This window comes from Trichomycterus rosablanca, chromosome 13 (genome assembly GCF_030014385.1).
Source record: "Trichomycterus rosablanca isolate fTriRos1 chromosome 13, fTriRos1.hap1, whole genome shotgun sequence".
NCBI lineage: Eukaryota > Metazoa > Chordata > Actinopteri > Siluriformes > Trichomycteridae > Trichomycterus > Trichomycterus rosablanca.
In genome coordinates, this window is record NC_086000.1 from 15,504,463 (window position 1) to 15,569,249 (window position 64,787).

At 38.0% G+C, this 64,787-nt stretch overlaps 1 protein-coding gene across 1 annotated transcript; it reads right to left on the minus strand.

The window, feature by feature from the left end:
• Nucleotides 1-31,195: 31,195 nt before the first annotated feature.
• crip2 (cysteine-rich protein 2) lies at nucleotides 31,196-58,681 on the minus strand. Its single transcript, XM_063007078.1, has 8 exons — nucleotides 58,555-58,681; nucleotides 43,967-44,061; nucleotides 38,834-38,891; nucleotides 36,556-36,690; nucleotides 36,245-36,313; nucleotides 36,048-36,142; nucleotides 33,839-33,896; nucleotides 31,196-33,604 (listed from the first exon to the last, which is right to left on the minus strand). Exons 1-8 carry the CDS (start codon nucleotides 58,595-58,597, stop codon nucleotides 33,537-33,539), a joined length of 621 nt encoding a protein of 206 aa, XP_062863148.1. The 5' UTR covers nucleotides 58,598-58,681; the 3' UTR covers nucleotides 31,196-33,536.
• Between the last annotated feature and the right edge of the window lie 6,106 nt (nucleotides 58,682-64,787).

Sequence of the window (64,787 nt, forward strand, 5' to 3'; positions counted from 1 at the left end):
CAGCAAGCAGCTCACAGGGTAGCAGCTCTCTTTTATCCTGGATTAGGCCATCTACCAGTAAAGCAAATGAGGGAGATGTATCAGTATCCCAAGCGCGCACAATATGGCCTTGTTTTGCCTGTTTTTCATTTATTCATGCAATTTGATAATTTGAGTTATTTCATTAGATCTGTATTGATTGTGTTAGCAAAAATAAATATATAAGTGAAATATCCTACTGTGTTTTTTTATTTTTTTTTTATTTTATTAATAATTTTAGCGATGGGTGCCCTTTTTTTTGGCTTGAGCACCTGCCCCCAAAAATGTCTGTGCACGTGCCTGTCAACACATAATTGTTAATAAGTATATTCTTTGTGTTTTCTTTAATACTAGCCAATTGTCAACATTTTACAATATCCTACAGCTACACCTACCATACTGATAAACTTCTGAGGTGTACAATTAGTGGCCATAGTCCAGCTTTTGCTCTGTATACTCTGTCTTTTACCCGATTTATTAATCCAAATGGACTTCCATAGGACCCCACTGACCAGATATTGTTTGGAGTGTGGACCAATCTGAGCACTGCAATGACACTAACTTGGTACTGACATAATGGTGTATGTTGTACTGTTGTACTGTTTGAGTGTAGTGCAGCAGGGTTTTAAACACCTCAATGGCTGAGGGAAGAATTGTGCGCCAACCTAAAATGCAAAGCCAGCAGCGTTCTGTAATCAGAGAAGTGTCCACTAATAAAAACTAGAGGAAGGTAAACACACATTGCGCATGAAATAAGAAAATAGCTCTAGTCTCTAACTGCACACCTACGAGTGTTAGCAGGGAATTTGTTCCTAATAAAAAGGCCAGTGAGTTCAATCAGTATGCAAAAATTCTAACAACTCTGCTGCACCTGAAACACTCATACCAGTATAACACTACCACGTCATTACCATTGCAGTGCTGAAAATAGCCCACAACCAAAACATCATCTGGTAAGTATGCCTGTCCCTTTTGATTAATAGATGTTGTGTTACAGCATACAAATATTTGTATGGCATATAATGTTATACTATATCAGAGAGAAATAATATTGAACTGAAAGTTTTGGGTGTGATTTAGAGGAGCTGTAGAACAGATTACAGAGATGTTTGTACAAGCTTAACTTGAAAGTGAAAAAGTTCTCCACTTCTGTGTGCACCACATGTTTTCAAAACAGGTACTTTTCAAGTACTACAGAATTTTGTTGTTAAATACTGTATGTATCCAGTGCATAATTGGATTGTATATGGACATATAACAACATATGGATTGTATCTAGTGAAAATATTAATATTAAAAGTAGGTTATAAGCAGGTACAGATAAGCAAAATATAATTTAGCACTGGAACAATTACTAACATCATAAATCCACCTCAGATAAGTGGAGACTGTAATAACTGCAAATGTTTTTATATTACAGTTCTGGCATGGGTTGTCCAACAAGCTCATAGTCAGATGTCTACATACTTATAGTGTAATTGTGTGCTGTGTGGTGTTTGTGTGCATTGCTGAGAAAATTCCTTGGCCTCTTCATTGTTGACTCGTCTCAGAAAAGATAAGAGGCCTTGTTTTAACCCATGTGTTAATCTAACACTCCATGGCAACCAGTTGCTTTTTTGCTCTGTTAAATATGTGTCTATGAATACAGTTACACATACTGGAGACACTAGAAGTGACAGCAAATATTGATTTAACCGTCATGGCATGTTCAGTATCTGGAAACTCTTATAATTGTACTACATAAAGTCTTGTGACCTATATAACTTTATTTGTTACACTAAATGATTTTGGATCATTGGGGGAAATTAACTTTTTTATATGGTTGTTTGCTTGAACTAGAGTAAGGAAAAGATTACTAAGGAAGGACTTTTGAAAGTCTCTCTGGATAAACAAGTCTGGTAAATGTTGTAAATGTAAATGTAGGCAAAACATGAGTTTACTTAAAAGGAACATAAAAACAACACATTTTGTAAAACATTTGTAAATCCATTTACTTATATTAAAAAGAAATAGGAAGGGTGTCACACATTTTTCTATCCCTGCATAAATGGTGGGCAAAAGACCTACCCTACTGTCAGTGTTCCAAATGGTGAGCAGTTCTAGCAAGACGAAACATTTAATTTACTGACACTTTAATATTCTATGACTGTCAAACTCACTAAGAGTACAAAACATTCTACTTCTAATGTTGCCTGCACATATTATTTTTATGCACCTCTTAGCAATAAGTGTTGCTAAAATAGGTATGTCCACATATTTATGCCATATTTGTTACTTTATTATTTGGATAGATGATTCAGATTCTCTACCACATGTGTTTCACAGATTATAGGAAACAAACAGCATAAACAGACACGAATTGTGTGGCAGCCATCTTACTACCATCTGTTACAGATGACAAATAATCAAACCTTTACTTCATGACAGCAGTATTATCAATAATCTCATGTTTTACCTGCATTTTGGCATTGTGTTTAAAGTAGTAGCCAGAATACTGGTAAAAATAGGATTTGGCACACTGTTTAGTATATAGGCTGGTATTTGGAACACAACAGCTTTCCTCTGCTCCATGTACAGCCTGCTACCCCCACTTCCCAGCCCTAAATCAGCACCAACGGACTAATTACAAATCGCTAATTAATTACAAAGATATGTACAACTCAGTTTTCTGTTCAATCTCATGACTAAAGCACCCAGTGTCTGTTTTATTACTGCCTTTAATATTGACTTCTAATTACGTATTTATGTGCACATCCATGGTTTACATTCTGGGAGGCTTCACTTGCCTTTAATTTGCTCTTGCTGTTGACAGTTTAAGGACCACTGACTGTACAATAACTTATGATTCTTATATTCTCAACTGTCTTACTACTGCTGTCTAGACATCCCCTTTAACAGCAGTGAAAATATCTAATCTGAGCACCCGCAGGGCTACCGTCATTGCTGATGAGGTGTGCCAACCTACTGTGGAGATAGTGCAAGGGTGCCAAGTAAGGGATTTTTAACTCAAAGACAAAACAGTGTGAAAAAGAGACATGGCAAAGTCTGTGTAGTGTAGTGTTAATTGATAAACTGGCCATTAACATACACACAAAACAGGCTGTGCCCCACCCAAAATAGATTTTAAAAAATGTGTTATTTTTATTCATAATGCAGAAGGAAGTTCTGTTAATGACTACAGTGTGTTTTATACATAGTGTAAAATGTAACATTTTACATCAACCAAATCAACAGCATAAAAAACATGCTCTAGAATAAAATTCTAGAAGTTTCAGATTCTAGAAGTTTCTAGGCCTTTCTTTGGTTGGTAAATTCTACATTCTGTATATCCCAACCGACACCAAAACCAATCCTACATAGATATATATTTATAAAGTTATAACAAGATTACAATTTCTTTTACATGGCACTACTACCACAGCATGGTGGCTCAGTGGGTAGCACTGTCGCCTCACAGCAAGAATGTCCTGGGATCGATCCCCAGGTGGGATGGTCCAATTGTTCTCCATGTTCTCCCCGTGTCTGTGTGGGTTTCTTCCGGGAGCTCCGGTTTCCTCCCACAGTCCAAAGACAAGCAAGTGAGGTGAATTGGAGATACAAAATTGTCCATGACTGTGTTTGACATTAAACTTGTGAACTGATGAATCTTGTGTAACAAGTAACTACCCTTCTGTCATTAATGTGACCAAAGAGTGTAAAACATGACGTTAAAATAATAATAAATAAATAAATAAAAATGACCACATTCAAATGCATTTAGCTAAACAAAGAAGGGAGTTCTACTTTTTTTTTTTTTTATATATTGATCTGAAATACAGCGAGACAGCTGGTAGTGTTAAGGCCTAACATTTTCATGGTTTGGGGTTTATTCCTCATCTCTTTAAATTTAATGTGTTTTCCCTGTATTTGCATGGGTCCCATTTCTGTCTTGCTTCCAATGTTCATTGCTCAGCTGCAACCATGACCTAGATAAAGCTTTTACTAAAGAGGAATGCATATTGATTGAATACAGTTAAATCTTTAAATTGAAACAAAACATTATTTCAGACCTGATCTGGTTGGCAACACAGAACCATGCATCATTAGGTAAAGGTTCAGCGCATACGTTCAGGTTATTGTGCAGTATTTCACTTGGCTACATACTTCTCAGAAACATCTGTTAAATCTTCTGTAATTTATATTTTCTTAAAGCTTGGCACTTAATGTTTTTGTTGGATGTTGGATCATTGTGTGAAGAAAGAACAATACAAACAAAACAGTTTCTTCTGATCAGTCTGTCATAAAGCTGCTGGATGAATGATGTCAGGGACATCTTTGTTACTTCTGCATAAGCTACTGGTATGATGGGTGGGAAGTATGACTGAATGAAGCTGGTCTGTTATTTGACTGTACTGGAAAAACAGATGTTACTGAATAATAAGTGGATGAGTCAGTACAGTATCTCTCACACACACACACACACACAACTGGACAATGAGATAACTCCTATGCTTTTAGCTAACCATACAAGTCATACCCTTGTGATATCAAACACACCTAAAGAACTTAAATGTAGTTTATCTGTCACAAATGAATGTTGTGACAGAAGCATACATGCATAGCACTGTATTTCATTATTTTTCCTATTATTTGGGAAGTAAAAACACTAACTGCTGCAGTTTTTCATGCAGTATATTTATTTTTCTTGCTTGATATGAGACTCCAGCTGCTCAACAGTCCATTGTAGCCATTGTCTGATTCTCCTCCTCATGCTGCACCATACATTTACAATATGAGACAGATGTGGACTGCAGTCAGTCCAGTCAAGCATATGCACTCTGTGGCTACAAAGCCACACTGTTGTAGTGCATGCTGAATGAGCCATGGCATTTTCTTGCTGAAATAAACACAGACTTTCCAGGAGGATAAGTTACCTTTATTGCAGCACTTTTCTCTAAAATCAAAAATATACACCTCTGCTTCAATAGGACCTTCTCACATACAGTGTATCACAAAAGTGAGTACACCCCTCACATTTCTGCAGATATTTAAGTATATCTTTTCATGGGACAACACTGACAAAATGACACTTTGACACAATGAAAAGTAGTCTGTGTGCAGCTTATATAACAATGTAAATTTATTCTTCCCTCAAAATAACTCAATATACAGCCATTAATGTCTAAACCACCGGCAACAAAAGTGAGTACACCCCTAAGAGACTACACCCCTAAATGTCCAAATTGAGCACTGCTTGTCATTTTCCCTCCAAAATGTCATGTGACTCGTTAGTGTTACTAGGTCTCAGGTGTGCATAGGGAGCAGGTGTGTTCAATTTAGTAGTACAGCTCTCACACTCTCTCATACTGGTCACTGAAAGTTCCAACATGGCACCTCATGGCAAAGAACTCTCTGAGGATCTTAAAAGACAAATTGTTGCACTACATGAAGATGGCCAAGGCTACAAGAAGATTGCCAACACCCTGAAACTGAGCTGCAGCACAGTGGCCAAGAGCAGGGTCCACTCAGAACAGACCTCGCGTTGGTCGTCCAAAGAAGCTGAGTGCACGTGCTCAGCGTCACATCCAACTGCTGTCTTTGAAAGATAGGCGCAGGAGTGCAGTCTGCATTGCTGCAAAGATTGAAAAGGTGGGGGGTCAGCCTGTCAGTGCTCAGACCATTCGCCGCACACTACATCAAATTGGTCTGCATGGCTGTCACCCCAGAAGGAAGCCTCTTCTGAAGTCTCTACACAAGAAAGCCCGCAAACAGTTTGCTGAAGACATGTCAACAAAGGACATGGATTACTGGAACCATGTCCTATGGTCTGATGAGACCAAGATTAATTTGTTTGGTTCAGATGGTCTCAAGCATGTGTGGCGGCAATCAGGTGAGGAGTACAAAGATAAGTGTGTCATGAGTGCAGCAGGTGTTGGGGAGTTACATTTCATTGAGGGACACATGAACTCCAATATGTACTGTGAAATACTGAAGCAGAGCATGATCCCCTCCCTCTGGAAACTGGGTCACAGGGCAGTGTTCCAGCATGATAATGACCCCAAACACACCTCTAAGACGACCACTGCTTTATTGAAGAGGCTGAGGGTAAAGGTGATGGACTGGCCAAGCATGTCTCCAGACCTAAACCCAATAGAACATCTTTGGGGCATCCTCAAGCGGAAGGTGGAGGAGCGCAAAGTCTTGAATATCCGCCAGCTCCGTGATGTCGTCATGGAGGAGTGGAAAAGCATTCCAGTGGCAACCTGTGAAGCTCGTAAACTCCATGCCCAGGAGAGTTAAGGCAGTTCTGGGAAATAATGGTGGCCACACAAAATATTGAGGGGTGTACTCACTTTTGTTGCCGGTGGTTTAGACATTAATGGCTGTATATTGAGTTATTTTGAAAGAAGAATACATTTACACTGTTATATAAGCTGCACACAGACTACTTTTCATTGTGTCAAAGTGTCATTTTGTCAGTGTTGTCCCATGAAAAGATATACTTAAATATCTGCAGAAATGTGAGGGGTGTACTCACTTTTGTGATACACTGTATGCAAGTCACCCATGCCATGGGATGTTGGTTTTTGCACCTTTCACTGCTAACAGTCTAAATGGTCCCTTTTCTATCATTGGCCCAAAGACAAGAAGGTCTTTCTAAGATGAGCTTAGGTTTAGAGAACTCTGCATATAATTGATGGACAGCTTTCTCTTCGCATGATAGACTTTCAGGTTGCATTTTATGAAGCAGCAGCAGGCTGTGTATAGTACTCCCAAACCCATGTGGCTATATTTATTACAATAGCATGACAGTTTCTCATGCAATGCTATCTAAAGCAGTGGTCCCCAACCACCGGGCCGCGGACCGGTACCGGTCCGTGGGTCATTTATTCAAAGTATAAATAATTAGAGAACGCTACATCAGAAATGAAAACACTGCTTCCATTTCCAACACACGGGTGTTTATCATCTCATATCACCCCCCAGGTGGAAGCAGCATCTATTTTAACCCCCCACCCCCCCTGCCCCCCCAACCAATCCGTGAAAGTCCAGCATCTTTAACGGTGGTTTCCGGCCTTGCCCTATGCATTGGACTGAGATTTCTCAAAGCATTTAAATCTTTTTACCATATTATGTATGCTACATGGTAAAACACCAAAATTATTTGCAATCATACATTAAGAAATGTTCTTTTTAAAATGGTTAAGAATTTTCTCACTAAGTTTGGTACAAAATGGTGAGTAATGACCATTCGCTGCTTGCACAGTGAGTCATTGGTAGATCCTCCTTTCATACACAAACATGATTCCCTCACCTGCTACCAATTCACCCTCTTATTACTGAATCTTTCAAAACACTAACTCTAATATTCTATAAGCTTTCAAGTCATAAGTCAATATACTACCAATATTTTAAGCAGTGGTTAATATTTTATTAATATGTGCTTGTGCTACCTGACATTTTAAGGTAAAAAAACTTCACAGTCCCTTTTAAAAAGCTTGCACACATGGGATTTAAGAACAACAACAAACATTTTCATGTTAATGCAGTTTTTCTAATTACTTTATTTTGAGATTCTTATGTGCACTTGACCCTAATACAGAAGCTCCCAGTTTGTCCTGGAGGACCTGAGATCTTATTACATTTTGAATGTCATAACCATTACAAAGAGGACAGGAAATTAAGCTCTGGCAACCTAAATGTGGTCTGGCTAGAGTTTGTATCATAATTATACTGTAGAATAGAGCGCAGAATAAATGAAGTCATATTTATTTTAACTTTTAAGTATGTGGAAGTGGAATAAAAATGCTTTTACTTAAGCTTCATTTGTATACTACTGTTTGGATTTTACTGTTTGGAAGCAATTTAAAAACCCCAATTATTTTAGAGCATTATCTATTTATACAGTTGCTGTCAGAAATATTTAATCCCCTTCACCTTAAAAGCTGTTATGGTGATGTGTATAAAACTGAATGAATTTATACGACAAGAAGTCTCAGTAAACAGAAAGAATATTTATTGATGCACACAATTTTGATAACATAAGTTCATATAATTTTGAGTATGAATGAAAAATATCTAGTTCTCTTGACAAATATCTATGTACAGTGTGCACTATTCAACCCCTAGCCTTAGTGTTTGGTGGCACATCCTTTTGCCTTAATAGCCTCTAACAAATGATTTCAGTAAGTGCTTATTACCTTCTTACACCTCTCGTGTGGAATCTACACCCATTCTTTTAGTGCAGAAGCATCCAGCTTTTTTACAGTGGTACCTTGAAACTCGACATCAACTGGTTGTTGGGAGTGGCGTTAAGTTCAAAAGGCATTAGGTTTCAAGGTATTTTTCATATAAGGCTGTATGGAAAACCTGTTAATGCGTTCCATGGTCTCGTGGAACTTCATATATTTTAAGCTAATGTAAAATAATGGGGTTGTTTTGACACTTATACACTAAAAATAACACAAGAATAATATAAAAACACTGAAATACAATTGCAAGACAGTTAAAAATCCATATAAAAACACAATAAAATCTGCACTTTACCTTTACTTCTTCATTGTTTCCTTCTTAATTGTGGAGATGCTTGATCTTGGAATACCACATTCCTTAGCGAGTAAGCATTTTAGACTCTTTCGGAAAATCAGATTTTCAATTTCTTAGCACCTTGAGCTATAACACAAGTTTAAAAGTGAAACAGGAGGAAAATCCAGCTAAACACAGATACACGTGGACGCTTTTCGAGTGGATTTGACGGTTATTCCACACAAATGCAGATTCGTCTCATAGTTGGACCTTGATGACGTTTTACCACACCGCTCAAGCCAAGCGCTGAACAAAGCGTCAGTCACACGTACATCGAGTTTAAGGGAAACGTTGAGTTTAAGGGGAACAAATTTCTCGACGAAGGGCGTCGAGTTTCAAAGATTTCAAGTTTAGGGGATGTTGAGTTACAAGGTACCACTGTAATGGCTTTCGAACTGCAACTGATTTCTTTAAATCCCACCACATTTTTCTGTGGGATTTAAATCTGGAGATTAAGAAGGTCACTCCAGGATATTCATGCTCAGGATGTAAAATTTCACTATGCAATACTAAAATCTATTACAATGTTAGAACATTCCTACGTATTTTTTTTAATGTATTTTTGCTTTCTGCCCTAATAATTACCAGGTAAATGTGTTTAATTACTGGGATAAATAACTGTCCAGCAGTGACAGTGAGGTGTTTAAAAACTCCATCAGCGCTGATGTGTCTTATCCACTCCTACCAGCACAACACACACTAACAAACCACCACCATGTCAGTGTCACTGCAGTGCTGAGAATGATCCACCACCTAAATAATACCTGCTGTGTAGTGGTCCTGTGGGGGTCCTGACCATTGAAGAACAGGGTGAAAGCAGGTTAAAAAGGAATGTAGAGTAATAGATAGACAACAGTCAATAATTGTAGAACTTTAAAATGCTTCTATATGGTAAGTGGAGCTGATAAAATGGACAGTGAGTGTAGAAACAAGGAGGTGGTTTTAATGTTATGGCTGATCAGTGTATATTTAATAGCTCGTAACTTTCACTATTATTAAGACAGCTGTGCCCAATTGTGTAATACACAAGTCATTACATGTATTACATATTGCATAACAACCTGTTCTTATGACTTGGTTCCCGTATCACACCCCAGTGCAAGCACAAACCGTTTTTTAACTTCTTTCAAATATTACAACACAGTTCTCTTTGCATGTGTCTGTGTACATGTTATGCATGCATTTGTCATTTTGTTCAAGCATTGTGTTCAGTGATACAGTGTGGTGCTCTTAAATAGAGTGTATATCTTCTCATGTAATTAAAGCGTATCTGTCTTCTTATTTTGAGAAAATCTGGGAAGGAATGTTTGCATGTACGTGCCTAATACAAACACTTGTATCTGTGTACTAAATAAAAGAACAATGACTAAAAGCATGATCATTTACCACAAGCGAATCATCAGCACTAAGGGCATGTATTTGTCTAGACTATTTCTTATTACTATATCTTTTTTTTAAATTAATTTAGCAAACAGCAGCCTGCCTTCCTGGCAACCCATAATTGTTTGCTTGGGGTTGTTTCCTGTGTCATGGTAACAAGAACTTAACAGAGAAAAAAAACAGGAAGTGTAAAGCTGTCATGCACTTAAATGTTCAGATGAAGTGATCCCCTTAGGGACTCGGCTGCACAGGAAAGCCAAATGTTACATTGTAAACTCTGTCAAAGCAGAATGTGTTATTTCTGTTTTATTGGTGAATAAGTTCACATGCTCTCTAGTTAAAATGCAGTGGTTCTGACGCTAGTTTACGTTGTACTGAGCATTCTTTAGGTACAAATAAACACTGTTTAAAAAGATACAATTTCAAAAACCCTAATACCAAAAAAACTGGGGCAGTATGTAAATGCAAATAAAATCAGGAATCTGCTACTTGTAAATTATCTTTGACTTCTTTAAATAAAAACCTCAGTATTACCCTTATATCTACAACCCCAAATCAGAAAAAGTTAAGGCAGTGTAGAAAATGCAAATAAATAAAAAATGCAGTGTTCCTTACATTTACTTGGACTTTCATTTAATGGCAGACAGTTTAAACCCAATATATTTTTGAGTTGTTTTGTCTGCTCAACTTCATTTCATTTGTTAATATACCTCCATTCCTGCATTTCAGGCCTGCAGCACATTCCAAAAAAAGGTAGGACGAGGGCAATTTAGGGCTACTAATGAGGTAAAAAAAAAACTAAATAATGATGTGATTCCAAACAGGTGATGTCAACAGGTGATTGTAATCATGGTTTGGTACAAAAGCAGCATCCAGGAAAGGCCGAGTCATTGATGAGCAAAGATGATCAGAAGATCTCCAGTTTGTCAACAAATGCGTGAGAAAATGATTAAAATGTTTAAAAACAATGTACCTCAAAGAAAGATTGGAAGGGATTTGCATGTTTCTCCCTCTACAGTGCATAATATCATTAAATGATTCAAGGAATCGGGAGGAATTTCAGTGCGTAAGTTCCAAGAGTGCAAGCTTAAGTTGAACACCCGTGATCTTCGATCCCTCAGACGGCACTGCATCAAGAACCGCTACTCAACAATAGCTGATATAACCACATGGATGAGGGATTACTTTGGCAAACCTTTGTCAAGCACTACAATACAGAGTTACATGCACAAATGCCATTTAAAACTTTACTGTGCAAAAAAGAAGCCTTATGTTAACCATGTCCAGAAGCGGCGATGACTTCTCTGGGCTCGGAGGCATCTAGGATGGACCATCACACAGTGGAAATGTGTATTGTGGTCAGATGAATCCGAAAAATGGACGCTGTGTGCTCCGGACCAAAGACAAAAAGGACCATCCAGACTGTTATCAGCAACGTCCAAAAGCCAGGGTCTGTCATAGTATGGGGCTGTGTCAGTGCCCTTGACAAAGGTAATTTAGACTTCTGTGATGGCAGCATTAATGCAGAAAAGTACATTGAGATCTTAGAGCAACATATGCTGCCTTCAAGACGTCATCTTTTCCAGGGACGTTTATGCATTTTTCAACAAGACAATGTAAAACCACATGCTGCACACATTACAAAGGCATGGCTGCGGAAGAAGTTGGTACGGGTACTGGACTGACCTGCCTGCAGTCCTGACCTGTCCCCAATAGAGAATGTGTGGAGAATTTTGAAACGAAAAATGCGGCAACGACGACCCCGTACTGTTGCACATCTTAAGACGTGTTTGCAGGAAGAATGGGACAAAATAAAACCTGAAACACTAAATCACTTGGAATCCTCGGTGCCAAAACTTCTTTTAAGTGTGGTGAAAAGAAATGGCAACATTACAAAGTGGTAAATGCTTTACTGTCCCAACTTTTTTTGAAATGTGTTGCAGGCCTGAAATGCAGGAATGGATGTTTATTAATAAATGAAATGAAGATGAGCAGACAAAACATGACATATCTCAGGTTCATCCTGTCTGCAATCAAATAAAAGTCAAAGTAAATGTAAGAAACTCTGTTTTTTTATTATTTGCATTTTCCATGCTGTCCCAACTTTTTATGATTTGGGGTTGTAATTTGATGTCCGCAATACTTTCCAAAAGTGTTATATCACCTCTCTTTTTTACAAGTAATAAGTATTTGGTAGGACAGTCTAGCAGCTGCACTAGATAACAAAACCATACTTTTGTAACACATATGAACTGTGCCATCATCCTGCTGAAATATACAGAAAAATCCCTAATGTCCTAATTTGTTTTATTTCTATAGTATATCTACAGTAACTACATTATCTTAATGGGAGATTGTAAAGTCTAACCTTTACTGGACACCGTTAGAGAACACCAATCCCAATAGGTGTACTAATCTGTGACTGTTCATAATATGAACTATGCTTTAGCATTCAGTGTTTTAGCAAACACTGTAACTAAGTTCATCCTCCCACACAACAAATCCCATGTGCTGATGGAACATGTCATATAAACCAAAGAAGGTATCGTGGTGATGACATGACAATCACTTGTAATTCATTTTAAATTCTTAATAAACACTTAGGTTTTTAAAAGCTAATTTTATAACTGGTACAGTTACATAACAGAACTAACTGAAAATATATAATGAGTAATAAAACATGTAATGACATGTTCCATAGGAACTATCAAAGGTGGGTATTTGTTTTGAAGATTATTACTCAAAACCATGGTTTCATTAATGACGACATGTCTGTGAACAAAGAGCAGTTCTTATCAGGGCTGCACCCATAACAGGAGCAGCCTTATTAGAATTACCCTTAAACTTTTTCTACTTTTTATGTAAATGTCAACAACTACCTGAATCATTTTCTTCATCTCGCACTGCATTCCATTATACACAGATCAGCCATAACATTAAAACCACCTCCTTGTTTCTACACACACTGTCCATTTTATCAGCTGTACTTATCTTATAGAGGCACTTTGTAGCTCTACAATTACTGACTGTAGTTCATCTGTTTCTCTGAATGCTTTGTTAGCCCCCTTTTATGCTGTTCGTCAGGACCACTACAGAGTAGGTATTATTTGGGTGGTGGATCATTCTCAGCACTACAGTGACACTGACATGGTGGTGGTGTGTTAGTGTGTGTTGTGCTGGTATGAGTGGATAAGAGACAGCAATGCTGATTGAGTTTTTAAACACCTCACTGTCACTGCTGGACTGAGAATAGTCCACCAACCAAAAATATCCAGCCAACAGCGCCCCGTGGGCAGCGTCCTGTGACCACTGATGAAGGTCTAGAAGATGACCAACTCAAACATTAGCAATAGATGAGCGAGCGTCTCTGACTTTACATCTACAAGATGGACCAACTAGGTAGGAGTGTCTACTAGAGTGGACAGTGAGTGGACACGGTATTTAAAAACTCCAGCAGCGCTGCTGTGTCTGATCCACTCATACCAGCACAACACACACTAACACACCACCACTATGTCAGTGTCACTGCAGTGCTGAGAATGATCCACCACCTAAATAATACCTGCTCTGTGGTGGTCCTGTGGGGGTCTTGACCATTGAAGAACAGGGTGAAAGCAGGCTAAAAAGATATGTAGAGAAATAGATGGACTACAGTCAGTAATTGTAGAACTTTAAAGTGCTTCTATATGGTAAGTGGAGCTGATGAAATGGACAGTGAATGTAGAAACAAGGAGGTGGTTTTAATGTTATGGCTGATCAGTGTATTATCAGTCAGCCGATAAGCTTTAAAGTAATACAAGAATGTTGTTACTACAATGTACAAATGTTCTCGGTGTTACCCACAGATTTGTAAACTGTACCCACTGCACCCACAAGGTCCGCATGGTGGTTATAGCAGACCAATGTTAATAAATACGTAAGCAAAAATTAATGTAAATACATGTATCAATAAACATAAAGGTATTATACATACATATTCGGATGCACTGAAATCTTAGAAGAACCAACTGTTTATGAAGGTTGCGGATTTTAAATCTGAAAGTATGATTTACAAATTCATGAGCACTGTTTTGCTTAGTTAAAGTACAGTTTACAAATCTGTGGATTACTAAACTGTGGGTACAGATTTTGCTCTTCACATATTTTATTTTTCATTAGTGACCCCTAAGGGGCTTGGTACATGGGATGTAATGATGCAGTGACAGTGGTTTGTGTGTGTGTGAAAGAAAGGATGTTTCAATTACAAACCAGCAGTCATGGTAACTCTGAGGTGGATAAAGATGACATCAGTCTTAATGTGATGGAAGTAAGGCTAGAGCTTTCTGCTCTTTGTTCACTGTGTGGAATCACTGATTTCCTGCCTGTTGAAGTTTTCGGTACATTGCTTTGCCAACTTTCCAGCTTTTTCCTAACAATCCTGCTACTTTTCATGTGCTGTGAGTCGGAGGGAAGTGGGTTGTTGGTTAAGTTCCTGATTGTAGATCAGTGATGTGTTGATATAAATAGTCAAGAAGGATAAAAACTTTCATATTACAATCAGGCATCAAGTAACTGGCCCTGGTTTTCATCATGAAAGTCATATGGTTGTTTAGCTCTTTAAATCCTCAACATATTTTTAGCCGACCTGCTTCAAAATTGCGATGAAGTTTATTATGTTTATTATCGCTTCTGACGCACATAAGTACCGCAATCATCTGCTCAGCTCCGAGACTCGCCTTGAATTTGTTTCTGTCTTCTAAGCCCCCATATGCACAAATTAGACACACACCACACCATATTATATGTATATGTTGTTTTCCAGATGGTATAAATCATAACATGTAATCAGCAGTGTAAATGTAATGATATTTAATAGGACTTTTGAGTTAAGGCTTGGTATTTACCGTGTGCCTGAAATAAATATTGCAATTTATATCCAAATGTAGCTGCACAAGATTTATGTAAATTACAGCCAATAGGTAATTGGTCTTAGCAGGATTATCTGGGCAAGCTGGCATTTTCAGTGGAATAAGGCAAAACAATCTAGTATCTTGCTGTAATAAATGCATAAATTACTAAAATGAATTCAGTAAAATAAAGTGTGCAAAAAATTATCAGATGGTAAACTAAAAAAATAGATTTCTGTATTGTCACTGCTGTTTTTTAACTGTTATAACTATTACTTACAAAAGCAAAACCTATGTATTAATTTATTATAGAAATTGATCAACTTAAAATTAATATTTAATGTCACTCCTATTTGGATTTATTACTTAACAGTAAAATATAACTTTATTTAAAAGTACACGCACACAGGTATGTAGGTATAGGCATAAACAAATATGTTTGAAGTCCAGTCAAATGTATTTATATAGCGCTTTTTACAACAGAGATTGTCTCAAAGCAACTTTACAAAATCCAGGACCAACAGATACAAAAACCCCTGTTGAACAAGCCGAGGGCGACAGTGGCAAGGAAAAACTCTGTTAAAGTTACAGGAAGAAACCTTGAGAGGAACCAGACTCAGCAGGGACCCATCCTTTTTGGGTGGTCTGGAGGATACTTTAAATGAATAAGATTTACACAAATCATACAAACACAGAATTATCAGAACCACCTCGGGGTAAAACAACAGAAACTGTAGTTAAAAATGAAAATGCGAGTTGAGAAACATATCAATTGTACAGAGAGTTTTAGACTCCGGCAGCCCTAATTATTACAGCATACCTAAAAGGGAGAGTGAGCAGATAACAAGGTCATGAAGGCTTTCACAGGACATCAGCGCCCACCTCCCCACCGTCATCAAACCTGAGTGATCGGACAAGAGAGGCAGAACGACAGCAACCCAACATCCCTGATCACCACAAGTTTCTATGACCAATAACCCCCAAGCTCTGCAACTTTGTCTATACTAATCAAAAACCTGAGAAAATAAATATGTTTTCAGTCTAGACTTAGAAACACTAAATTGTATTTAGTAGTAAGTCACTATATTAAAAATGTACAAACGTAATGTCAATTTATGTAATTAAATCAAGTTTAAAATATTAATTCTGCAAAATAAATCAATATAAGACTACTGAGCCATAGCAAACACCATGAGTCTGAGCAAAAATCACAGACTAAAAATCCCTGTTTCTACACTCACTGTCCATTTTATCAGCTCCACTTACCATATAGGAGCACTTTGTAGTTCTACAATTACTGACTGTAGTCCGTCTATTTTTCTACATACTTTCTTTAGCCTGCTTTCATCCTGTTTGTCAATGGTCAGGACCCCCACAGGACCACCACAGAGTAGTTATTATTTGGGTGGTGGATCATTCTCAGCACTGCAGTGACACTGACATAGTGGTGGTGTGTTAGTGTGTGTTGTGCTGGTATGAGTGGATCAGACACAGCAGCGCTGTCAGTTTTTAAATACTGTGTCCACTCACTGTCCACTCTTTTAGACACTCCTACCTGGTTGGTACACCTTGTAGATGTAAAGTCAGAGACGATTGCTGTTTGAGTTGGTCATCTTCTAGATCTTCATCAGTAGTCATAGGACGCTGCCCATGGGGTGCTGTTGGCTAGATATATTTTTGGTTGGTGGACTATTCTCAGTCCAGCAGTGACAGTGAGGTGTTTTAAAACTCCATCAGCATTGCTGTGTCTGACCCACTCATACCAGCGCAACACACACTAACACACCACCACCATGTCAGTGTCACTGCAGTGCTGAAAATGATCCACCACCCAAATAATACCTGCTCTGTGGTGGTCCTGTGGGGGTCCTGACCATTTGAAGAACAGCATGAAAGGGGGCTAACAAAGCATGCAGAGAAACAGATGGACTACAGTCAGTAACTGTAGAACTATAAAGTGCCTCTATATGGTCAGTGGTTTTAATGTTATGGCTGATCAGTGTATGCTTACATGCTTTGAATATGTATTGAATACTAGCTATTTCAAATGTTCAACACCAGTGACAGACAAAAGCTACTGCAGTTTATAATGTTAACTTGGCCAGTTTACTGTATTTACTACAGTATGTACCAAAAAATAGGTCAAAATAAATTATTTATAATATTAAAACAATAATATAATTGTTATAAATTGTGAAAACGACACCTGTTCTAATGCACTTGGATACTTTAAAGATTATTATACATTCGAAAACTCCACTAATTTTTTTAAAATAATGTTACAAAAATGCTGGTGTTCAGCAGAGTCAACATTAAGACTTTGACAGATGTGTACTGCAGTGTTTGCTCTATAAGATTTAGGATTAACCTAACACTTACAGAGTGAGACTTTGCTGCACTCCAAAGAAATGATTAATTTTAAATACAGTAGCTATTTTCAGTTCTGTAAAGCCTGATTGGTTTGCACAGCAGAGAGTGCAGTGTATAAACGATTTATGGGGAAAATGTGCTGGTAGAGAAATATTGTAAGACAGCAGGAAAAGAGGTGATGGCTGGAGAAGCAATCATTCTCTTTCCTTTGGAAGTGATCCATCATTGTGTAACATCAGTGCAATAGTAGAAAGGGTGTTGCCAACTCAGCATAAATGTTTAGCTTCACAATTCACTAATACTCTTTAAAGTGTTTCTTCAATGAGGCTTAGTAAAGAAAGCATTATTTAAACCATTTATGGCAAAATAACCCCATTTTACAACTTTAGGTATGTTTGGAAATGCTACAACTCTTCTGTTGAGGAGTGCTACAGCCTTAAAGTATGTTAAATCCTAAAGTTATGTTTCCATTAAATCTTCCAGAGGAGTGCAGGCTTTCAAAGCTGATGATATATCCTATGTTATCAGTTAAGTCCAAACTGCTGTAAAGCACATGCATTTAATCATTGGCATCACATCATTAACCAGTCATCCAATACAGGACTTGCAGTTCCACCTGAAGTCTGCTGTTAATAAAACCGGCTCGTAACGTTAACATTACTGTGGTAATGACTTGTAAATGTGTATGACATAACATAGTACAGTAATGAGAAACACCTTGCTCACTCTGGCTATTAATCTTTGGGGAAATTTTCACTCTGTGTCTTTTAGGCTCTTTGGCATCTCTCATTGAGCACTCAGTTTTACATTTCACAGAGCATATTGTTACACTTCTAATTCTATGGTGCCACATATGTTGATGCATGGAACCTTTAATAATACTGGAAGTTCTGTCTGCTTTACATTAAGAAATCAACATTTTAATTTTGCTTTTTGATGTGGCCTTGGCTAGAGATGAAGACTGTGCAGTGGTCATGAATGTTCAAGCTCAAATGGATAGGGTTGTATAGCATTTGCTGAAGCTCTGTGTGGCAGCATGACTATGGCTATTGACTGTATACAAATATAATGTGATGAGAATCCCTGAAAGCCACACTACTGGCGTGGTTGCTTTACCGTGGGAATGTATACCATACAGTAGAGGGTTTCAGATTTAGCACAGTTTGGGGATTTCCCACGTCTACAAAATAAAGAGCTTCTACAACTGTCTGAAACATGCTGACTGGCATTACCGTGCAGATAGTGCGTCCACACAGTTGCCTGACCCCTAACCCATCACCACATTTTGATATGAATTTGAATGCCTCATCACCCAATACTAGATCTGACTTTACTAATGCTGCTGTGGTTTAACAAGTCTTTAGGCTGGCATAGTGAAGCAGTAGGTAGTTCTTTTACCTCATAGACCCATGGTTTGATGGTTTGAATCTAGTGGATTTCTATGGACCTTGTTGGCATAGGACCTCTCCCTCTCTATGATTTGTCAGTCAGTGGATTGGCTACTATTAAATTTCCCCTATTTGCAAATCGGAAAACTGTCATTTTGTGCGATATATGGGTGGCATTTGTGTCAACAAAAGCTAAAGTATTAATGGGTAGACTTCATGCAAATAATTGGTTTTACTTCAATTTACTGACTTGCAACACAATGCCAAACCAATCAAAAAGCACTTCACTGGGTTCGCTGTCTTTTTCAGCTTAGAAGCCACTGTTACAGGAAAGTTTTAATTGCGAGGCATGGTAACATGTCACTCAATGTTGGTGCTGCACAGCTCTAGTGAGCCAGGTTCATTTTCTGAATCTTTTGTGTGTTCTCTTCACATCTGAATAGGTTTCCTCCAGGTAGTGTTTTGCTCGCATTTCTTCTAAAAACTCTAAATTGTACCTAAGTGTGAGTAAATGCAAAGAAGTTAGTGTGAGGTGCTCTATGATCGACTGGCATTGAGTCCAGGCTGTCTTCTTGCCTTCCTGATTTGTTTCCAGGACAGGTTCCTGATTCTCCTCAAAACTGACCAGGATAAAATTGTTTAGTCTAATAATAAATGAAAAACTATTTTTAGGGATTATGTTTGATTATGTTGATGTATTCATGAGGGCTGGGTCAAAACATCCCGCCATGGTTTTGTTCAGCATGCTTGTGAATATCAGATTTTAGTTGTAAACCAGGGTTGTAAAAAACGGTGCTCTTAAGGCTCGTAATCATGTTATTTAATAATCAAAGCCAGTGTCTTTGCAATGGTCTCCTATAAACAGAATTCCCAAATTTGAGGACCATGAGAGCTGATATTCTCAAACTTCCAACTCAAAGCAATGAACTGTGGTCTCGAATGATTTGCGGTCAGTTGTTTTGGCAGAATATACTATAGCTGTCTAATCTGCAATTTTACAGTTGCAACCTCACCATTCAGTAATCAGGCGGTAATCACATGCTAGCCTGATGAGTATCAAATGTCAGTTTATTTCTGTTCTCTTGTCTTTAACAGGCATCAGTTTTAGCAAAAGACCAGATTTCTACAGCGGATTTGGTTTCTCTGGTTGAAGAAACTACTGTTTAGGTAAATTTTTCCTCAGGCACAGGAAATTACAGTATAAAAGAGCCAGTTTTGATCAAAATAATGGTAACTCTTTATTTTAATACCTGGAACATGTGAGGCATTTCAGTGTAATTAAGTTAAGACTGTCCTGTACTTATAATCATGTTACCCAATATAATTTCCTAGTACTTTGAAGTTGACTCCTCACTTTTATCTGGTTGATACTTGGAACGTAGGGGAGTGTAAAAGAAAGAGTTACCCAAAGAATAAGCAGACTACTTAAAATACATTGGAATGCCGTACGTCTGTGAACGCTGCTGTCTCCATAGAAACAGTAATTCTTCAAAACAAACTGATTTTCTCTACAGACAAGAAGGGGAAGGCACAGGGAAATGTTTTCCCCAGTGAGTGAGCTGGACCAGAGGGTGGGTTTATGTGGGAAGGCTTTTAGACCGCTGAAGAATGCAGCTTTGTAGAATAATAATGGATCTGCAGCTGCAGGAACTTAAGGATATTGTGCAAATATTAGTCTGGCCAGAGCAACTTGGTGCCATACTTAACATCTGTCTTGCCTTATTACAACAGATTGACATTTATAACACTTTTAGTTTGTAATTGTAAAATATAATTTTATAATTTACAAAGAAATAAGAAAATAATTTTTGCATTTTTGTTATTAGTGTTTTTACCTTAAATGCATTTAAAACACCCTATATGGACAGAAGTATTGATGCACATCTCTTAATCATTGAATTCAGGTGTTTCATTCAGTCCCATTGCCAAAAAATATAATCGAGCCCCCATAAAATCAAGCACCTAGCCATGCAGTTTGCCATTACAAACATTTGTGAAAGAATGAATCATTCTAAAGAGGTCACTGATTTCAACTGTGGTCCTGTAATAGGATGCAACCATCAATTCATAAAACCGAGATATTTTACTATTAACTGTGTTAACTGTATTATTAAAAAGTGGAAGTATTAAAGAACCACAGCAGCTTGGCCACAAAGTGGTAGACCATATAAAATTACAGAGCAGGGTTGCCGACTGTTGAGTTGTGTAGTGCATAAAAGTCGCCAATGCTCTGCTGACTCAATAACTGCAGCATTTCAAACCTCCAATGGCATTAACATTAGCACAAAAGGTGTGCGCTGGGAGCTTCATGGCATGGTTTCTATTGCCGAGTAGCTGTATGCAAGTCTTACATCACCAAGAACAATGCCAAGCATCGGATAGAGTGGTGTAAAGAACACTGCCTCTGGGCGTTGGAGCAGTGGGAATTTGTCTGTGGAGTGACAAATCACTGCATTGTGCTAGCTTTAAAGTTTGGTGGAGGATGGGTATTGCTGTGCCTCAAGGCATGGTTGGGTGAGTTTGATGTGGAAGAACTTGACTGGCCTGTGCAAAGCCCTGACCTCAATCCCATTGAACACCTCTGGGATGAACTACACCCTCTCATCCAACATCAGTGTCTGACCTCACAAATGTTATGGAGAAATGGGTACATCAGTGTCAACAGAAACACTCCAAAATCTTGTAGAAAGCCTTCCAGAAAAGTTAAAACTCCATATTAAGGCCAATAGATTCATTTTTTTAGTTAAGAAAAGAGACTTTAACTTTAACACAACTTGGAATAAAAGATTAAAAACATAATTGTAAAAACGTACACTTGTTTTTATTTGCATTTATTCGTTATACTATTTAAACCTCTATTTCTAGCAATACAGTCAAGAACATCTGATACCAGTGATATTTTTAATAAATGGGATTAATAGAAAAAAACGTATACATAAAAGAAAATTGGATGTTCCTAAAATAATACAAATCTAGATGGCTAGATGGCACTATAATCACACTACTTGACCCAATAAGTCTTGATATTTAATATGTCCTAAACTTTAAATGTGTAAAAGTGTTTCTGGTGCTCAGGTGGCGCAGCGGGATATTTTTATTAAAATTCAATATTTATAAAGCTTACAGTACAAAAAATATCATATGATTGTGCATTTTGTGGCATTGTGAAAAAATATGATTGGTGTGTTTAGTTATTACCAAAAACTACCAACATCTGTTCTTTTAAAACTAATAGATGTAGTGTTGTTGTTCTTTTCCAACTTTGTTGCTTCAGAGCCTTTATTTAATATTCTCTTTATTGATATCCAGGTGAGAGATGAAAAGATGCTGATATATCTGTATGTAGCCTCCTTGATTCCTGTTCTGTTGGTAATTTAGATTTCCAAGCATATTTCAAAGTTTTAACAAATATAAATGCCTAAAAAAACATTATTACATATTTTCAATCTTGATTACTTTGTCACACTTTTGCTTCTAAATAAAAACACCTGTGATCCCTGAGGGATGGAAGTGATGAAAAGGAGATCTGGGTTAGATTAATACTGGGAGGGCAGCCCAGATGAAATGCTATGATGAAGAGGTTGTGAATAAGCACATGCACACCAGGAAAGGACCAGAAGTTACATTAGGAACAGCAGTCATTTTACATAAAGTGTATAGCAGGCTTTTCCATGGCCCTACAAAGTCATGAAAAATGTGAAACTGAGACTAACCAGAGGTCTGGGAAGCAGTAATCTATTCTCATTAAGTCATGCAGGAGTAAGTGAACAATTCATTACTTCCTCACTAATTTACAGAAAATGTTTTCACGATGTCTTTTGGTACCACTATAATAGGAACTCTCCAACATACAACGAAGAAAATCATCAGTTTACTGTTCCAACCATTGAGAACTATAAAAACAGAACATTTCCACTCCCGAGGCTGTGACTAGCTACATCTGAACTAATCTTTACGGGACAGATAATAAGAAGCAAAAAAAAGCTGTTTGGCTTGGCCAGGATGTCTGAGACCTGATTATAGACTTGTCTGATCTGTGATATGGGTCTCTGAACTGAAGAAAACCAGTGCACAAATGTGTTTATTTTACCCAGCCTGGTTGTTTAAGTGCTATCACTGACACAATAGGAAATGGATGACACCCATTGATGAAAGTGGTTGTCAAGAGACTTAATAATCCAGACAAAATCTATTCTATTTAGATTTGTTATTTGTTAATCCAATGAGAGACAGGAGAACTTCCGGTTTGGCGCCACATGGAGTGAATGTGAGCTTGTGTTTTCCCCTGAGCAAAGTCATCTTATTTTCAATATTTTAAGGCACATTTACCATCTTTACTTTATTTGAGTTTTTGTTAACTCTTAGTTATTTATTTTGGATCGTTTTTTTGTTTTTACGATGCCTCCAAAAGTCAGTAAAACACTGGGACCCTCACAGAGCCTCCTCAGGCAGTGAGTGCTCCTTCGGCACCCAAGACGTTGCGGCGCTAAAGTCTGAACTGGTTCTGGCAGTGAAGGAGGAGCTGCGGATTGCACTGGAGGAGTTTAGATCCAGTATTCCAGGCGTTAAAGGCAGACATTTTTCGAGATAACGCTGCTTTGAGATCGGTGTTCACTAATCTCAAGAAGAAGTTTTAGATGTGGAACAGTCTCTCTCCTCATTTTCAGACAATGTCGTGGGTCTACAAGCTAAGGCCAATTATTTAACTGCGGAGCTCAGTAAGCAACATGCTTAGTGCGATGACTTGGAATCCAGGTCTCCTCGCCAGAACATCAGGATTGTTGGGGTCCCGGAGTCACAGCCGACATCCACTCACAGGTGTCTCAACTTCTTAAAGACATGTTCAATCTGGACGAATGTCCCGTGATCGACAGAACTCACCGCTCCCTTGCTCCGACCCCTAAATCTGGCGATCCACCACGAGCTATTATAGCTAGAATGCATTATTTCAAGGATTGTGCTCATATTCTGAGAGACAGAAAATGAGAGGATTTTAATCGCATTGTCTTAGAATAGTAAATAAAAGACATTTATACAGTAACTACAGCAAAATCACTTACTGTGATCACTAAATCATATTCAGTGTGTGGAATCAACTTCAAAGCTTTGTAATGGACTCAGTTTCTGGTGCCTGCATCTGGAAAATACATCTCCCTTCTATTTCCATTATTCTCTTACCCATGTAAACTAAAGTACATTTGGAAATCAATGACAATTAATAAAATGTTAAATGTAATTCTAGAAGACTGGGGCTGTATATATATGTAGTAAGTAAAAATTATTTACTTTTGTAATTAATTCAAATAAAGAAAATGCTCAAGTAAAGTAAAAATTTATAAAATAATCCAATAAGTATCTAAACAAGGTACTTAAACTTTAATACTCATCATCACTGCAGAGATGTTCACAAGTCATAAAATACGAGTCAGAGTCGAGTCACGAGTCTTTAGGCTAGAGTCCGAGTCAAGTCACGAGTCAATATAATCTACACAAAACATATATTGGAAATGTAGCGTAGAAATAAACAAATAATCTGTAAATTCAGATAAAAACAACAACAGATTAGCGACTGTATTTTGCTGTTTTACTTCGTGCCTGTACTTTCCTAGGTTACAGTTAAAAGATTAAACTGATGTTTTGTTTTCATTGCAAATCACGGCACAGCAGCCAAAATCCCAAACACAGCAAAAAAATCCATAATACTGCTTACCTTAGCTTATGTTGTTTCAGATGCTATTAAATGTATAACCGTGTGTCCCATTAGGAATAGAATCCATTATTTTGTAAATGTGCTTATAATTAAAAACCTCCAAACTTTTCCCGGTTGTGAAGTAAAACACGAACTCGTTAGAAAGCCAATCAAGCGTTTCATTGACACATCATTGTGTGACGCTGCAAACAAATACATGCAGATAACAGCATTTCTTACTAACAATTACAATCAGAAGGTCTGATTGGTTCAGAAAGCGGTTCTTACAATCATTAGCGCCAATTCTGTAGGCGCGTTCCATTCACATTATCTGTTACTGTGAAGTGCACTACGTAGGGTATTCCACCATTTTAAGTAGGGAGCGACGCTTCATCACTTCGCTGGAAGCTGGAACATTTACCCATTGCGTGCATTGGGTTAAGATGGCCGGAGCGTTATTAAAGAGCAGAAAATTACACTGTCAGAATGATGTCGGATCATATATATATATATAATTGTCACAAGTCATTTTGAAATGAGTCGTTTCAAACGAGTCCGAGTCGAGTATAAAGTCGCTGTGTGGGTGACATACGTCGCAGACTTGATTCCCCATCTCTGCATCACTGGTCACCAGCCTACAGTAAAGCAGCATTAATTACATGTATACATTCATGAAATGATTTTTAATTTGTAATTTATAGAACATTTTATGCCATCAGACCATAAAACTGCCAACACCTAACATAAACAAATCCAAATAACTTTAGCAAAGGACCGCGCTATTGGATTAAATAGCTTTGAAAAAGAACTGGAAAAAATTGTACAGTAGCTTTAGATTGACAATGTTTAAGTTTGTATTTTGAATGGAGCTATGTAGCACTACCAGTTCATTTTCTTTGCAGTAGAGATTTACTGTTTGTTAACTAACTGTTATGTGACCTAATAATGCCTCTTGAAAATAATCAGTAACAGTTTTTTTTAACACAAGCAGTGATACAAGGAGGATGCAGGCATTCAGGTCACACAGCAGTAACTGCTGCTGAGATCCAGGAATCCAGGGTTTGAATCTCAGCGGTTCTATGGGATGCTCAGGTGTCTGCACAGACATGATTGGCCAATATCCAGTTTTGGAGAAATTTTGGCCCACTTGTCTTTGCAGAAGTTTTAATTTGTCTACATTTAAGGGTTTTGAGCATGGACTGCTTTTTATGGTCCTGCCACAGCATCTCAGTAGAATTCAGGTCATTTTTATTATCCCAAAAACTTGTTGTATTAATTGGTCAGCAGTGGTTTGCACCTTGCAACACTCCCATGGGTGCTGTTTTGGTCAATGTCTTTCTTGTTGAGAAATCGTGTACATTGACCTTAACTGTGAGGCTTTTAGTAAATCAAGAGAGGACTGTAGTTCTTTAAATGTTAGTCTGGGTTCTTTTGTGACCTCCTGGATTTGTTCTTGTTGAAAGTTTAGAAGGCTCACCCTGTCAGTTGTGTTTGTGTGGATGCCTGGCCAGGTCAGTGACTCTGCTGAGATTTAAACTCACGAGTTCGAACACCCCTTAGTGCTGTGTTAGTGCATTAGACTGCTGCGCCACCCGAGCACCCTTGGTTAGTGAAATTAAGTTGCTGTATCTACATTTAAATCTTATTAAAACAATTGAGATTCATTTGTAAAGGCGCTATTATGAATAAATGCACATGTCAATCATTCAGTCACAGGAGAATTGTTGCTAAAATTAATGAATTCCATTACTGCGTTTTGTTGACACCATTTTGCAGACTCCACACAGCAGAGTCTTTTCTTACAGAATTAACATCTGGATTCTGAATGACTGTTTTCCATTTTACCAGATGACTACTGTTTAGGGAATAAGACTGCAGAAACGTTAGTACAACGTGTTACAGAAAACCTTACACACTACAGATTAGCAGTTTCATTGGAGACTAAAAGTGATTATTATTTTTAAATTACATTGTACAGTAGTTAAAGAGAAGGGATTGAGGTCTGTAGATAGTTCCCAGGGACAATCAGTCTCTACAGTATGAGTATGTGCATGTGTGTTTCTTTAGCAGTCTTGAAGCCTGCTTGAATCAGATCCTGTTTGATTTGGCTTCCAGCCTCAGATAGATTTGTGTGTGTATCCGTTTTTAGCCAGAACTACTGGATTTCATCATTATAGAGTCTGTTATAAAAAAAGTCCCTAGTGCTCATGTAACTGGAAAGACATTACTACCCAGCCAAAAACGTTACTTCCTTGGGTGGGTTGTACTGAAAGAGTGTACTTTCAAAAATACACTAAAGTTTTCCATTGATATGTTACCATGACTACCATGACTACCATGCCTAACATCCAAAAGTGGACTTCATAATGTCCTTATAATGGAGATGGTAGCATATTTGATGCTTTAACAAACTCCACTCTTCTAGAAAGTATTTTACCAGATTTCAGAATATGATTATATGGATTTGTCTTTATTCTTCCACAAAAGCACTACAGTTTAGACTCTGATTTGGGGTTCATACAACCCCAAATCAGACAAAAATGGGACACCATGGAAAATGCAAATACAGTGGACCATTGACTTACGAATTTAATTGGTTCCAAAAGGCTGTTCTTAAGTCAAAATGTTCGTGAGTTAAACCTATTTTTCCCATAAGAGATAATGTAAATAGAATTAATCTATGCCAGACCTTCCTAACCACCCCCTTCCCTAACATTTCTAATGTCTTAAATTGTCTTTTTTTGTTATAAATACAACTATATTTTCCCTTAAATCTTAAATTGTAGAATAGACATTACTGTAATAAACAATAATAAACAACAATACACAGTAGTACTGTACTGTACATAAAAAAACACACATCACATTTCAGTACAGTACGTGTGCTGTACCATACACCATAATAAATTTCCTTCATTTTTATATAAAATATATCTACCAGAAACAACAATAACAATAAAATAATAAAGAATACTTTACTGAGCAGAATTCCTTTTTCTCTCTCACTCACTGTCCCCTCTGTCTGATACACAGTGACAGCTACTGGCAGGAGTAATTATACAACACAACAAATAGTGTTTTTTTTTTTTGTTTTTTTTTGTTTTGTTTTTTTTTCACCATTATGTTTCCTCTGCACATTCTTTGGGGACATTTTAATATAGAATTTTACAAAATATAAAGAAAACACCAGAAAAACACCGTCCGCTGTCCGAATGTTCGCTCACTGTATATATATATATAGAGAGAGAGAGACAGTCAGTCTAACTTGTTCGTGACGTCACGTGTTTCGCGAATTTCTGTACGTAATCAGAAATTTGTTTGTACGTTAAGTTGAAAAAGATCGTTCGTAACCCGAAATGTTCGTATGGTAAACCGTTCTTAACTCAAGGGTCCACTGTAATACAAAAACACAGAGTTTCTTACATTTACTTTCTTTTATTTGACTGCAGACAGGATGAACCTGAGATATTTCATGTTTTGTCTGCTCAACTTTATTTCATTTATTAATAAACATCCGTTCTTGCATTTCTGGCCTGCAACACATTTTGGCACCGAGGATACCAAGTGATTTAGTGTTTTAGCTTTTATTTTGTCCCATTCTTCCTGCAAACACGTCCTAAGATGTGCAACAGTACGGGGTCGTCGTTGTCGCATTTTACCTTTAAAAAATCTCTATTGGGGACAGGTCATGACTGCAGGCAGGTCAGTCCAGTACCCATACCCTCTTCTTTCGCAGCCATGCCTTTGTAATGTGTGCAGCATGTGGTTTTGCATTGTCTTGTTGAAAAATGCATGGACGTCCCTGGAAAAGATGACGTCTTGAAGGCAGCACATGTTGCTCTAAGATCTCAATGTACTTTTCTGCATTAATGCTGCCATCACAGAAGTCTAAATTACCTTTACCAAAGGCTGACACAGCCCCATACCATGACAGACCCTGGCTTTTGGACTTGTTGCTGATAACAGTCTGGATGGTCCTTTTTGTCTCTGGTCTAGAGCATACGACAAAGACCTGGAATGCTGATTCATCTGACCACAATACACATTTCCACTGTGTGATGGTCCATCCTAGATGCCTCCAAGCCCCGAGAAGTTTATGCTGTCTCTGGACATGGTTAACATATGGCTTCTTTTTTGCACAGTAAAGTTTTAAGTGGCATTTGTGCATGTAACTCTGTATTGTATGCTATGTGTTCTTTATGTTGGCTTATGTGGGCTAAATATTCCAAGCTGAGCCGTTGTTTCTCCAAAACATTTTCACATTAAATTTACAGCACTTACAGTATTTGACGTCAAAGCCAGCAGGGGAGAAAACTGACAAATTGACTTCTATGGCAGTGCCACAATGAGTGTTACCAAGCTCTGCAACCCATTCTTTTATGGATTGTATGCAGCTTCTACACAGCCATACCAACTACATACATTTGCCCATTTTTAAGTACTGTTCTGTCTGTAATGAATTAGGAATCACAGCTATTAGGCTAAGGGTGTTCATATTTAAAAATAAGGCTACCTGGCACCACATATGTGTTCTTAACTTGCAAATCAGTTATAGGCTAGTGTGTGTGCAAAAATATCCTCAGGCTGGGACTAGCCTGCAGGACTCTGCCAACTGCCTTTCCCTTTGTCCGTTGGAAAGCAGGAGGCAACACCCTGACTGGGCTTCTAGGAGTGGCGTTCATGGGCACAACTCTGTCTACTCAAAGTCTTCTAATCGTCTAAGCTGGTCTCCTAATTCTTCATGCAGTTTGGTTATTTGGTGGATATTAAATACTAGTTGACTAGTTGACCCAGCGTGTATTCCTTCTTTGCACCTGACCCACTGCATCTTTGATCTAAAACAATTATTTCATTAAAGAATCACAGTATTTCACATCAGCATGTACAAAAATAGCTTATTTGTTTTGTTCTAATAATATTTAAAATGTTCAATTTAAGGATAACAATAACGTATTATGAAAAAGAATTGCATATGGGAAAAACTAGTTCCTTGCTTTAAGGCCTCTTATTTCCTCAACTATGTTTTTGGACATCTTGTTCCAAAACAATCAGTATGAATATAGAGTTGGCTAATGCTTGGCAATTTTAATAACCTTCAGTCTTAAAAGAAGGCTTTCCACACACTCTGCGAGTCTCTGTGGGATTGTGTGCCCAGTCAGTCAAATTAGCATTTCTGAGGTCAGGCCTGGCGTGCAATCAATGTTCCAATTCACCCCAAGGGTGTTCATTGAGATTGAGGTTAAGTTGCTCCACGCTGATCTCATCAAGAACTATTAACATTGGCCTTAGTTTGAGCACAGAGGCACTGTCCTGCTGGAATGGGATAGTTCCTTACACAAGCTGTTGCCATGAAGCTGAAAGTGTGAGGTGTATTTTGTATCATTAAACAATGGGTGTTAGAAATGGGTGTGGCTAAAACACCTGTACTTAATAATTAGATGGAGTGCCCACACACATTTGGCCATATGGTATAAATCCTGAAAATGGGTTGAGGGCAATGATTAATTTTTTAGGTCACTGGCTGAAGGAAGCTAAGAATCAAGAAGGGATTAGTCTGGATGGCCTCTAGCTCAGTGTCCTCTTTAGGACCATTCAGACTCTAACAGAAAGTAATGTTAAAGGTCCAAAGGAGGACCATAATTACTTACCTGGCAATAACTCTTTCTAATAGTATGCATATTAAATGGCTTTAAAAGGCAGCTGAAAACTATTTGTTTCAGAATTATATTTTTTCTAATTTGTAATCTGAATAGAGCTATTAAGCACTCGCCGTTCCTTTCACTAGAAACTTAATGCTTGCTGTTTTTTTTTTGTTTTTTCATGAGGTCAGGTCGAAACTTGGCTTCCACATAGTGCATTGCGTGCCAGTGAGAAATCTGGGGTGTGGTCCGCTCCCATCTTCATAAAAATGCAGATGCCACGAACATTGTTCCAACATTTAATTACCATAATTCATCCAAAACTTGGATCACTTAGATGTCCTTTCTTCTTGTAAAGTTCAATGTCAGATGTATATTATTACAAAAGCTTTATTCTTCAGACTGCAAAGAATGTTCCGTCCTAATGCCAGCTCATAAAAACTTCATTTAATTTTACTGCCTCATTACTATAGAATGGTGAAATGGCTTATTAAATATCGCATCTTTAGTCTGATTTAAGTTAACAGGCGGGTGTTGTAGAGGAAAGGTTCAACAAACAGGTTGTGAAGAGCAAAGTATGTATGTACTTATGTAAAAGCATTTGCTGTAAACCAGTAAGCATTAGTAAGCATACATTTACCGAAAGGTATAAAAGTACTTGCTCAAATGTAGTAACAGTAAAAATAAGTGTTTTTTACGTTAAATTAAACATCTTAATATAGCTTTTAATCAAAGAAGTGATTCCTTGCCTATTATTTACGTACAAATATGAACTGATGAATTGAACACTTGATGACGTGCCATTAAGAAACTCTCAAAATGTAGTGAAAAAATGAGGTAATAACCTTTTACCTAAGTATTAAAGCAATCTATGCTTCTGAGCTTTCACATTTACTGGTTGTACAGACTAACCTAAGTTTGTGTATGTAATAAACTTTATTTAGAATTTGCATACATTTATGAATCCTGCACCTTTTAGTTTATGCACCAAATGATTTTGAGTTCTTCATCTGCTAGATCCTTATACAGCCTTTTCCCATCATAATTGGCTTTAACACTATAAAATGATACTGGAAAATGTCACCCAGCCCCACCCAAAAAATACGTAATGTAACTTTCTAATAATTTTAGGAAAAATGTGTACTGAAAACCATTAGATCTAAACATTAGGTGGTGAAACCTAATATTTCTGGGGGGGAGGGAGTTCTCTTTGTATGGTGACTGGTTCCTGAATTACACAAATCAAAACATACAAATGAACAGAAGAAGGAAATATTTAATACATTTATTGCTATTTAAAAAAGGAAACAACACAACTTACTGAAATATCATTGAAATATCTTATTAACTACAAGAAATAAATCAACAATGTGGCAATAAATCATTAGGCACATTCCATAACAATGCATTGTCATTTAAGCTATCAGCTATTCCCTATTAATGCCTACAGCATGCTGCTAATTCTCTTTTATTTAAACCTCCCATAATACATTAATCAGCTTATTAATACATTTTGTCTTCAAGACTACCCTCAGAATCTGTTAAATGAATACTACTTAAGCTACTTAATTACAATGCCAGGCAAGCTTTCTCTGCCATCTATCAGATCTTACTTGTTCCTTTAATTAAAATAATATTTTCCCTTCATTTTAATGCTGGTAATGTAATACAGTGTATTTAAAGTCTACACACCCCTGTTGAAATGCCAGGTTTTTGTGATGTAAAAAATCAGACAAGATAAAACATTTTATTTTCACTGTTAATGTGACCCATAATCTGTGCAATAATTAAGAGGCAAACTGAAATCATTTAGAGAGGAAATATAAAAATAAAAACTAAAATAAAGTGTACACACCCTATTATAATTAAAATGAACCAATCACATTCAGACTCATGTTAAATAGTAGTCAGTGACACCTGCCATCAGTTAGAGTGACTCTGATTAAACCCATATAAAGTTCAGCTCTTCTAGTAGGATTCTGACATTTACTTGGTTGCATTGTATAGCAAAAGCCATGGTGCGTAAAGAGCCTACAAATTATGAAGTCATTACATCAACAAGTGGCTAAAATATGAAACAACACTGAACAAGAACTGGACGTCCATCCAATATTGATAAAAAGACAAGCAGAAAACTGGTCTGGGAGACTGCCAAGAGGCCGACAGCATCATTAAAGGAGATGCAGGAATTTCTGGCAAGTACTGTTTGAGTACTACATGTGATAACAATCTCTCACACTGTTCATATTTCTGGGCTGTGGGGTAGGGTGGCAAGAAAACACCCAAGCCCGGCTACATGTTGCAAAAACCTACATCAAGTCTGCCAAAATCATGTGGGAAAATGTGTTACGGTCTGATGGTGTTATGATGCATCACTGAAAGAACACCATAACCACAGTAAGGCATTAAAGGTCACATTAAAGGTGGAAAATGTGCTGAAATGATTTATTTTTGTCTGATTTTCACAAACTAACAGGGGTGTGTGTTTATATCCACTGTATATGTTGACTTAGGAATGCTGTAAGGCAGCCAAACTTGGGCCTTGGAATACTTTGTAGATTTATGGACTTGCTTTAACACTGCACCTGGGTAAAGCAGCTAAGGGGTATAACCAATCTTGCAGTCAGCAGGTTGTTAGAATCCAGATCCTGCAGTTATAAAACTCTTTGAACTTTGATCTACGTTTCACTCAGCATTAAAGTCTGTTTGCAGCTGTTTGCTGAATTATTCGGCAATTCCCTCCCCAAAGGAAAACAAAACATATATAGACATATAAAAGGAATTTAAAGCTTTACATAAATTACTGGTACAAATTATTGGAACATGGTGGTCAGACTAACAACTTAAGTGGTCTCTCAAACTCATTAAACACTATCAGTATCAACCTTCCCTTATAAGCAAGTTCAGTCTACTTAGAATGTTTAAAAGGTAAAGACAATTTGACATTAAACTCAATATTTTAGCTTGTTAGCTTAACTGCCTAGTCGTATACAGTCATGGGAAGTCATAGCTTTCCTGTACTGGAATGGTAATCAGAAGGTCACTGGTTCAGGTTAACACCGTTGGGCCCTTGAGCAAAACCCTTAACCCTCAACTGCTTAGATTGTATACAGTCCCAACTGGAGATCACTTTGGGTAATAGCATCTACTACATGTAGGGCGGCCTCACATCAAAGTGCCCTTTGTAAGGATGATCATCAAAATAGACAACATTTTACTTTTGAAGTGAAAAGGTCCGCCCTACAAAGGTCAATTTAGAAATGTTGTTTCTGCTATTGGTCAATGACGCAAATTCATTGGTTTAAGTTCAAAACATTTGAATGTTGCATGCTGCTGGAACATTTATTTGCATTTGAAGTCTGGAATGCAAAACTACTGGCTGCCTTGCATTAAAATGAATGAATTTGCATACAAAAACCTGGTGGGACCACAGCTTAAAGGCTTAAAGGGTGATGTATATGGCATTAGGTTGTTAAAGGAACGTCATCGTAGCATTGCCCTCTGTACACACAGCTGGAAGCTTGAATATGTGGGGAATGATGTGTGTGAGAGCATATGATGAGGGTAGTGAGTAGTATGGTGATGCATTGCTCGTGCGAGCTCATGGCTGGGTCTCATTGTTGACCTCCTTGTCATAAACGTAGCTGCCAACACCACCTGTATTTACTCCTAAAAGCACAAGAAAGGATCAGTTTACACATTCTAAAACAAAAGACACAATCACATACAGAAAAATGTATCAATTATGTAAAACTATAAACATGCAATACAAGCATTCATATAATAACTAATAAGTAAATATTTATTTCTGTTTAAAGCTAAGCTCAATACCATCATCTAAAAAGTCAATAAGAAAATTGAATAGGAGAAGAGCTCCATCTAGAGAGTAAAGAATTCCTGTACCTTTTGGTCCAAAGAGCACAGCATAGCACGGTTTATGGCAGTAAGGCTGGCCATCATGCTGAAAAAAACAACATACCATATTTCAGAATGTAAGTAATCTTTCTCACACAAACACATTATAAATATGCATGTGCCAGTTATTTAGACTGGAATTTTCCTTTGATTTGTTTGATTTTTTTTGACATTTTGTACTATTTTCACTTCAGTTTCCGTGAACTACATTATCCACAATGCTATTTAACTATACTATATTCAGGTGCTCATCAGACGCTTGTACACTTTCTCTAACTATATGACCATGAACTTGATGGACATCCCAAGTCTCTTCACTTCAACCATAACCGCCTCTACCCTCCACCCCTCTGTAAAGACTTTTCACAAGATTTTGCACTGTGTCTGTGAAAATTAGGGCTCATTTGGTAACATTCACATTTATGGCATATTGCAGACACATTTATCCATTTCAACTACTATACAAGAAATTAAGGGTAAAGGGCCTTGCATAAGGCATATTGCCAACAGTGGCAACCAGCAACCTTTAGACTAATAGTTCAGTACCTTAACTTGCTTCCAAATCATTATAAAAGGCCATTGAAGTTTTTCCACACCAAACATACTGTGTACAGTGGCATGGTCATGAAGGAAATGGGCCATTCCCTAACTGTTACATTTTTGCAAAATTTAATATACCATTATTAACATATTATATAACATTTTATATACCTAGCATTAAATGTGGCAAACACAACTAATCTAATTATAGTATCAGCTGTGTGCCCTATGTAGGGCTGATCGTTTCAAAATTGGCCGCAACCTCATTGTATGGAAAATACGCTCATATGACACAGTAAAGCACAAAAGTTTGCAAAATGAAACTGCTTTTTGTTATGATGAAAATCAGACCTGTGGGTTAAGGGTAATTGTACAATACTTAAATATTAAATAAACAATACAAATTGTATTTATTGCAACAGTTTCACACGTACTGATTCAATCATATATTGTGTCATTTTGTGGGGTCAAGCAAAGCTTATAGTACTCAACCTTCACTATATACATGGTGAAATTAAAAATATATATATTCTATGTACTTATGACAGTAGAATAAGCCCAGCCCTAATATGAAACCAGATCAACTTATTTCCTCAGCAAACAGTGTTACAACCAAACTCTTTTTTTTTTTTATATGGATAAATTCTTACTTAAATTCTTAAAATGTAAAACTAAACAACAGCCGCTCAGGTGGTGCAGCAGTAAAAACACACACTGCAACCAGAGCTGGGAACTCGAATACATCGTATCGAATCTCAGCTCTGCCTTGCCGGCTGAGGCCGAGTGGCTACATGAACAATGATTGGTCTGTTGTTCAGATGGGCGGGACTAAGCCGGATATGGGTCTCTCTCTGTCAGACTGGTGCAATTACGACCTCTGCTGGCTGATTAGAGGCGCCTACACGGAGATGAGGAAAGAGTGGGTGTGTCTCTCCGTACACCACACTAGGTGGCACAACACTCGTCAATGTGTGGGTGATAAGATGTATACGGCTTGCTGCCAAGCATGTGTGTTGCTACTAAACTGCTAGTGAAAAACACAACCCAGGCTGGACTTTTTTTCTACATTTCTTCAGCTGGTCATGTTAAAAACATGCTTTCAAAAGACCTTTACTTACGCCTCAATCTATATTACTCACAAAAACTTCTTTGATAAATAGCTAACATTATATGATTGTATAGTTTTGCTCTGCTGCTGTGCCTTCTAACCACAGAAGCCAAAATTCAACCAAATGCAAGCTTTAAAAACAGTTTGCTTAGTTGTGGAGCCCACAATGCTCGCCATTAGGGAACGATTTGCATTATAGGAATGCTGGGACGTTTAGAGGCACATCTCCATCATGATTGTTTAGATCAGTCTTTTTCAGGCACTGTTTTCTCAGCCGTTTGACATACTTTGCTATAAGCACATATTTTATTGTCATTGGAAATATTGAAACAATTAAAAAAATTTGACAGTGCAGCAGTAATTGTAAATCTCTCATTACTTAGCTCTAGAGTTCATACAGGTTTGCTAGAACCTCCCTCCATGTTTAACCCCAGTCAGTGCCCATAGAAAACCATGCACGTGACCCTTCAGCTAAGCCCGTTTCTGACTGACATCACTGTTGAAAGAAAAACAGCTGCGATTACATTAAGCTGTCATGATTTTCCTCACCTCTGCATGACTGCCTGCTGAGAGGGTCTTGCTGCACCTCTCACAGCGAAGACAGGGTCGATGCCAATCTTTCCCCAGAGATGTCACCTTCTCAGCTGCCATGACACAATACACTTTTATTAGGCTTCCTGTTATTAAGACTTTTCATCACATTGCCATATTTTAGAAAGACAGAAAAACAAGAGACACAAACATACCAAAATAGACCCTTTTGTTACACCTAGGGCACATGTTGGCCTCTCCAGAAAAGGTGGTAAAGTTTCCAGCTGAAATGAGAAAACGTTTTAACCAATCAGCACAGATGTATACTTGAACCTCTTTATTGAGAGAGCTGTGGGAAAAGCTGGACTCGCTGGTCTTACAATTGTCCTATCAATGGGCTTCCACTGAGACACCCACCATGACTAGCTAATCAGCTGACTCATGATTTATAATGGCACTGCTTTATAACATATACACCTGAACACAGTATGTCAGTAAAGGCAGTTTTAGTGGGTTTCTTTTGTACCTTTGGAAGGGGGTTTGCTGAATGCTGGGACCCTCTTCTCTTCAACATTGAGTGCAGAGTCCACAGTGGTCGGGCCTTCGTTTGCATTGACTGGTGCTTCATACACATAAGAGCCTGCTCCTCCAATGTTCACACCTACAAAACATAGAAATACTAGAATTACTATAAAAAAATATTTTTAATTGAAGGCTTTATTGTGGAAAGAAAAACAAAGACACAAAAAGTGCCTCTTTCCTTGCCTCATATAATTGCTTTTGCGGTGACAACTGAATGTGCTGCATAATACAGACACTGTAACATCACTGTTCCAGTTTTCCTTATTCTGTCTGATGTTTGATCAATAAAGTAATGCAATAACATGATTTTTTTTTTTTATCTGGCATTAAACCGCCTTTTTTGCTAATAGGTATAGGCAATATGACCATTTACCTTTAATAATGCTAGTGTGTTTACTCTCACTCACTCATTATCTTAACCACTTATCCAATTAGGGTCACGGGGGAGTGCTGGAGCCTATCCCAGCTTTCCAATGGGCACAAGGCACACAGTAACACCCTGGATGGGGCGCCAGTTCATTGCAGGGCAGACACACACATACATACACACACATATACAGACACACATTCACCTATAGGGCAATTCGGTGTCTCCAATTAACCTGACTGCATGTTTTTGGACTGTGGGGGGAAACCGGCGCTCCCGAAGGAAACCCACGCAGACACGGGGAGAACATGCAAACTCCGCACAGAAAGGACCCGAACCGCCCCGCCTGGGGTGATCCCAGGACCTTCTTGCTGTGAAGCGTCAGTGCTACCCACTTAGCCCCCTAGTGTGTTTACTGATTAATAAAATAATGTGTAGCCACTGTACTTTTCTAAAACCATACATCATGCACACTGTTTCCCAATCTTGAGAATTCACAGACAAATCATCTCCCATTTTGCAGGAAAGTACCTAGTCATTAAAGATCAGTGTACATAGTTTCACTGTTTACATGTGGTCTAAAAAAAGATCTGCACAATAGCTCCTTACAGATTTTATTTAATGTATTTTATTTGGATTTGACGCTATGTTCAGTATGTATTTGTGCCATTTATGGCATGCTAGATGTTATGTTTCAGTATGTTTATATTTTGAGTCCACTTTTTATTGCAAGATACCTTAGTACTCTTGTGTTTTCTTGAGTAAGGATTTCTTTCTATGAGTTGGTATGAGTGGTTGATGCCTTCCCTTAACGTATTAAGGGGTGTTCTACAGGGTGTCCCAAAATGAACTGACATTTAAAATTTGCTGCCATTTTTTTGCAGCAAAACCAGAGTTAGAGATTTTTAAATTGCTGTCATTAGTAAACGTTGAGGTTAAATCATGAGAAGGTACACAATCGAACAACGTGTAGAAATTGTAAAAATTCACTTTAAAAATGGTGATGTGAATTGACCGCCAAGATCATGTGATCTGACGCTGTTAGACTTCTTTGTTTGGGGTTATCTTAAGGATAAAGTGTACACCAACAAACCACAATCCATTGAATACCTCAAAGAAGAAATTCTCAGCAATTATGTCAGCGTGTCATGGAAAATTTCATCAAAACAGTGAACATGTGCTGCCACGGTCGAGGCGGTCATTTGTCAGATGTTTTGTTTCATACATAACCTCCATGTCTTCACTTTAAAATAAAGCATAAACATTATTAATGTTCAAATAAAAAATGTGTTTTATTAAAAAATTAAAGTGTCAGTTCATTTTGGGACACCCTGTATTAGGCTGTGCTTTATTGTAATGGGTGTTTGGCAAGTACCGCAAGTAGATGTATTTTCTCCTTTTATCAGGTGTTGGTGGGTTATTCTGGGTTGTCCATTTCAATATCTTGTGTGTGAGACTTGGTCAAGACACCTTTCTTGGTGTGTCCTTGGTTTGTTGTTGACATTTGGGTGTATCTCTTTAAGTTTGTGTTCAGTGTGTTCCATTTATTTTGCCATTTATCTTTGATATATGCATTTATTAGTGGTAGCTCTTCATAGATGAGACAGTACATATCTCAATAAAATAAATTGTGTTTAAAACTATTTTTTAATTGCTGGCACTGGTTTAATGCTGGTTAAAACAAGTTGAGAACAACTTTTTAAAATTTTACTTTTATTTTATTTTAAAAGGTTATTTTAAGACCTTCATTATTATTATTATTTGTTGTTGTTGCTGCTGCTGTAGTGAAGTCCTATGTGGAATCTTTCTGTCTCATTAGTTATTTGAGCCAGACAGACAGTAACTCAGCTCTCACCTTTTGGCCCGAAGAGGGCAGCATAGCACGGCTTGTGGCAGTAAGGCTTCCCATCATGCTGCAAGAAAGGAATAAGAATGTGAAAAGGTATGAATTGAAACACATGGCAAGTTGGCAACTTCTACTTGATGTTAATATAGATGGATGTCAGAAGATAAGTGTGCTTGTATCTAAAGTCCTTAATTCACTTTCATAGATTTGAAGGAACATTTTCATGTCATGGCTTTTAATGGCTAGATGTTCGGTTTCCATTTTAGGCTCAGTATGTGTATAAATTAAAGTAGTAAACAAAGAACTAATCCACTAATCCACTTGAGTTTAAACGCTGAAGAGAGGCTTGTTATTCCTTAGAGCTGGCTCCTGTTTTCGATATTTCGGTGGTTAGTTACTAAGGCACAGTCTCTGTTGATTCATAAAGCGAAGTGTGTGTGCGTGTGTGCACGCCTTGGATATGGGTAATATTCAGCTCAGTGAAACTGTGTGTGTTTAGATGCTGGGATGTACTCATCATGGGAACATATATTGGGCTGCTATGAGAAGTTGTCAGGATGACATAAGAGAAAGGGTAAGCTAAAATGACCCTGTAGAAGGCATGCTGGGAAAATGTGGAGAAATGCACAAGTAGCCTACAAGCTAAGCAGATAGTGTAATACCACCTTACATGGCCAGGGTTGAGAAAAGGAGCAGCTATTACAAGAAATGCATATAAATTATGTGGACAGTCCATCTAATGATTGATCAAAATGACAAAGCCCCTGTGCACCAAGTGAGATACATGAAGACACTGCTTGCAAAGAGCTCTAACCTGAACCCTACTGAACATCTTTGGCATAAATTGAGACACCAGTTGCAAGCCAGGTCTTCTTATCCAACATGAATGCCTAACCTCACACAGTTCTTCTTTTCTAAATGGGCACAAATACCCATAACTTATTAGAAGGCCTTCCCAGAAGAGCCTTTATAGACTTACATTTGCATTTTCAGCATTTAGCAGACGCCTTTATCCAAAGCGACTTACAACTGAGAATATACATTCCAAGCAATTGAGGGTTGAGGGCCTTGCTCAAGGGCCCAATAGTGGCAAGCTGGCAGATGCGGGGCTTGAACCAGCAACCTTCTGATTACTAGTCCTGTACCTTAACCGCTGAGATACCACTGCCCGTCCTACAAGACTTGAATAGCATGTCCTACAAACTCATGGTCAGGTGTCCACATATTATTGGCTATACAGTGTACTGTAACTACACCCAAGTCTTCAAGTAATTGTGCACATATATTGTACTTGTATAATCAATTTTTTTGCATCCACCCCCCCAATTTTCCTCCCATTCATGTCGTATCCAATTACCCGAATGCATTGCTTCCCCACTGATGTTGACCTCCACTCCTGACTGAGGAGAACTGTGACTAACACAGGCCCCCTCCAACACGTGTGCAGTAACCGACTGCATCTTTTCACATGCACGAGACGAGATCATATGTGGATCAGCTTTGTGCACGGACAGTCACAACCCTGATCACATTATCCCCCGTCTCTGCAGGCACCATCAATCAGCCAGAAGAAGTTGTAAATACCTTAGTCATGAGGAATCCCCTCTTATACTCTCCCTGTGAACAAGCCAATCATTGTTCGCATAGACGCCCAGCAGAGCTGAGATTCAAATTAACAGGTTGAATTAGTATTTTACTGGCATTGCTTTTTCAGATGACTACTCTAGGCAGGGATTGTAATTCAGATGCCAGACACATCCATGTAGCAGCAGAGCCAAACCTCCTTTTTTGCAGATACCAGTGAGAGGATTTAGCTCAGCCCACTCACTTCCCACAACCTGATATCTCAGGTTTTGCCAATGTTTCCCCATCATACGCCCATCGGGTCTGTATGAATCCCAGTATGTAGGATGATAACCAGAGATTCATCAACGAGGTGTTACAGTACACTTTCCACACAGGTGTGAAGTTTTAAAAAAAGGATAGCCCACAGGCAGTCATGTTAGGCTTTAATCACTAAACAAACAAAACATCTCTAAAGTGCACTGGTGGATTTTATCTAAGACTTAAAATAAATCTCCACTGATGCTCAAAAAAATTGTGATTAACCTTTTAAACATCAACATTTGTTTTGTTTGCAGAACAGCAGGTTGTACTGGTGCCATATTACTCCAGAGACCCACATTAATTTCTTAGCTTCAGTTTTAGTATGCGTTTCCATCCAAATAATTAGGATCACTTCCAATTAGTTCACACATGCCAATAGGTGGGTTTTCTAAATTGCCCCTAATTTGTGTTTTTTGCATTGTACCCAGGATAAATGCGGAACCCACGATAACCATGATTTGTTGACACAGAGCAGACCTATATACAGTATAATGATACATGCTGGGTTGTGGTAAATATGTAGCCAATACACCTACAGACATGTTTTTTTGGGGGGTGGAAATAAACCTAAAGGAAGCCTGTGTCACTGTGTCACTGTGTCACTGACAGAAGAAGCCAAGCTCTGCAGACATTAACTGAACGCCATGATTGAACCCATATGTCCTTGCAGACAGTGATTGGAAGCAAGGTTCAAACCGAGGTTCCCAGGACCCATGTTTCTGTGCAGCAACCACAGTAGTCTTAGTCCCGGAAAAAGGATCGTACCAGATGCTTCCTGCTTTTATCCAGGAGGATAATGAAGAAAGGAGAAGGAATGGGACAGTATTCATCAAGTGGAGCAACTGTGTTTATGTTTATCAAGCTCTATTTTGATTCCCATACTTGAGTCCAGCTATTTCTAACACCTGATAATAACAAGGATTAAGTTCTGGTCACACCAGGTTCCAGGTTTTGTATGTAAATTTCCACATGAATGTGTTAAAAAAAGAGTAACCACATGAAAGTTCAGGACTGATGATCAGATTTTACAGCTAGTTTCCATTTGTTCCACAGGGAAAAACATCTGAAGAGAAAAAATAGCAGGTGCAATTTTGGAGAACCTCAGTTCTGTTGATTTTTGATCAACAAATTCGCACCCTAAACTTTAAAATGTTAAGTGCTAATAGGCAGTGTGTTATGTGTTGTATGTCAGCTATTAACATGTAGCAAGGCCGCTCAGGTGGCGCAGCGGTAAAATACACTAGCACACCAGAGCTGGGATCTCAAATGCATCGTATCGAATCTCAGCTCTGCCATCCGGCTGGGCAGGGAGGCTACCTGAACAACAATTGGCTGTTGTTTACAGGGTGGGATAAGCCGACCAGGGTTCCTTATAACTGGTGCAATTACGACCTCTGCTGGCTGATTAATGGCGCCTGCGCAGAGTGGAGAAATGATGCTGATCAGGGTGTGGCTCTCCGTGCACAAGGCTGATCCGCATATGAACTCGCCTTTTGCAGGTGAAAAGATGCAGTCGGAACTGCACACGTGTCGAAGGGGGTGTGTGTCCGTTGCGAAGCTCCTCAGTCAGCAGTGGAGGGTTGTATCGGTAAGATGTAGCAAGAGTTATCATAGTCAAAAGGCTGAAATAGGTCATGAGAAGCTGTAAACTGTTTACATGATGAAACTAATACAGTTATGCAGGTATGTAGCTGCAAAACCAACATAAATTCTCAATGTACAAAATATAGCTGAAATTGGCAATAAAACTGCAGTGTCAGCCAATTTTTAGCTAAATCTCCTAGTCAGCTTGAAAATGCTCACCGTATTGTACTCTCACTCACTATTGTATCCCTCAAGGTGACACAAACAGGGTCTTAGAAATTCATTTTATTATTAATTGCTTTCATTATACATTAAAACCACACTGTGCTAGACTCTAGCCCTGTTGTGAACCCAAGATTTAAAATAGTAATTAAAATGCAGTGTTGGTTCATAACTGCATGAGTCAAAGTTAGCTGACTGTGGTGTGTTTAATGGATTGTGTCCTTACTTTATTTGGTTAATTATTTATAATATACTGCAGTCTCACTGAAAGACCTCATTTAAATGTTGAATGAAAACTAAATGGAAAAACTGAGTCCAGCTCCACACCTCACTTGCATTCCACACACAGTGTTACATGTCACTTGGCAAGACACTAAAGCCCAGTGTCTCATCAGATGGAACAATCTTTTACCAGCCACTGAACCTCAGAGGCATTGGTATTCACAAAACAGCTGATTCCTACCATACAGTTTAAAGAGTCTATGCTGAGAAGGGATGAGATTCTTTTGGTGAGAATCAATTTGCAGCAGTGAAAAATAGCAACAATTATCTCTAACAAATAGAAGACTTGCTGTGGAAGCAGGTGTTTGTTATAATTAATTTGCAGACATATATGAATCCTTCCTTAGAGGGTATTAAGATTTTAGCAAAGGTGGACACTCGGGTGGCGCAGCAGTAAAATACGCTAGCACACCAGAGCTGAGATTTCGAATACATCGTGTCAAATCTCAGCTCTGCCATCTGGCTGGCCTGGTAGGCTATATGAATAACGTTAGGCTGTTGTTCATACAGGGTAGGGAGCTGGATAGGGATTACGACCTCTTCTGGCTGGTTGATGGCGTCTGCACAGAGTAGAGAAATAATGCTGATCACGGTGAGGCTCTTCGTGCACAGGGCTGATTCTCATATGAACTCATATGAAGGGCTGGTACAGGTAAAAATATGGAGTAGGCTACTGCTCACGTATCGGAGGGGATGTGTGTCAGTTCGCTCTCCTAAATCAGGGGTGGGGGTCAGCACCAGTAGAGAGGAAGCATAAAGCAATTGGGTAAAAATTGGACGCGCTAAAAATCTGGAGAAAAAGGAAACTAAACCATAACTTTAAATAGTCTATATCATCATGGGTCCCTGAAGTTATGTTTTAGGAAAACCTCAAACAGTTAAAGAACAATATTTATTTATTTAGTTGTTTTACACTGTGCCTACACCATGATTATATTCACACCAGTAGGGGTAGATCATTTTCATGTCAATCTATCTAATGGAACAATATCTAATACATTTTGCTACACAACCAATTATGAAGTAGTTTGTTACATACTGTAAATATGTACTGTCCACAAACTATAGTACCTCTCTCAACCATTGTGCAAATAGATGATATGTGAGCCCTGTAGAGCCATTAGTAAACTTTTTCACACTGTTTTCACTCACTGACATCCCACTTACCTCAGCATGGCCTCCCGATGTTAGGGTCTTGCTGCAGCGTTCACATTTCAGACAAAACTTGTGCCAGTCCTTCCCCAAGGAGGTCACCTTTTCAGCTAGTGGACAGACCGAGAACAAAATGGGTACAAATGTGGGAAAGGAAAGAGAGATGAGAAAAAAGGCACAGACATAAATATTTGACTATTCACTGGCTAGTAAATGTTACTTTCACTGCTGTATTGCTTTGTGGTATTTCATGTTGTGCATTGTGCTTATGTATATGTACAGGGATTCTTTTAACTAGAGAAAAAAATGGGAAAACAGAGAACCTGTATCTATCCATCCATCCATCCATCCATCTATCTTTTAACGCTGTGTTTACTCTTGTGAGTTACATTCACAGCAGGAAAGGTTTATGTGGGTGCTTTGTGTCCGTTAGGTAGTCTCTGATATTATATGTGTATTCCTAATTTAGTGATTGCAATGAAGTTCAAAAGCTTTTCCGCTTTTTCAAGGTTAAAAGTTGAACAATGAAAGGTTAAAGGATCTTTCATTGTTCCAGCTATGAAGAAGTTTTCTTTCCCTTTGGTATTTAGGGCACTCAGGTAGTATGTGTTTAATCGTGATGGGTAATTTTCAGGATTGAACCTGTAACTTGTTTAGAAAACATACTGAATATTAAAGGCAAGTTCTGCTTGAAATACATTATTTTTAATATTATTATTACTTTGGATTCATTTTTGGATTGTATTTTACTGCACTCTTTTATGTCTTATGGTGATTATGTTAAATTGTTTAAGGTTAATAAACTGAACACTGAAATTGTATAATAAATTAGAAATGCAAAATAGTAATTACCCAGCAATCAGCAGCTAAGTTCAAGATCTTCCAATTATTAAGGTCTGTTCAGGTTTTCCTTTGTAAAATACTATCTAATCACAAATAATAAACTGTCTAAAAAAATGTGACACTGCCAAAGCAACCTTGTAACAAGCCACAGTCGCCCTCGGCTTGCTCATCTGGGGTTTATGTATCTGTTGGTCCTGGATTTTGTAAAGTTGCTTTGAGACAATGTCTGTTGTAAAAGGCGCTATATAAATAAAGTTGACTTGACTTGACAACCATGTTCTTCCTTACAACCCTTCTGGTTCATCACTGGCTTACATAGTAATGAACACAGACTATAATTTTTAGATAATCAATCTAATATTATGCAGAGGAGGAGATGACTTGGCTTAGCATTAGCTGCAGAAAAGTTTGACACTGATGCTATTTAAAAGTGGCGGCATTTTTTAAAAAATATTTCATTTATGCATTTTCTCCCCTTTTTCCCGCCCATCTGAACAACAGTAAAATCGTTGTTTATGTGGCCGCTCAGCCTCACCTGGCAAGGCAGAGCTGAGATTCGATACGATGTATTCGAGATCCCAGCTCTGGTTCCAGCATGTGTTTTTACCGCTGCGCCACCTGAGCGGCCTCAAAAAAGTGGCGGCATTTTGACTGCTATGTGACTGCTTTGAATTACTTTTTTTACATGTTAAATTGCTAATGGTGGAATACTTGGGTGGCGCAGGGGTCTAGAGTGCTACCCCACCACCGCTGAGATCTTGAGCTCTCAAATTCAGATTTTCAGCTGTGATATCGACCTGATCAAGCATCGAGTGGTTTGAATGGGTTGCTTCTCCAATTGTGGCCTATCCAGTGGCCTGCACTGAGCTGTGATCTCCACCCTATTGAACTCTATTTGGATAAATTAGATCTGCACCTATTTTAGTCATAGTGTGTACAGAAACTGACTTAAGCTCCAAACACTTAAAACATTCTGGGTAGCTTTTTAAACACCAACTAAAAAGGTTCTTGAAACCGTGCAAAGTGTCAGTTCTCTGTGCTTGTTACAATGCAGTGAGGTAAAACTCAGGAAAACGCCCTTGTTTTGGTTCTTATGTGTTGATGTACACAAAAAGGAAAAGCAGTGGCTGCTGCATATTTGCAGCTGGATGTACAATGGTCACCTGCTCGTTCCTTTTTAACCCTGCTAATATTTCCTTTACTTGTTTCCTGCCCCTTCAGGACTGTGTCCCATGTGGCTTCATCAGACAGAATTCCAGCCCTAAGTATAGTCCTTTCAAAAATAAATCTCCTCCACACAATGCAGAATGAAATCATGCAGGAGCAAAGGAAACTCCTTGTCTTATCGGACCCGGGCACAATCTGCCGAAGAGGGCAAGCCATTTCCTCTGGCTTTTCCCCTTTTCCCTGGCTTTCCCGCCAAGAGAGAGAGTATTGTTTTCAGTCTGCTATTTCAACTGCCCCCTCAGTCCCTCTCAGGGGAACCAGCTTAGAGCAGCTGGGTTCAGTTTCACCGCAAGCAAAGAGCTTTCTAAATAATCAGTTCCACTGTAAAACAAAAAGTATCAAATCACAGAGTGCTTCACTTCAGCAAGAGGACATAATGATGCATATTACATATCGCAGCAACTATATCACAGTTCAAAGCTTTACTTAGCCTGCAGACAAATCGGGCACAGAGAGCTTCAGGAAGCATAAACTGCTGCTAAAAATATGGCAGTGCATGAAGACATGCTGACATACTGCCTAGCATACATTATGTACATTTATGCCAACAACTTTTGGAAAGGTTCCAGAATCTTATCTTAGTGACTAAATTTGACATGCATAAATCATGACTCGATTATTCCAGCATGTTGAAAATTGGCCATAATCCATGATGTAGTGTGTCCTCCCCAGTAACTAGAGGCGCTAACCAACAGCCAATGATGTACAGTCGACCCTTGACTTATGAACTTAATTGGTTTCGAAGGGCCAGACCTCCCAAACCACCCCATTACCTAACCTCTCTAATGTCTTAAATTGTCTTTTTGTTATAAATACAAGTATATTTTCCCCTAAATCTTAAATTATAGAATATACATTCCTGTAATAAATAATAATAAAAATACACAGTAGTACTGCACTGTACATAAAACACACACCACATTTCATACACCATAATAAATCTCCTTCTTTTTATATAAAATGTACAGTATTTACCAGAAACAACAACTCTCATATTTCTCTATTATTTCCTTCTTTATTTCAATAGTGTTGTATTTTGTAGGTGTAACTGCACAAAAAAAAACAATATTTTAGTCAGCGGACTTTCTTCCTCTCCCTCACTCACTGACCCCTCTGTCTGATACACAGTGACAGCTACTGGCAGGAGTAATTATACAACAACAAATGTAATGTTTCTCAGCTCTGCGCTTCCTCTGAAAACACCGAAAAAACACCGTCCGCTGTGCGAATGTTCACTCACTGTGTATATATATAGAGAGAGAAAGACGCTCAGAGTCAACTTGTTCGTGACGTCACGTGTTTCGTAAATTTCGGTTCGTAATCCGAAATTTGTTCATACGTTAAGTTGAAACGTGATTGTTCGTAACCCGAAATGTTCATATGGTAAACCGTTCGTAACTCTAACATTCAGAATAGAACAACATAGCAGAAAATCTAGTGTCAGGAGTGTATTACTGACATGCCGTTTTAAATTGAGCTTTGTATATATGTATAAAGAAAAGGCACTGCTGTCCGCGAGCTGCTGTGTCTCAAATATCATACTACCCACTAAACTGCACCCATAATCTAAATAAGTGCTCCACTTCGCTGTCATCATGTTTTATTCTGTGTTGTGATAACTTTGTGGTAACTTAGTGGTTAAAGTACTGGACTAGTGATCAGAAGACTGCTGGTTCAAGCCCCACCACTACCAAGTTTCCTCTGTTGGGCCTCCAAACAAGGTCCTTAACTCTCAATTGCTTGCATTGTATTCGCATAAAATCTTTTGCTAAATTCTGTAAATATAAATGGTGTGGTGCATTTTACAGACACCAAACACTTGATATGATAACTGAATACTTTGTGTTGATATTGATCCTTATGTTTGCTTTTTCACTTACGCTTTCACAGAGCCTTGATCATGTGCTATGGTTGAAAAAACAAACTAGCCTATCCCTGCCTTCTGCAGAGATTTCTCCAGCCAGATGTTTTGTTTTAGTATTTCTTGTTTCTGCAGTATTGTAGCAGTCACCTGTACAGTTAGTTACAATGCTCAACACTCTGTGCTGTACTGTACTCACTAGGCTTAAGGCTGTGTTTACACTGACATACTTCTACATTGGCAAAAATGCATTTGATTTTAAAGTGAAGGATCCTATGCACTAGTGCATAGACGTGCCTCAAAATGATGCTCTGTTATCTATTAAAAAAAGCTGACCAGGTTTGAACGTCTGCTGGAATGCACCTCAAGCAATCATCCATTAACTAATCAGACACTGAGATTACTGAAGGAAATAAAAAAGAAAGTAATCACTGCCATCAGCGCTCATCCAAAACTGCCCAAGCACTTAAAATCTATTTCCTACTCTCCAACATTATAGACTAAAGTAATAAAGAAATATAAACTGATGTTTTTGTACATTGATTTAAATGTGCATCTTCATCTGACTTAATCTTCAATGTCTGCTATTCAAAAGATGCTGAATTACAAGCATCTATGGCTGTCTCCATCCATCCACATGATTCTCTACTTGCTTAAATGCTTAAAAAATCAGAACACAGCTGTTACTGCTGTTATTGTTTATTTTTAATATCATCTAATAAATAGAATATGATCTGAGATTCAATTTTGGTTTGGGTAAAAGAATCTACACCTAAATATACCAGCAACTTTTAAAATGCTTTTTGACAGAAACCAAAAATCTCCATGTTAATGCAGCCTAGGAATCAGCTTTCTGCCTATATGTGTTTGTGCTGTTTCACAAAGAACAGACCAAAACAAACCTATAGACTTTCAATTACAAATTCTGCTGCTATTTAAAGAGACTGAGACAAGAGACTGGGTCTGGGTTTCCGTACTGTCATTACTGCCTCATCAATTTAGTTAGAATGTTAGCTCATTCAGTTACTAGAACAGTCTTACTTTGATCCAAGACAGTGTAGACATTTATTTTTGGCCGGCAGCTGCACAGATCTCCTTTATTTTCTAATTTTAGTACGTTGTGTTTGGTGCTTGTGTCAGAGAGTGAAAACAATGAGTGAGAAAAACTTCATTTGTGAGGTAAAAACTGTACACTACCTGTTAGATATAAATACAAACTCTACATACACAGACACACAGACCCTAACACACACAATATTTAAAGGATTTTAAATTTGTAAAGGATCTTAAAGAAGAAGAAGGAGGGCTGCCTCTTTCACACCACTTTTATACTGGAACAGTCTTCAGCAAAAAGCACTGCTGAATGATTTAAATTTAAATATGTATCCCAAGATCTAAATGGTGTAGTCCATGGCAGCCCAGGTACCTCTTTGTAATCGGGTGGCACGGTGGCTATGTGGGTAGCACTGTCACCTCACAGCAAGTAGGTCCTGGGTTCAATTCCCAGGTGGGGCAGTCCGGGTCCTTTCTTTGTGGAGTTTGCATGTTCTCCTTGTGTCCGACGTGGGTTTTCTCCGGGTGCTCCGGTTTCCTCCCACAGTCCAAAGACATGCAAGTGAGGTGAATTGGATACACAAAATTGTCCATGACTGTTCGAAATAACCTTGTGAACTGATGAACCTTGTGTAATGAGGAACTACCGTTTCTGTCAAGAATGTAACCGAAGTGTAAAACATGACGTTAAAATCCTAATAAACAAACAAACCTCTTTGTAATCAGCCGTATGCAGTCAAATGGTTTTAAAAGCAGTTAGTGTATGATTTTAAATTTAAGCACTGAAATAAAACATTGTGGCTAAAACACTTGCTCTGTTTTAAAGTTAACTGCACCAAGCTTTGTACACTATGATAATATTCTAATCGCTCAGTCATCCCATGCTCAAGAACAAATCCTTTATATTTATTTTAAATTTTTTTGCTCTTTGCATCTGCATTAAGCTGATTAACTATTAGGTTCAACAATTTGCCAACTAATACAATGTAAGGGATTGACATCCCCGGGCTCTTATCCAACTTCACTTGGCATATTTTTGGAACAGAACATTCAGGTTCCCCTAATGACTGGACTTTTGCAGAAGTGAAAGGTCTTGTTAGTCTAAGATTTCAACTTAAATCCACAGCCTGTCAGACACATTTCATTAAAATAACAAATTTCTGACTGTTTTCATAGCAGGGACAGTAGGAATAACTGTATTTTACTGTTATTTTTAATCAATTCAGATAGGCCACACTAGAATAGGTAGAATTACATTTGCTGTTAACACTGTATATGCGTTTGTGTCCTGTTTTGCACTGTACTCATTCGTATACACACAAATTTCCACACAGACCCTTTAAAATCATTAAAGAATAGTGGAGGCTGTTACAGACGTGGTCTTCATTTTAATATCTATGGTTTTGAAATACAGAATGCTTAACAAACTTGTGATCAGCTGTTTACATGCTTCTGGTCATACAGTGTAGTTTATAGGCTTTTTAAAACATATTCTGTATATTAAAAAAATTTTATGCATTTTCTCTCTCTTTTTTTAAGCGCAACCAATTTTTTTTACCCATTTGCGTTATGCTTCCTCTCTACTGGTGCTGACCCTCGCCCCGATTGAGGAGAGCAAACTGACACACGTCACGTGTGAAGTGGCCGACTGCATCTTTTCACCTGCACAAGGCGAGTTCATACGTGAATCAGCTTTGTGTACGGAAAGCCACACCCCGATCATATTATTCCTTAACTCTGTGCAGACGCCATCAACCAGCCAGCAGAGGTCGTAATTGCATATGTTATGAGGTCCCTATCCAGCTCCCTCCCTGTATGAACAACAAGCCAATAGTTGTTCATGTTGCCACCCAGTCCAGGTATTCGAAATCCCAGCTCTGGTGTGCCAGTGTATTTTACCGCTGCGCCACCTGAGCAGCTATATTATACATTTTTTATTAGATTTTTTTCTACAAAACTAATCCAAACACCACACTGTTCGTACTAGACAGATTCACTTAGTGTTATTGACGTTGACATTTAAGTCATTTAGCACCATTTTTATCCAAATGTGATGGAATATAATGCAGTCCAAGTTTTAGGGCTTTGTTTAGGGTCTTGGCAGTGATGGGGTATGAACCAGTGACCTTCCTAGCAATAGTCCAGTACTTTAACTATATTGACCATACACTAACTTATAGTAGATATAGCTTACAAGTAATGTGCTGGGACACAGCCACTGATTATTTCTCTTGGAAATAATATGAAGGTGTTTGGGCAACTCTTGCACCTGAAGAATTAAGTTCTCCAATAGAAAGCCATGGTTTAACCAGTCTGGTGTGGATGAATGTTTGGCACGATTCACGCATGTCCTGAGCTTAACTTTACTAAACAATTCTTGGATAAAGTGGATTGATTTCATGCCAGGCCTAATCATCCAACATCAGTGCCTGACCTCACAATTGCTCTTGTGGCTAAATGGGAAAAAACATCCACAGGCACAGCTGCAAGAGGGGGGGTTAGGGCAGAATGAAATGAGATGTGTAAGAGTGTGATAATGTGTGTATGTAAAAGTAACTATAAAGCTAGGAGATGCGTAAACAGTTATACTCACAAACCTTCAAGGACTCCTTTAGATTAAATGTGTAATGAAAATGAGGGGAAAGATAACAGCACTGGTCAACTACAGATGTCCTTTCTTAGAAGTAGGTTCTGAGAAAGGGCTGTCTGTACAGTAGAGAGTAAGACCCCCAATAAATCTCTGCCAAAAAACAAGAGGAAAAACAAGAGGCCAAGTGGAATGCATTACTTGTTTGCTTTCTTTGCCTTCGCCTCATTAAGATTGTGTAATCACTGACTTTCATCACCGGCTCAATAACTTTTGTATAGCTGAGCTCATGTTATGATTTACTAATCTCTGTGTCCAGTGTAGAAATACAGCAGCCACATTATAAGCCTGTGTAAATAAAAGGTTTATTTAAGCATTTTAGTGGTATGTTGCCATGAATCCATCTGTTCGGATGGCATAGCGTATTTTTCATGAACCATATTGTATAGTATCGTAACTAACTACTTCCGTTCTGCATGCATGCCAGTTGGGCCAGTTTAGTGATAGGGCAGTGGTATTGAATGATCCATTGGCCTTGTACTTTAGTAAGTGTGACTAACACTCCTGATAAAACACTGAGCACTGAGACTGACAACACATGAATACAGCGAGCAAGTATAATCAACTTCAAACGTGTGAGGCATGCCACTGTTTCCTCTCCATCCCATGTCTATTTGCAGAACACTTTGCTTAAAATAACATCTGACCAACGGTTGCATAGGTAACCAAGCCTGGCGTTAAGTACGTTGAGGAGGCCTGCGTTGGTTGTTTAAACAAATCTCAAATGTCTCGGTTAAGTGTGAGTCTTCACTTGCAATTATCACTGACTTCTGATTTTTGGGAGCCAGTAGCACTGGTTGTGTTAGATCAATTCTGGTGTCCAGATGTGCTGGCTGGCTGAGCTCACACAGGCTGATGCAATGACCCTGAAAACTGCTGAAAAGGGCCACTGTGTTTCTAGTTAAAGTATGGTTTCCTCAGTGGCATAACTTTATAATGGCCAACACCCTCCCAATTCCAGAAGTAGTGGGCATGTTTTATTAATTCCACTTCATTAATTTTAGTAGAAAAGCCTAAGAAAGTCATTCGTTGGGTGTGTCAGCAGCATTTATACTGACCTTCATATTTATTGCATAGCCTGTCTACAACCAAAACAAAAATGTTACTCCAAAAAGTAGCTGGTGTCCCTATTGTGCCTGGATCTTTTCAGAATACAGAGGCCACATTTAGAGCGTCAAAATTCAAGAGGGGTTTTTTCGCCAGATGTCTTTGGTTGATAGCCTGATAACATAAAGTCTTTGGCTACAATAATCCAATTAACACTTCATTAACAGTATGAGTATGTGGATGCATAATAATGAGCTTGCTGGATTTCCCATTACAAAACCATAAGCATTAATATAAGAAAATGCTTTGGTGTCAGAGCGCAGGGTCAGCCATTGTACGGCGCCCCGGAGCAGACAGGGTTAAGGGCCTTGCTCAAGGGTCCAACAGTGGCTGCACAGCAGAGCCTGGATTTGAACAGACAATCTTCCGATTGATGGCCCAAAGCTCTACCCACTAGGCTACCACTATAAGCTTACCCCCTACCCAGACACTTATGTTGGATGAGAAGTCCTGGCTTGCAGTTACTTAAAAAAAAAAAAAAACATTACAAATGTGTTTGATAGGGTTGAGGTCAAAGCTTTGTGCAGGCCAATGGAGTTCCTCTTTAAAAACCATGTCTTAATAAACCTCAATTTGTACATAGGCACAGTCATGGTTTAAACAGAAGCTGTCCCCATAAAGATGCACATAAATTATTTTAGATTATTGATTGTGTACAGCTGTTCACAGTGGGTGTTGCTGAAACAGCAGAACTCAATAAATAGGAGGTGTCACATACATTTATCCATATAGTGTGTGCTTAAAATAATTTGATGAACAACAATTTGATGTTACCTGTTAACTATAAGGGTTGGATATAATGGGCCAAAGTTTTTGGGTTTTGCCAGTGACAGGAAACACTGCAACAATTCAGTCAAAGGTGTTAATAACTTAGTAAGGTGTTCTTACATTTTCACATGCCACAATTACTACATTGTAGCTCTGCATTTAAAAAAATACATATTTTTTAAATACCCCCCACCATTTTGCATTCCAATGTAATTGCCAAGCCCCTCCAATAATCCCCTCCAATTGTAGGATTGAGCTAAAACAAAAGCTATGAACCACAGGAGCAAATGTATTGGATTATAAGCATTTTCTTAGCAGTTTTGCTAGTATAATAGGAATATAATCATATAAAGGAATGTATATGCTTCCAACTGACTAAAAACAATTTAGGGAAGGCTGTTTCCTGTTCCAGCATTCACGTGCTCCTGTGCACAAAGCAAGGTCTAAAAAGACATGATGAAAAGTTTGGTTTAAAGAAACTCCAGTGACCTGCTCGGAGTCCTGACCTCAGCCCAACTGAACAGTAATATAAATTGAGGCTGTCTTGACCATCAGGGCCCAGCCATACAAATTCTCTTTTGACCTATTGAGCACAACACATGAATTCAGTAATTAGAAAGAGTGTCCCAATACTTTTGTCTATAAAGTGTACCATAAATGTAAGGTACATTAAAGACTTATTGCATTGTATTTAGTTCTACTTACTATCATTGTTAAATAATGTAGGCAGCCAAGTTGATTAATTTGCTCACTAGCACACTGCTAAGAAAATTTTTTAATATAGTAAATAAATACTTTTAAAGTCGTGTGAAAAGCCATCTCAAAAGAGTGTCTGTTTTTATAGCTGAAAAGATCACACAGAGGTCACAGTTTTAATGCCATTTGTTTTTGTTTGTTTTTAATAGGATGTCCAACAAGCTCACAGTCAGGTGTCCAAATACTTTTGATATATTGTTGATACTATATCTACAATACTTTAAAGCAAGCTTAAAATACTGGAAATAACTTGGATAAAAGAATTCTAGCATTTATTTTAGTCCTGACTAATTTTAGTCATGATGTAAAGAAAGCCCTGAAGATGGAAAATGTAAGTGGAATGTGGCTCTATGTGCCTTCTATTTTAAAACTGCAATTTTCCACCAACCCATACAACAGCTGTCCAGCTGTTTGAACAGTTGCAGCATCTTTAAGCAATCAAAGGATACACAGTGTATTAGAACGTTGACTTTAAACACAGAAAATGCTTCAGTCAGTGGCTTACCGCTCGCAATTTAAACAGGATACACTGGAGGAAAAACGCATGAGGCCTTGAACCACATTTGAGAAAAGCACTTGGAACAACAGGTTTTATTGAGAGGATGTGTGCTACTTTACCACCTTTTTTACAACTCCATCATTCATTAACAATCCTAATGTTTAAAGTTTGTAAATGCAAAGTAAAATCATAAAACGACCCAAAATTATTTTGATGATGGGTAACATTCTAAGACTCAAATTGAATTTAATCTCCGTATTATTCGTCTGTTCATCAAAGTAAACATATACACATGCAAATTTATTAAGGTAAATCTAAAACACAGGGTAAGCTGTCAACCTTTAGACGTTTAACCATCAGAGTTTAGCGTAGCTCCAAAAAGGGAGGATAAGACCACACCCTACTGACCACAGCTGGCATTTCAGCCCCGCGCTAAAATTAGCATCCAGTTTTAATTGATTCTGCCCAGATCTATGACGCAGGCAAAACCATTGGTCCAGGGCCATGGAAAATCAAGTGTAATCACCGCCTGAACCATGAAGAGAGGAACAATATGCTCATTAGTACATGCTGTACTGGTGGACGCTGAAAGTGCTAAGCAGAAATTGGACATTGACAGCATGGCACAACCTACAGCCATAAGCCACATAGTTTGTAATAAAAAACTGACTTAGTTTTGCAAGTGCATACACTAGGCTTAATCCAATTTCTTACAGGTGTAGAAATTTGGCTGGTTAAAACGTTTTATTTTGATTACTTATGGGTCATAGCTGTTGCACACTTGCTACATTTTCCATTATAAATTGTACTTCCATTTACCAAATTGATTTTATTTTCTTGACAGCTTTACAGATGGCATAAGTTACTGTTTAGTGTCTGAGCTTCATGCAATATGAAGAATATGTTAATTAGATTAATCACTGTTCAGTGCACAGACACTATACCAAACACCTCTATTCACCTTTTAAATAAAAAGAGATCAGGTCAAATAGCATGAGGATAATGAATGGTCATGCTCTGCTGGACCGGAGGCAGTTACTAAGATGTATTAAAGGAAAGTACAATAGCAGTGGAAACTTCATTTCAGGCACTAAAAGACTAATGGCAGGGCAAATATAGACATGGTAATGGCTTTATTACAGCACAAAAACATGAATTATGTCAAAAGCTGGCCTTTAAAAATGGGAAAACTGCAAAAATGAAATGAAGAGATGTTATACTGCAGAGAAATCATTAGAGCTTGTTGTGAACTGTCAAACACTGGCTGTTTATCTGATAATGAGTATACAGGTGTGTGTTGATTCCTTATGCTGGAACACCTCGAAACTGGACCTGCTCAAAAATCACAGTTCTTGTTCATTGCTCCTGGAATGTAACAATGAAAACGAGACTAAATAATGCTAAGGATATTCCTATTTCTGAACCTCACTCTTGCTATAACTCACACCTTCTGTGCTTGAGCCCATAATAACTGACTAATATTGAAAAAAACGAGTTTTTACATGACTGCCTCTCTTTTTAAATGGTCAGCATCTTAAACATGAAAAAACAATTATAAAACTTGCCCCACTAAACTTTGAAGCAGCAACAGATTTAGCAACATCTGTAGAAGAATTTTGGTCCATTCGTGTTTGCAAAATTTCTTTAATTTTGCCCCATTGGATAGCAATGACTATGTAAAGTCCTGCCACAGCATCTTAACCTGGTTTATATCAGCATTGACTAGGGAACTAGCTATACTGGGCTATTTGTGCTTCTGATAGTTGTGTTTAGTTGTTGCTTCACCCAATTGTTCTTCAAGCTTTAGATATCGGATTGATGACTGGACTTGCTCCTTATGATTTTCTGGTTGGTAGGTTTAGTAAATAATAGCAATTTACTCACACCCTAAAGCACCAAAGTTGACGTTACACCACTACCATCATGTTCGACTCTAAATATGATGTTCTTATCATGAAATGCTGTGTTAGCTTAATGGTAATGTAGCGCGACCCATGTCTTTCATAACATTCACCTTAACAGTCCAGAGCAATATTTTAAAATGCAAGATAAGACTCTATGATCATTGTGGTTAACAGTGGTTTTAACATTGCAAGTCCCTGATGGATACTATTTTGCTAGTCTCATGGAATCATAAGCACTGATCTATGGCAAGCAAAGTTGGCATTTTTTATGATCATCTAGGTTATTTTGTGTTTTAGTGGATGAGTAGTCAGTGCACTCTTGGAGGAACTGGGGTAAGCCAGAGACGTCCGGGAGGATTCACCACAGTTCCAAATTTTCTCCTTTGAGAGATAATGGCTTTTACTGCGGTCCGGTGTCTCAGAGCTTTAGAAATGTCTTTCCCAGACTGATTTATTTTAACAGCTCTCTTTCTCATCTCCCCTGGAATTTCTTTAGATTGAGGCATAGTGTGTTGCTTTTTGGGACCTCTTAGCCTACTTCACATTTCTGAAAAAAATAGCTCTAACAGGCTGGCAGTAATTAAGGATGTGCATGTCTAATCCATAATTAAACCCAGTTTTTAATTAAATTGGGTTAAATAATTTAATAACTTTTAACTTGGAAACTACACTTTCTTAGTGCTTTGTTTAAATATCAAAATCAGCCGAAATGAAGCAAACATGAAGAAAGATAAGAAATCAGGAAGGTGGCAAATCGGTTTACATAACACTACAGTTAGATAGGGTGTTTCAGTGGCATGGCTGAGTGGGTGCTTCACAGCTCCAGGGTCCTGGTGACCTAGGTTACAGGTTTTGCTAGTTACAACTTTCAGTTCAATTTAATTTTGTGTTTGTATGATTTGTGTAAATCCTATTTATTTAAAGTATCCTCCAGGCCACCCAAAAAGGATGGGTATCTGCTGAGTCTGGTTCCTCTCAAGGTGTATTCCAGTAATTTTAAGGGAGTTTTTCCTTGCCACTGTCACCCTCGGTTTGCTCAATAGGGGTTTTTTTTTGTCTGTTGGTCCTGGATTCTGTAAAGTTGCTTTTAGACAATATCCATTGTAAAAAGCACAATATAAATAAATTTGACTTGACGTGACCTAGGTTCAAACTTTACTTCTGTTTACTGTGTGTAAGTTTTGCATGTTCTTTCAAAAACATACAGAATGTGAACTGACCAGTGTGAATTGCTTATTGGTGTGAGTAAATAAATGTCCAAGTGTTGCTCCATGACTAATAAGTGCCATGTCCAGTGTTTATTCCAGCTAAATAAACAACGATTGAATAAATGAATGAAGAAATAATACTAATTAAGAGCAAATAAGCAAATATTGACATACACTTGCTAAATATGGAATGCAAATGTTTGTTTTAATGCTTATTTATTAAATAAATAGACTTTTGAAAAATGTAACATTTTAATTGTCTTCATATATTTATTAATACTTAAATTCTGTCATTTAAAAAAATGCATTTTAAATGTGATGCAACTGTTTTAACAATTCTAAGCATATTGTGAGAATCAAAACTCCTCTAGGTTATTTAAGTCTGATTAAACCAAATGCAATATAATAATGGTTTATTATAATGGTTGGTCTGGTTTTTTGGTTTTGCACACCACTTGTCAACATTTTGGATGAGGGTTGTGGTAATGGGTAATTACAGAATGAGGAGCTATAAAATACATCCACCGCTGGATCCCATTTACTAAAAGCTGAAAGTCTGATCAGGTTGATTTACAAGCATGCACCTAACACTTAACCTGATGTACATTGCAAACTAGTTTTATATTCATGGCAACACATATGAAAGCATCACATATGATCTAGACAAGCATTGTAAGTTATGATCCAAAACAATCGGTTCATTTAAAGAAAACTGAATAAATAAACTTACCGAAGTACACTGTCTTCTCGCATTTGGGACACTTAGATGCCATGGTCGCTTTCTCTTTCTAAAAGCAAAATAGTTGTAGACTCAGAAATCTGTACTGGCTTTAATTCATAAGAATTCTGACCATAAAGCCTGCAGGAACAGTAGCATGTCACTGAGCATCCCGGGCTCATAGTGCCTCTATATTTGCATAGCTCCTCCCATTTCTTAATGATCACGCCCCATTATATCACGCGCTCATTGGTCCGTCAGCCAGTCAATCAAAAGTAGGCGTGGTCATCGGGGGGGGCTATATGTGGACCACGCCGACGCGGAGTGTGTGTGTGTGTGTGTGTGTGTGTGTGTGTGTGTTCAGTCCGCTTTTTCCATGCTATCCAACAATGGCTTCATTCACTGCTCATGAATAGGGATTCTTCACGACATCCCAGACCGTTAGAAATCTCTGTGATTCACATTGGCACGTCCTAGTCATGCTTATAACACTTCCTTTCTTGGACTCAAGTCGTAAAATTTGACATTTTGAAGCCATTTGCACCTTACAGCTTACTCTTTTTACTGTGGTCAAAAATGACCAACCTTTTGGTAGCCAATTCACCTTCTGGGATGTGTTTACAAAGTTGGAGAAACAAAGTACTGAAAGTAAAAAAAACCTGTCATTTGGAGAACATTACAAACTCCACACAGACTGACCAAATTTGAATTAAATCTAGGTCTCTAAGACTTTGAAGTACCACTGTGTGTTACACAACTGTGTCACACAGATATGACTACTGGATTGTGTCCTTGAGGTCATTCTGATCAGGGCTATTGTCTGTTCACACAAACCACAGTGGACAGGGTGTGGACAGTGGACAGTCCATCCCAGGGTATCATACTTACACATTTAGTTAACATTTCACACTTCACCCCACAGTATAATACAGTATACATCCAAATACAGAACTGCCTGTATTGCATTGCACCACTGTATTGCATTGCATCACTGACATCGTACATGAACACGCCACTCCTCAAACTGCCCTAGGACCCTGGTGATATTCATGCTATATACTGTACATTTACATTTACATTTTCAGCATTTAGCAGATGCTTTTATCCAAAGCGACTTACAGTGCAGTTACAGTATACAGTCTGAGCAACAACTGAGGTTTAAGGGCCTTGCTCAAGGGTCCAACAGAAGCAACCTGGCAGTGGTGGGGCTTGAACCAGCAACTCTCTGATTACTAGTCCAGTACCTTAACCACTAGGCTATGTAGTACATAATAATACTGATGTTGATTTTATAAATGGAAAAAAATTGTGTGATGATAATATAAAATTAAAATATTGTTGATATGAATGAAAGCTAAATTAGCTAATATGGTCAGAATCAGTTGAGATTCTAACCACTGAAACTGCACCTTGGTGACTACTTGCATCCTTTAGTTATGCTGAATGATTCATATTGAACACACTGGGTCCATGGAATTAAAACAATTTTTTAGACAAAGTACCACCACACTCCCACTGCCTTTACTGTTCAAAGGAATTCTATGCATGTTTCTAGAGGGTGAGACTATCCACATTCATATTCCCACATACCCCCATGATTATCTTGCCAGACCCAGCATTTCCTGCTTAGAGCTCAGTTCATTCTTACACCTGTTTCTCAGCAACCACAGCAAACAAAGTCTAAGCAGTCATTCAGCTTGCTACAAAAGACAAAACTAAATACACCTCTGTGATCAGGGTTAGCAATAACAGAATACAAGGATTCAAACTTCATATTTATAAAACTAAAACTGTTTTCTGACCGGATAGATTTTAGGCAGTATTTGGAATTGCTGTTATCCAGAATATTTTACAGCATTGAAAATAAGTGTAGAAAACAATCTACTTAGTCAGTTATTCAGTTCTTTGTGGAGTTTGCATGTTCTTCCCATGTCTGCGTGGGTTTCCTCTGGGTGTTTGACAGTGAATTTGAATTGATGAATCATGTGTAAACTGTAACTATCATTAGTGTAACCAAAGTGTAAAATATGACATTAAAAATCAATTTATTCAAAAATTCTTCTTATAGCCTTTACTTATAAATGACACTATACCTTTTCTATTATTAAACCTGGTTAGGAATTATATGTGTGATTTAATACTGAATTAATTGCCTCCACAGATTGCATGCTTTTCATATCACAAGCATTTCAAATACATTAATAATACATTAATCTGTTTATGTTCGCTATTGATATGTCAATTAGGACATTTAAAGAGCATATTTAATATTTAGCCATGCCATTTTGCCAGGCCCTGCCTGTGATGTTTATGGCTTGCTGGGCCAGTGCTTTCCGTGTCAGTAGGCTTGCTGTGATTGCAGCTTTGTAATTGTGTAGCTCTAAAATGCTGAGACTTGCTGCAAGCAACACAGAGCAAGATTTCCCCCCAGGGTGCAATAAAAATTGACTAAGGGCATACATAGATAGATAGTTCAATACATTTCTATTAACCTCTGGTCTGTAAGGAAGGACGTTTAAAATTTGGTCTTCAATTTGGAATGAGTTGGGGTTTTTTATTTCTGAAACACCTTTATGTTTCACTGATTTAGACACTTCACTGATTAATTTGAACTCCCTGAAGGGTAACAACCCAGACCACGTGAGCATTTCTACTTGTTAGTGATCTGCAGTTCTGTCATCTGGTCCTTGACAAAATTCACCCTACATGGCCTTACCTAGTAAAAGTAAGACCCTATTATGACTTGTGGCATTTGGAACATCTGAATCAATGCATACGCGCATGTTTTAAAAGAGATACCAGAAATGGCAGTGGAATTTTAAGGGTGTGGTGTTAGAAATGCACGTAATTCTGTGCTATGAAATGAGAGAGCAAGAGTGATCTGGTATTCTAGGTTTGAATACATAGCTTGAGATATAACGTCCTCTGTCAACTATGGTTCTTTAAGTGCAACCAAAAGTAGAAGACCTTTTATCAGGTTTTTGAGAGGCCGTCTGGTTAGGCTTTATCAGGTGCCTGTGCAGGCTGATAATGCAGTACACTACAGATTAAGACTAGGTGCAGATGGCATTATGTTTTTTTTAAACTGTCAAAAACTGTCTTTTAGAGACACTGGAATTATATTGGAGGCAGCAAAAAGGGCTTAATATATCATTTTGGACACTTAATTTATGTTGTTAAACTAGAAACCTTTTTTTAATTATCTGCCTGAGAACCATATTGAAAAAAGATGGACCAATAAATGGACCGATAATGTAAATATTAACGTCATTGTAGTCAGTTAACCTTCTGTCTTAGGAGGCGAAAAGAAACTTGAACTGACTAGACAAAACTATCATGATTGTGAGGGAACATGCCAGCCCTTCAAAGACCTTGACAGTGAGACAAGGATCAAACCCAGCTTTTAAGGAACCTAATGCTGTATGGCACACACTCTATCAGTTGCCCCATCATGCCACCCATCAGTTTTAATTCATCTAAATCAACCCATCATATTTTGAATCTGTATACTGTAACCAAAAATGATGAATATACAACACTGTCATTTCATTTAAACTTCATGATCCAGACCAGGGCAAAATAGTAAGAAAGAGAACTAGAACTACAGGCAACTACACATTGATAACCACAACAATACTGCTGGAAGTTGCGAATGAATAACTTGATATGAGAAAACAAGTGATTATGTTTTATAATGTAAAATCAAAGAGAGTGTGCTGCTCTTTGTCAGCAAGTGCTGCTATTTAAACAATGCAGTCATGCATTCATATCTAGGAATTTAGGGAAGATAGGTTTTGATGTCCAACTGGAAATTCTTACTTAGGTGACCATTCTTTTGCACATTAAATAATAAATAATATATTTTTACTACCTACTTTATCCTAGCCGATGGTGGGTCCAACATCACCCAGAAACAATGGCACAATGCGAAAACTTGGCCCGGGTGTCTGTCACTGGGTACCACACACAATTTAGAGTAGCCGATGTACCTTTTTTTGTAGTTTTTTGGAAGATAGGAGGTAACCAACATTTGCAGCACGGTGGCTCAGTGGGTAGCACTGTCTCCTAATAGCACTGTGTGGAGTTTGCATATTCTCCCCATGTCTGTGTGGGTTTTCTCTGGGAGCTCCGGTTTCCTCCCACAATCTAAAGACATGCAGTCAGGTGAACTGGAGATACTAAATTGTCCATGACTGTGTTTGACATTGAACTTGTGAACTGATGAATCTTGTGTAACAAGTAATTACCTGTCCTGTCATGAATGTAACCAAAGTGTGTAAAACATGATGTTAAAATCTTAATAAATATATAAATACTATGAGAGGAGCAAGGAAATTAATATTTGATTTTATGTACCATGTCAACACAAATAACCACTGAAAAACATAACTTATGAAAAACATAAGTTTTCACCCTGCCTTAAACCAGAATTTTATGCACAAATGCACTTATAGCTGTATTTGACTGAAAGAGCTAGGAAGACAAAAATAAGTTGCCTTTCATACATGAATTAGGGCTTTTTGGTTCCTTGTTAAGTGAAACAACACTAGCTAACCGTACACAGTAAAAGTTAATGAAAGGGTTTAACATAGAGCAGAGGCCAGGTAAGTGGCACTGCTTCACTCCAAAGAATGCAATGGCACAATCTAAACAAACGTGGTTTTGCAGTGTATGCTTCAGTTTGTAGTGGGTTTATGTGATAAGCATATGAGCCCTAACCAAGGTTAGTAGCACTTGTGTCATCCAAACAAAGTAATGGCTGGAAATAAGTCATTGTGAGAGAATGAAGTACAATATTTTATGAGAAATACTTAATGACAACAAACATAAAGGGAGAACATTACTGAATATTATGTTGTTCTTCATCTTTACATAATTCATTTAAATGCAACAACTGAAATCCCTCTCAGAAAACAAACTGAGCACAAGGTGTATAGGGTCACTGTCTGAGATTGTAATGCACTATTAGAAAGTAAATCTCTCCCCTCCCTTCTCTCTGTCACAGTGTCCATCCTAAGAACCATGAACCTCTCAGTGTGTATGGAGACATGCCTCTCTCAGCATACATCATTTTGGGTTTCCTCTGGAAGCTGGCCTCTGCCCCAGACCTTCAGTCTTGTTTTTGGCTAATCTGAACTACTATATTTAGCCTGAATATTTACAAATCTGTCATGTCTTTCTTCAAGAGGAAAGTTTAATGTTTTTCCAATGGCTGTTTAGCAGGGTGGAGTGGCCATGAGGACAGAGTCATGACAGGCGTGCTTTTAGGTCAGAGGAGATAAAAAATCAAAACAAGAGTGGTTCAAAATTTCATGCATTGATTGACTGGGACCCTGTATAGGTTTTTTTCCTGCCCAGTGGTCTACACAGTTTGCAGTTCATGTTTAATTTAAGTTAAGTTAAACAACATGAGTAAACCAAAAATACAGATAAAAAAATTCTGATTTAAATTATTTCTTGCAAAAAGGACTTGCCTTGTGAAGTTCAAGTCCCAGTTGATCATTTTTTTTCTTTACTTACTAAATTAGGGATGGCACAGTGGCTCAGTGGGTAGCACTGTCGCCTAACAGCAAGAAGGTCTGGGTCCTTTCTTTGTGGAGTGCATGTTTACATTTACATTTTCAGCATTTAGCAGACACTTTTTATCCAAAGCAACTTACACAATGAGCGGAACACAATGAGCAATTGAGGGTTAAGGGCCTTGCTCAGGGACCCAACAGTGGCAACTTGGTGGTGGCGGGGCTTGAACCGGCAACCTTCTGTTTACTAGTCCAGTACCTTAACCACTGAGCTATCACTGGCCCCATGTTCCTCCCACAGTCCAAAGACATGCAAGTGAGGTGAATTGAAGATACAAAATTGTCCATGACTGTGTTTGACATTAAACTTGTGAACTGTTGAATCTTGTGCAACGAGAAACAAAACATGATGTTACAAAACATGATGTTAAAATCCTAATAATTAAATACTTACTAAATTAAACATGTTTGGGGTAAAACTAAGATAAAATATACCATTAATTTACACTCACCATAGTTTATGTAATTTTTTAATATGGTAAATTAAGCAAATAAATTGTGATTTTGTATTTTTGTAAGTTTGTTCCCAGAAGAGAATAAAACATGGAACTGTACCTGTGGTGTCTAAACCTTTGCATAAATCTGCATGTCCTTACATTTGTGTAACAATAAACACATATATAATCACATGCACAGTCAATCACAGTCAATGTTCTCATCATCAGC

Bases quoted from the DNA above. Each gene is read 5' to 3' on its own strand.
- crip2 (XM_063007078.1), bottom strand. From the start codon at position 58,597: ATGGCATCTAAGTGTCCCAAATGCGAGAAGACAGTGTACTTCG. The intron at 38,892-43,966 runs GTAAGTGGGATG...CCTTTCTTGCAG, and splicing joins CATCGGGAGGCCATGCTGAG to CATGATGGGAAGCCTTACTG. The intron at 33,897-36,047 runs GTGAGGAAAATC...TGTTTTTTTCAG, and splicing joins CAGCAGGCAGTCATGCAGAG to CATGATGGCCAGCCTTACTG.